This window comes from Salvia splendens, chromosome 18 (genome assembly GCF_004379255.2).
Source record: "Salvia splendens isolate huo1 chromosome 18, SspV2, whole genome shotgun sequence".
Classification (NCBI taxonomy): domain Eukaryota; kingdom Viridiplantae; phylum Streptophyta; class Magnoliopsida; order Lamiales; family Lamiaceae; genus Salvia; species Salvia splendens.
Genome location: NC_056049.1, coordinates 17,108,392 through 17,180,114, shown reverse-complemented (window position 1 = coordinate 17,180,114; position 71,723 = coordinate 17,108,392). Strand labels below are relative to the sequence as shown.

The 71,723-nt window shown below is 40.5% G+C and overlaps 4 protein-coding genes across 5 annotated transcripts; 2 read left to right on the top strand and 2 right to left on the bottom strand.

Annotated features, from left to right (window-relative positions):
- Nucleotides 1–18,181: 18,181 nt before the first annotated feature.
- On the top strand, nucleotides 18,182–20,722 carry LOC121777433 (peroxisomal adenine nucleotide carrier 1-like). The gene is made up of 5 exons (XM_042174693.1): nucleotides 18,182–18,498; nucleotides 19,273–19,504; nucleotides 19,792–19,938; nucleotides 20,011–20,180; nucleotides 20,265–20,722. Exons 1-5 carry the CDS (start codon nucleotides 18,368–18,370, stop codon nucleotides 20,536–20,538), a joined length of 954 nt encoding a protein of 317 aa, XP_042030627.1. The 5' UTR covers nucleotides 18,182–18,367; the 3' UTR covers nucleotides 20,539–20,722.
- A 143-nt stretch (nucleotides 20,723–20,865) lies between these two features.
- On the bottom strand, nucleotides 20,866–23,149 carry LOC121777432 (heavy metal-associated isoprenylated plant protein 32-like). 2 transcript variants are annotated; one of them, XM_042174692.1, is made up of 4 exons: nucleotides 23,020–23,149; nucleotides 22,839–22,930; nucleotides 22,492–22,567; nucleotides 20,866–22,386 (listed from the first exon to the last, which is right to left on the bottom strand). In XM_042174692.1, the coding sequence occupies exons 2-4, from the start codon at nucleotides 22,866–22,868 to the stop codon at nucleotides 21,002–21,004; spliced, it is 1,491 nt and encodes a 496-aa protein (XP_042030626.1). In that variant the 5' UTR covers nucleotides 22,869–22,930; nucleotides 23,020–23,149; the 3' UTR covers nucleotides 20,866–21,001. The 2 variants fall into 2 exon arrangements, with proteins under 2 accessions (XP_042030626.1, XP_042030625.1); XM_042174691.1 differs by having other exon boundaries at nucleotides 22,839–23,132.
- A 10,250-nt stretch (nucleotides 23,150–33,399) lies between these two features.
- Nucleotides 33,400–36,491, bottom strand: LOC121777338 (TVP38/TMEM64 family membrane protein slr0305-like). Its single transcript, XM_042174566.1, has 9 exons — nucleotides 36,110–36,491; nucleotides 35,673–35,734; nucleotides 35,129–35,183; nucleotides 34,891–34,989; nucleotides 34,669–34,755; nucleotides 34,443–34,559; nucleotides 34,230–34,322; nucleotides 34,000–34,030; nucleotides 33,400–33,883 (listed from the first exon to the last, which is right to left on the bottom strand). The coding sequence occupies exons 1-9, from the start codon at nucleotides 36,209–36,211 to the stop codon at nucleotides 33,726–33,728; spliced, it is 804 nt and encodes a 267-aa protein (XP_042030500.1). The 5' UTR covers nucleotides 36,212–36,491; the 3' UTR covers nucleotides 33,400–33,725.
- Nucleotides 36,492–38,185: 1,694 nt separating this feature from the next.
- LOC121776823 lies at nucleotides 38,186–39,655 on the top strand. The gene is made up of 4 exons (XM_042173985.1): nucleotides 38,186–38,380; nucleotides 38,455–38,687; nucleotides 38,801–38,981; nucleotides 39,128–39,655. Exons 1-4 carry the CDS (start codon nucleotides 38,186–38,188, stop codon nucleotides 39,653–39,655), a joined length of 1,137 nt encoding a protein of 378 aa, XP_042029919.1.
- The last annotated feature ends 32,068 nt before the right edge of the window (nucleotides 39,656–71,723 follow it).

The following is a 71,723-nucleotide window of genomic DNA, read 5'->3' as shown; positions in this document are numbered from 1 at the left end:
TTTTCTTAGGCTATAATTTGTTAGGCCAGGCCAACACTGCCGCCTCTGTCACTGAAGTGGAGTTATACGTCATGTGGTGCATGAAGGAGCAGATGAAGGTGTGAAACGTTGACCTTTAGTGATTGCTAATGCACTCTAGTTCGCATAACAGATTTAAACATGCAGAGTCAACGCATCTGATCAAGTCATATGTTGAACTTTTCAAGTCGGCAACTATCAGGTCAATGGTTATGCAAACTAAGAGACTAAGGGTTTTCAATACTTTAACCCACAATACTATTAATTAGTAAAGGGATGGTAGTTGTAGCAGGTGCAGCAGCTTCATTCTGTGGCTCTGTCTCCTTCTCCACTTCAACCAAAACCACCTCCATCTGCTTCTACTTAGTTTTCTTCTTACTAAATCTCTCCGGCTGTGAATCTGGCTTAATCACTTGATAGAAGTGCGTCCTGCCTTTTTTCTATACCAGAATGCCCACATTCTTGAAAAATCACGTACCAAACTGTTCCGGATCAAGGCAATAGGTCATCCTGGGTATCCTCCTGACTATAGTCATATCCACACAATTTGCGTAAATAGCTCCCAGTACATGACAACAATTTAAGTTGTGGGAGGCACGGCTGGATATTGACTGGAAGGTTCTAGCGATCCAATACCCTAGATGTACCTTCCCCTGTTTCAGCATACACCACATAAAGTACAACTCTACCTCTGTGACGGAGGTGACCGTGATGGCCTGGGCCAACAGATTCGCTCCCACAAAGGCTTGCGCCAATCGGAGGATGGGATATTTGATGCAGTCGGCTCTAGATTCTGTTGGTCGATAAGCTTCAGTGCCCCTTGGAACTAACTCTTCCCAAGCAGCTTGTTCGTTGAATCTTGGGATTTCCTTTGGATCACCGATGTCCCTCTCGAACCATTCAGCTTCTTGGTCCGCAGTGTACATGCCGAGTCTCACGGACCATTCTCTGATGCTCATCCTTATTTCCCTCGTAAAAATCCTGAAACTAATAGAATTAACCCCCACATTAGTCGTGAACTTGAATTGGAAAGAGGTGAAGAACTCTTGAGACAACTCTATTGGCATTCTCGGCGTGTGCAGATCCAAAAGCCAGTCAAATCCTATCCCTGTGATATACTGCATAAACTCCTCTACCCCTTCAAGGTTTTCCAGGACGAGTTGGTCAAGCCACTGACTCAACTTATTTTAACACAAGAAATTCCCGCAAGTGTACGGGGCTAATGTAGCACAAAGCAAGCAAGAGTATCGTATCCCACAGAGACAAAATATGTAAACTCAAGTACCACAGACCGATTTCAACTACTATCTAGACAAAACAAAGGTTTGGTTTTGGTAAATAACTAATGAACATAAGCAAAGTAAAATAAGAGACAAAAGATAAAGTTTCAAATAAGAGAACGAGGTAGAGCTTTGGATCCGACTACAATACCCACAATGTAAACAACTCAACAACTTTGATTACCCGTTGAAGTCTCTAGGATTAGAAGGACAATCACTATTCTAGGCTAAGCCCCCTCTCGAGTGCACTCTACCCGTTGATTAACTATTAATATTGAAGTCTCCTTCTAATACTTCACAATTAACTCCTATACTCAAAAGATTCAAGTCCTCACCCTTGAATTCCTTCTCTCGAATGCAAATTATCTAGGTGTTGTTCATTCTTTTATCAATCCTAAATAGGTATCTCTCGATTACTCCAAACTAGGTCAATATATCCAATTGGTAGCTAGGCAATTGAATTGAAAGGCACAAGAATGAAACAAAATAATCACAAGAGCATAGGTAATCTAAAGCTATTGAATCAATCACAAGTATTCATTGTAGTCTTCACCAAAACTCTACAAAGGATTTAGCTACTCATATCCAACTCAAAACATAAAAATAATCCATAGTCATTGTATTAAACATGAAAACCAATGAAAATACTCCCAAGAATGGATTGAATGGCAATTCGTCTTCGTCTTCAATCTTGTTGAAGAGTGGGACTCCTTGTCTCACAAATCCGCTCTCCAAATCTTCGAGAACTGCAGTTGGGCGTGTATGATGTCTTGAGGTCGAAAATCTAGGTCTCCTTTTATACCCGGGACGGAAATAATAGCAATTCAATCTCGCAGAACACATCGCCCGGCCGGGCGATTTTATGTCGCCAAAACGCCCGGTCGGGCGAACTTTCTGTAGTTCGCGACCAAAACGCCCGGTCGGTCGTTTTCCCCTTAAAAATCGCCCGGTCGGGCGTTTTCTCTGGAATCCTCTAAAAGCATTGTTTTCGTCTTCGAAAGGGCTTCGCGTGAGTATCTTGCACGCCCCCATCGGAGTCCGGATGAGAGAGTTATGGCTATTATACGAAAGTCGCGCATTGAAGCGCGCCCGGTCAGGCGATTCTTCCTTCAAGCTCATTTTCAAGTCATTTTCACCTGTTTTAGCTCCAAACACTCGACAAACTCGTCAAAACACTTATGTAGTGGATAATGGATGTAAACTCAAGTAGTATGCTACAAAAACACTGAAATGTTCACGTTAAACATCCAAAATACTTGCTAAACCACGAGTTTATCAAATCCCCCAAACTTAAACACTTATTTGTCCTCAAATAAGAAGTAGAAAACATTGAATGCGAACTCGTGTAAGTATGTTGGATTGTCATCACTGCCTCAGTAAAAGAAAACAGAATTATCATGCATCAATAACTTCGCATACTAGTACACCAAAATGAACATTGCTTCATGCTACTAGCACGTATTCCACTTTGTCAATTTGCCCTCACAGGATATATATAGTGTGATAAAAAAAATTTCCTTTCTCTCACTCTCAAAGTGTATATGTATAAAATGGACCTCTCAAATCAATCAAAAATGTATAGTTTACCATAAGCTTGCTCGAAGTCTAGACTCTCCTCTGCTATGTTGTGACTACAGATTTAGGATCCGAATGGTCTTTTCTAAAGGTTGTAATGTAAGGCTCTTGGGTAAGGTGAGGAAATATTTGGCTAAAAAGTGACTAAATCCAATTATAGCACAAGTGATCAATTTCACTACATCAAACTTAGTACCCCACCAACCCTTCGAATCTCAGTAAATTCTAGACTTTGTCAAGATTTCTTCTCACTTCCCAATTCCTTTAATTTTTTTTTCTTTTCAAGATCTTTTTTTTTGGTACATCCTTTCCCTTTTTTTTATGCACAACCAATTCTTTCATTCAAACAACGATGTCTATGCACTTTTCACAAGTAAATGCGCTACTTTTCTTTCTACCTTATCTCTCCAACTCTTTTCACAAAATATAAACTAAAATTCACCAAGAGTGTATGGATATTCTCTTTTATTTAGATTCCAAAGAAAAAGGCTTTAAAGGCTCAAAGTGGCTAGCTAGGGAAAAATATTATGAATAAGGTCATAAATTTGTATATCAAAAGTAGCTAAGAAGGATGGCCTAACGTCCTCTCCTATTCCTATAATCACTATGTAGACTCAAGAAGACCGCGAGCAAGTTCTAGAAACATATAACATAGTTGATGAAAAATCACACATTTTTGGAAAAAGATATTGGCTCAATTCTCACATGGTATTTTTCGGCAAATGACAAAGCAACGAGCAATTCACTCTAGGCAAATCACAAGAAGGAAATACGAGTTAATTAGCTAAATCAACAAGTTTTCACAAACATTTTACGCAAGTTCTTATCATAGGCAATTCATCCAACAAACCTACTTAATTCATCTCCAAATGTCTCCAACTTCCCATTCAATTTCACCCAAGGGAGTACACAAAAAGAAACAACACAAACTAACAAAGCACACACAAGGAAAACTTCACTCATCATCATATCAAATACGGTACCATCAAATAAAGAGAGAGAGAGGTAAAAGAAGGAATCCACTAGACACCCCCCAAACTTATTCCAAGCAAAGCTGGGATAAGTTTGAAAGATAGTGGATCTCTCATGTACCTTCACTGCCGAGGAAGAGGCGCCACTGGCCACGGGCATTGATGTCGTTTTTCACCCATCAAAGCCTATTTCTCTGTTCCACTCAAAACACAAAGAAAACACAAAAACACACCAAAACGAGAACAAAACAAAAACACACCAAAACACACAAAAATAAAAAATTTACCTACTAGGGGTTGCCTCCCCCATAGCGCAACTGTTTAACGTCGTTTGCCCAACGGTCTTCAAGCTTTCACTTAATGATCCAATCTCACTCGGATAATGTCATCGGGACCCTTCTTGGCTTTAGCGGCCAAGTAGAGCTTGTGTAGACGCTTCTTCCACCAAGTGGGCTTCACATCGGCCCCAACAACACCTTCTTTAGGTATTCCAATTTCCACTTTGGCAACCTTCATCTTTTTACCCCCCAATCCATGTTCATCTTCAAACATCCATTCAGGCATAAATATTTCCTCCAAAGGATTCTCAACCTCATCATCCCTAGCCATCACATGTGCCGCTTGTATCATCTTGCACTCTTCAACTTTTAAGGGCACCTCTTCCACTCTCTTGGACTCTTCCACTTCATGACGTTTCATCTTGTCCAACAAGGAGAGAATTACCGTCTTGTTTCCATGCCTAAGGGTGAGTTCACGCTTAGCGACGTCAATTAGAGCTTTTCCAGTTGCTAGGAATGGTCTTCCAAGGATGAGAGGGACATTTGGATCCTCCTTCATGTCCAAAACAACAAAATCCACGGGGAAGATAAAATCATTTACCCTTACTAAAACATTCTCAAGGAGTCTATTCGGGTATTTGACGAATTTATCCGCCATTTGAAGGGTAAATGTAGTTGGCTTCAATACACCAAACTTCAACTTCCGGAAGAAGCTTAAAGGCATGAGATTTATGCTTGCCCCCAAGTCACATAGGGCCTTAGTTTGCCTATCATTCCCGATCACACAGGAAATGTTGAAGCTCCCCGGATCTTTCATCTTTGCCGGCATCTTTTGTTGGATGATTGCACTACAATTCTCGGTCAAATTCACGGTTTCATAATCAACCAACCTCTTCTTCTTGGATACAATATCTTTCAAAAACTTGAGGTAGCCGGGCATTTGTTGGAGAGCCTCAATAAGAGGAATATTGAGGTGCACTCTCTTGAAGATTTCAAGGAACTTAACAAGCTTCTCGTCCAACTTATTCTTTTGCACCACTTGAGGAAAAGGAATTTTAACCTCTTTCGGCGTGGGGGAAACAATTGCCTCGGGTTGAACCTCAGATTGTTTAAGAGGCGATTCCACCTCAATCTCTTCTTCTTCCTTCTCGTCGGGTACTTCCTTAGCTTCCATTTCGGGCATAAGAGGACTCTCATAGCTTGTCCCACTCCTTAAGTAGATTGCCTTGCAATTCTTGGGGTTCACATTTGGCTGTCCTGGAAACTGCCCTGGCTTATGCTGACTGCTCACAGCTTGAGCAATCTGACTCATCTGTGTCTCTATGCCCTTCATATGTACTGCCATGCTATGGACATCATTCTCAACCTTCTCCAGCCTTTGATTGGTATGCTCCATGTTCTTGTGTGACTGTAACATGAATGCACTCAGTATATCTTCTGTACTTTTCTTATGCGGCTCAGTGATCATCCCTTGGGAAACTGTGAACCCCGGTGGTGGCTGGGGGGAATTGTTGGGGTTCCCATACGACAGATTAGGATGCGCCTTGTTCCCAAAATGATTGTAACCCCCACCCACTAGAGTAGGGCGGGAGTTGTTATAGTAGTTGTTGCCCCCTTGGTGTATGTAGTTAACATCCTCTACACCCTCTTGCCGCTCCTGCACCACCGGTCCCATCCCCATGAGATCTAACTTCTTGTGGAGGAGCTCCATATGTTTGTACATATTGTCCATCTGGCTACTCTCTGTGGCAGAGGCTACCCTGTGCACTCTACTCCTCTCATTGTTCCAGCCTTCATCATTAGAGGTCACCTTTTCAATCACCTTCATGGCCTCTGCTTCTCCCTTCTTTAGCAGTGATCCCCCTGCGCTCAAATTTAGTTCCCGCTTTGCTTCAGGCAGGCACCCCCTATAGAATGCTAGGACTTGATGCGTCGGATTCAATCCATGGTTGGGGCACCTCTTCATCAGTCCCTTAAATCTTTCCCAATCTCCTCGAATACTCTCTTGGGGAGTCATCTCAAAAGAAATGATTTCTGACTGCCTCTTCAACGCCTCACTCGGTGGGTAGTATTTTTCTAAGAACTTTTCCACCATTGCATCCCACGTACGAATGGTGTTGGGCTCCATAAAGTCCAGCCAATCCTTGGCATCATTCTCCAGAGAGAAAGGAAACACCCTTAGTCTGATCTGCTCATCTGTGACTCCATTTATCTTCGTCGTGTTGTAGATCTGGATGAATTTAGTGAGATGCTTGTTAGGATCCTCGGTGGGTCGGCCTCTGAAAGCATTGTTCTCAGCCATCTGAAGTAGTCCTCTTCTGAGTTCAAATGTGTTGGCATTGACATTGTTGCCAACAGTTGGGTTTGCCACCCCATGATAGGCATACATGTTTTGAACAGGTACCACATTCTGCCTTTGATTTAACTGCCTCTGCAAGTCTTCGAGCTGTTGTTGAAGTTGAGCATTCGTTGGAGGAGACGATGGTGGAACATTATTCTCGTCTCCGTTCTCCATCAGAATAGGAGATTGTGGCTCAAACTGAATAGGGAAGTGAACTGGTGACGGAGTAGGTGACGGTGATTCTTGAACCGGTGAAGGTGATCGTCTATGGACCGGAGAAGATACTCGGATCCTTTGATTTAGCCTGCTCAAAGCGTTTCTCTTTCTGTTGGATGCTTCGATCTCAAGATCGATAGGCTCTAAAGGTAGACCTCTAGAGCGTGTGTTAATACAATCTGAAATAAAAAAACACAATGTGAGAGCTCAAAAATAAAATAAAAATTAAAGCAACAAAGTCTAAACTAGTAATCTCTATCTTCACCAAGATATTGAGCTAAATTAACACAAATTGTCCTCGGCAACGGCGCCAAAAACTTGACTCAACTTATTTTAACACAAAAAATTCCCGCAAATGTACGGGGCTAATGTAGCACAAAGCAAGCAAGAGTATCGTATCCCACAGAGACAAAATGTGTAAACTCAAGTACCACAGACCGATTTCAACTACTATCTAGACAAAACAAAGGTTTGGTTTTGGTAAATAACTAATGAACATAAGCAAAGTAAAATAAGAGACAAAAGATAAAGTTTCAAATAAGAGAACGAGGTAGAGCTTTGGATCCGACTACAATACCCATAATGTAAACAACTCAACAACTTTGATTACCCGTTGAAGTCTCTAGGATTAGAAGGACAATCACTATTCTAGGCTAAGCCCCCTCTCGAGTGCACTCTACCCGTTGATTAACTATTAATACTGAAGTCTCCTTCTAATACTTCACAATTAACTCCTATACTCAAAAGATTCAAGTCCTCACCCTTGAATTCCTTCTCTCGAATGCAAATTATCTAGGTGTTGTTCATTCTTTTATCAATCCTAAATAGGTATCTCTCGATTACTCCAAACTAGGTCAATATATCCAATTGGTAGCTAGGCAATTGAATTGAAAGGCACAAGAATGAAATAAAATAATCACAAGAGCATAGGTAATCAAAAGCTATTGAATCAATCACAAGTATTCATTGTAGTCTTCACCAAAACTCTACAAAGGATTTAGCTACTCATAATCCATAGTCATTGAATTAAACATGTAAACCAATGAAAATACTCCCAAGAATGGATTGAATGGCAATTCGTCTTCGTCTTCAATCTTGTTGAAGATTGGGACTCATTGTCTCACAAATCCGCTCTCCAAACCTTCAAGAACTGCAGTTGGGCGCGTATGATGTCTTGAGCTCGAAAATCTAGGTCTTCTTTTATACTCGGGGCGGAAATAATAGCAATTCAATCTCGCAGAACACATCGCCCGGCCGGGCGATTTTAAGTCGCCAAAACGCCCGGTCGGGCGAACTTTCTGGAGTTCGCGACCAAAACGCCCGGTCGGCCGTTTTCCCCTTAAAAATCGCCCGGTCGGGCGTTTTCTCTGGAATCCTTTAAAAGTATTGTCTTCGTCTTCGAAAGGGCTTCGCGTGAGTATCTTGCACGCCCCCATCGGAGTCCGGATGAGAGAGTTATGGCTATTATACGAAAGTCGCGCATTGAAGCGCGCCCAGTCAGGCGATTCTTCCTTCAATCTCGTTTTCAAGTCATTTTCACCTGTTTTAGCTCCAAAAACTCGACAAACTCGTCAAAACACTTATGTAGTGGATAATGGATGTAAACTCAAGTAGTATGCTACAAAAACACTGAAATGTTCACGTTAAACATCCAAAATACTTGCTAAACCAAGAGTTTATCAGCCACCTTCCGGACCTTGTTTTCTTGCCCGGCTCCACCCTTGCAGCACATTCTTCCGTTGTTTGGGGGTCGTCAAATGTGACCATTCGCCCTAGCAGCTCATTGTCTAATTGGACACGTATATTCTCAAACTGAATTCTGGCCATCTCCGGCCTCTGCCCGAGCGCACTTCTCGCCTTGTCATTACTTCGCTTAGTGTGGCTCTCCATCCTCAACGCCTCATCATCTTCTTCATCTTGCTCCGCAGATCTCCTCCTTTCTTCCTGAATTACCAAGGTCGTTGAAGCCTGACTTGGTTTCTTCTTTACTGGGGCAGCGATTTTCTTCCCTTTCCATTTTCGCTCCCTCTCTTCTCTCTCTTTGTAATCCACCTTAGCAGATGGATTGGGTTGCCCAGAACTAGGGAGGGCATCAATCGGTGTGAAGAGGACATCCTCCTCATCTTCAGATCCTTCATCCATTATCACCCTTCTTCTGCGGTGTGACGCCCCAACCGCGTTCTTTGCTGGGCTATTCACATGCTCCCCTATGCTCCGTACAGGGGTTCGTACTAGTTGGTCTTCCCCAGACTTCTTCCCTGAAATCTCTTCTCTACCTGGCCTCCTCTGATAAATCCGGATGGCAGCAGTTCTTACTTTAGCAACCACGTCTCTGGAAGGCACCCTCTCAGTCTCCTTCTCTACTTCGGTCACGTCAACCACTTCTTTGTTCTCCGGTGTTGCATCAGTTATTTCCTCCACCCTCTCTGTAGCCATTGAATTCCTTGCAGCCAAGTTTGCTGCGACTTCTTCAGAAGTGAGGAGTAGTTGTTCGACCACTTCTTTCAACCATCCTCATCATCCCCACCCTCTCAGCTCCGTCCAACTCCTGAGTCCCCTCACTGCGCCCCTGTTCCGCTGGCACATCACTAGTTCCTGGTTGATGAATGTGTGTGTCCTGTTGTGTGGTGGCGAAAGGTGTTGAGGACACTTCGAGTTGGGCCAAGAGAAAAGTGGGATCTATGTTTGCTTTTAGTAACTGTATCATCTCCTGCAACTGTCTCTGGTTAGTGTGTAGGTGGATGGGTGGTTGCCTACTGAGGCGGCGGGTTTTGTTACGGTCGGAATCACTCCTGACCCTCCAGCTTCCCGTTGTAGAGTTCTCGAACTAGTGTTGGCCTTGGTGGTGGGAGTGTTTCATGAAGCTTTTGGAGATTTTCTCGGTTGATTGTGGTGGATTTAAGGACTAGGGTTTGCTTTACACTGAAATCTGCAGAGGAAACGTGGTGAGAAATTTGGGGGATAGTTGGGGGAATGGAGTACGAGAGGTTCAAATGACACTATTCTATCAGAGACTCTTCAGTTTCCCCCCAAAACTCTCAATATTTCCTCCCTTTTTCCCTGACACGTGTCGGTCACAATTTAACTCCATACTTAGAAAATTCTTAACAAAATTACCTAGACAATGTGGGGGTTTCGACATGGCTGGAACAAGTTAGTTCCGTAAAACGCACTCCTTCGAAAGTTCTATGCTTAAGGGACTTGATCCAGCAAGTTCTAAACTCCGGAAAATATTTTTTTAGATTTTAAATTTTCAATTTGTTTGGCATATTTTTAAGGTAGATTTAAAAAGGATATGTACATCTATTTACAGAACTTCAAATGTCTTGGTGATTCACATGATCATTTAAATCAAAGGGAAACTGATCAAGTGGATCATCCAAGATACTTACCTACTGACTTAGTTAGGCGACAACATCGAGGATGCATAGTGGAATCTCTTCCACTGTGTATGCCTCTGAGTTGTCCCTAAATGGCTTCACGCGATGACCGTTAACCATGAAGGGGGCAGAGTCTGGATCGCCTCCCTTAAGCTCAACTGCTCTGTTTGCTCTGAGAGCAACAATGGTGTACGGTCCCGTCCACTTCGATTTCAGTTTCCCCGGGCATCAGCTTCAACCTCGACTGGAACAGGAGAACTCTTTTTCCCACATACAGCTCCTGCACCCTTAGGTTTTTATCGTGCCAGAGTTTGGTCTTTTCCTTATACCACATTGCTGCATCATAAGCTTCTAGCCTGAGTTCCTCCAACTCTTGCAGTTGGAGTTTCCTTTCTTCTGCACAAGCTTGGGGTTACATGTTCATTTGCTTGACCACCCAGTAAGCCTTGTGCTCAACACCTACAGGGAGGTGGCATATCTTCCCGAAAACAATTCTGTATGGCGACATCCCGATTGGGGTTTTATAGGTTGTCCTATACGCCCACAAGGAATCCTCCAACCTCACACTCCAGTCTTTCCTGGTAGGGTTCACTGTCTTTTCCGGAATGCTTTTTATCTCTCTGTTGGAGATCTCAGCCTGGTCGTTGCTTTGCGGGTGACATGGAGTGGACAATCTGTGATGAACCCCGTACCTCTTCATCAATGCTTCAATGGTACGATTACAGAAATGGGTTCCCTGATCGGATATGCTTGCCCTTGGTATCCCAAATCTGTGGAATATATTGTTCTTCAGAAATTTGGCAACCTCTTTTGCTTCACATGTGCTCGTAGCCTTCGCCTCGATCCACTTGGAGACATAATCAATTGCAACTAGGATGTAGGAGTTCCCGTAGGAAGAAGGGAACGGACCCATGAAGTCTTTATGATTTTTTAGGTTTTGTGACACTCACTCGTCTTTTCCACTTTATCGATCTAGCTTGAGGGAAAGCTTTGGTAAAGTAATAGGGGGGAATAATGTGGAGTGTATGTATAGAACATTAGAGAAATTGCTTGATTATGCATGTTGTTTGTTGTACTTGTTAGCTTTTTAGATCAAATTGAACGAAGCATGTCGAATCTTGAATTGTTCAGCTGATAGGTAAGATGACAAGTGAAAGAGCAACTTTGTGCAGGTTCGTGTATTCAACTGATCAGTAGGTGATTCTCAACCTAGTTGTGTCGCTGACACGACGACCTAAAACCTGGTATCAACAATTTCCTCAACCCACATTTACTGGCTAGTATAGTGAGAGGAAGGGTCGAATCCCACAGAGATGGATGATTGCTTCTTTTGATTGTGGTGATAATCTGGAGAGGGTTTGGTTAGCTACCACGCTTGGGTTGAGATTCTATCTAGACACAAACTAAAGGGTGGACATGTACTTTGCTGATTGGTAAGAAGTTCTCATATCAGATCAGGCTGTGTACGTGAAAAGTGGGTTGGTACAAATCCGGCGCATGTGAAAAGTGAAAGTTTACTAAAAATAGGTAGACAATGACAGTAACAGATCTCCGACCGAACTGGCTGATGAACTGCCAGATCCGCCAAAAGTCTAACAAAAGTGGAAGAACAAAAGGTAAAGTAGCTGGAAAGTAAAGTGGTCCACAAATCAGATATGGATGTTGTCTTCTCTAACCAGTTTGCACAAAATTCAGAATAACACAAACTCCATGAATAACAACTCAAATCAACACTTTCCACAAATTCATATCCACAATTAAAAGTCAAAACACAAAGATTAACGACCGATAATCCCAGATTTAAGCATACTGATTAACATGCAAGGTGGTGACAAGTCACATAATCTCAGATCTCATGCATTGAACTTCAGATCGAACGAATAACACTTGGAATCCTAGCTTACAAACTCAGATCTAACCTACTCAAATGAAATCCGATATCAACACTTAGAAATTTCTTGTAAACTACTAGATCTAACTAATATAGGCAGAATGAAACAAGATTACAATCGAAAGATGAACAAATGCAAACTTCCATATTATAGCGTTTGGATCTCAACACGACACTTCAAAAACAACAAGAGAATTAAGTTTCAACAACATATCCAACGAGTAAAAACGAAATACGAATTTAAACTAAGAAAGCAAGTAAAGATTGTTTTGCCACTCGGCGATGAAACAGTATTCTGGTGACTACAACGACTGGAGGAATACCAAGGTCTTCAAGTGATCATAACTGGCAGCGAGGAACAAGAGGTGTGGAGCTAGCCTCCGCTTCAGAACTAGGACTTCTGAGAGCAGTTTCTAAGTGTTCCTTCTAAAATTAAGTAGTCTCCCACTTCATTCTTTATGTGACCTTCTATTTATAGGGTGGCTTGCCCTAAAATTAGGGTTGTTCTTCACTGTCCTTTTTCACTTGAGCCTTCCGATTCCTTTTCTGCTGACTTGTACTCTTCCCTGCACACTTACGCAACTTTTCTTGCAGAATATGCACGTTAAGCTCATCATACTGACCAGTAACCAAGGCCTAGAATACGACTTATCAACAAGCTAGTTAAGTTTGTTTGAGTCTTCTTAAGAAAACATGTATGAGCTGACTGTTATGAAAAGCATAAACCCTTTAGTAAGAGTGAATGAAAAGGACATTGCATGTCAATCTGTGAGACCCCTCTTTTTATACAAGTTGAAGTCAATTTGAGTGAAGTGAGAACGATGGAAGAGCCCAAACCTTAGACCAACTGTGAAGACCTCTGAAAAAGTGAGTTAAAAGCCTAGAGTAAAACACTTTCTACTAAACACAGAACTAAGTGGCTGCCGCTTGATGCTTAGAGGGAAATGACATAGGGGAGTAAGGACTAACGGCAATAGGAGAAGCCAGTTGGGCCTACTTTTTTTTCGAATCAACTAAACCAACCTCATTGTAAGGGCACCCCTAGTGAGCAAAGTTGAGCCTACATGGAATTATCCTTTGCTTTGAACCCTTTGCCTTCGTGCCATGAGAATAAGAGGACAGGAGTAGGGGCAGCTCACCAAACGTAGGTGATGAATGAACAAGAGAATAGAAAAAAAAGAAAAAAAGAAGAAAGAAAATAGGAAAACCCGAGCATGAGGAAAATTGTAACCTGGCCAGAAAAAGAAAGAGAATAAAAAAGAGAAGCGAAAAAAAATTTAGAACAGGGCGTTTTGTAACCTTGCCCATCAAGAGGAAAAGTTAGTTGAATAAGGCCAAAATGGCCAAGGGATAGCTTTACACAAAGGGAAAACAATTGTAAAAGAGAGGCTGCTCCAAATTTTTGTCCCTAAGTTCACATGTCCTTCACAGATTTTGCTTATGCTACTTGAACTTAGGACCCCTAGGATTCTCACATGTGCATTATCACGAACCCTTGCCCCATTACAAACAAAAGAAAAGACCTTAAGGAACTTCTCTATGTCAGCAGAATTCAAGGCATCAGTGGTAAGGCAAATTGAATGAGAGAATGGTTCTAACATTACTGGTGAGGAATTAGTGACAGAGTGAATCCAACAGTTGGCTAGAGTGGGGGCTATCTTGACAAACTGACAGACTGATCAAACTACCCAAAGAGGAGGGAGGAATTTGAGACTGCAAAATAATTGGAGTGACCTTGAGCTTGTGGGGGATGTTGCTAGAAGTTCAACCAGTTTCAGACATAAAAATGTGAATGTTTGTTTGAATGTTTTATGTGTGTATGTTCTGTGTCAAGTTTATTAGAGTCAGTACAGTTTGTTTTTATAGGTGTCGGTCAAGGGAACCATTCATGTAACTTGCCCTTGTTGTTTTCTTGTTCTTTCATACTTGAGGACAAGCATGATTTAAGTGTGAGCAGTTTGATAGGGTTCGTTTCAAGCATGGTTTATTGGTAATTATTACACTAATCAGGGTACTAAGGATGGAAAAAAGTGGTTGTTTAAGCGTGCAGGAACTAAAGAATGGTGGAGCGGCCAAGTATAAAAGCAACGAGATCAATTGGAAAAAAAAAGCGGAAACTAGCCAAAACTGAAGGCAAACTGATCAAGTAGGAGCAAGCTGAGCAAGTTGATCGAGAAGAGCAAACCAAATAAAGACATGAGATGATGAGTCAGAAGAGAGAGAATGAAGAGATGCTCCTTTTGGCAAAGGGCATTAATGCTAAATCAGAAGAACTTTTACCCTAGGGATTGGTGCCCAAGCCGTCCTATAAATAGGGAAGGAATTGAAGCAAAAAAGGGAATTATCAATCACTCAACACTCTTCATTCTCATAGGCACTTAGCCCGTAGATAGTATGAAGCAAGGAAGCTAGTAGTCACTGGAGCTGACGTTCTACCATCAATTCCCTCTCTTCTTCCTCATCAAGGAAGAAGGGAGCTGAATCCTCGAATAAACATTCCTCTGTTTGTGTTTTCTCAGACCCCGAGGGACCAAAACATTTTACTACTCTGTTTTCAGTTTTGCTTTTCGGATAATTTATGAATCTCAGTTGTTTGAATGTTTTTCTATTAGTTAAATCTTGTAGCTTTCTGTTTTGTTGTTCGATCTTGAATCTGAGTTTGGAATTTTGTGGTTTAAGTTGAGATTGTCCAAGATCGTTTATGAAATAAAGTTGTCATTTGGAGTTGAATCAAATCTGATGTTTTCTGAGTTGGAGCTTGTTGGATCTAAGTTTGGTTTTGTTTGTTCACTGATTTCTAGTTTAGATTTGCATGTTTCTGCCTGATCTGAGATTTAGATGTTGATTGCATGGAGTTCGAGTAGTTTCACGTTGATCCGCCTTCCGTATGTTCGAATTGCATGGATCTGTCTCAGTTTTGTTTTCTAGTCTGTTTATGCTAAATACCCTATTTGGATCTGCCATGGGTGTTTCGTCGATTTACTTTGTTGATCGTAAAAGAAGGTCGTAGTTAGTTAGAGTGATCGTCTCTGTCAACTTTTCGTTGTAGCAGCTTTTGACTAGTGCATAGTTTTCTTTTCAGTGGTCCCAGTTACCTTTTTGCAGTCCTACTTTGGTAGTTGAGTTGATCCGTTTGTTATGTGCTGTTTAAATCCAGCCTAGTTGAGTTGATTAGTTTAGTTTTATGACTTGAACAGTTTAGTCTCTAGAATTAAAACTTAACCCACTTTAAAGTGTGCAAGCATCCAAAACCTCCCAAATGTCTGAAACACAACTCGACACGCCTCTGTCTATGTGGGATTCAACTCTAACTTCCCATACTAGTTAATAGTATTGTGGGTTAAGGTCATTGAAAGCCTGAGTCTCTCAGTTTGCACAAACAATGAATAGTTAGCACTACTCTTGATCTATTGCTTGTTGTCTTGGTCAAGTACGCGAACCTTATATGTTTTAATATGTGCATGAAACTTGAGAACACTAGAGACCTATCTATTAGTATCAATAGCTTTCAATATCATTCAAGCTCCGTTAAGCAAGGATCAACCTGCAAGAGAATCGATCCACCATCCCCTTGGAATTACAAAGTTTCAAGGAAGTATCATGATCTATAACTTTTTCTTAATGATCCATCTGAAGGGGATAATGGTAAATAAATCTGCAGTATGCGCGGTGGTAGAAACCCCACTACGCATATTCAGCTTAATCAAGTGAATAAACGGTCTTGAACAATTCTTGAGATTTACTTGCTCAACTCAATACACTGGTATGAGCCAAGCACTGGATCAAGTGGATTCTAGGGATTGTCGACGGCTGGAAATAAAATTTTTTGTTTTATTTAAAAAAAACAAATTCCAAACAAATTAATTTCAAAAAATGGCAAAAATATTTTTCAAAATTCTTTGGGGTATATTTGGGGAGGTTTTTTATTTCAACACAAAATTATTTGAATCTTGAAGAAAATCCTCTGCTAGAATTCCACATAATCTTTTATTTGTTTCCTTTCTTTTGATTATAAGTTGGATTTGATAGAATAAATGAGAGAGAGAAAATTGTTGCACTAGTTTGTTTTTTAATCGGTAAAGGAAAAGGTAAAAATAAAAAAAGGAAAATAATCCATTTAATCTTGAATTTTGAAAATTGGCACAGGGAGGCGAACAATTGCTGATGTCATGGCAACCGTTCCCCCTTCCCCTACACACCTATTTAGCACGTTTCTCTATCAGGTTCAAGTGAAGCCATTCTCTACAGGGCGAGTAGTCACATTCAGGAAGTTTTAAGGGTGTAATGTGGAGAGTCAAACCCACATGGGAAATGAGCTCTCTGTTCACCTACCAGGCTGCCAATACTAGGGACGAGGAAACTACCCCCTCTAACTTAGTCTCTCTCGAGAGTTTGAGCAAAACTGCATCCCTACCAGATATCCAAGCCGCTTCTTTTACTTCCTCCTCCTCCTCCTCGTGTGATCTACTCACAAACACAGACAACGTAGAAGAAGAAACATGGAGTGAGAAGGCGGAAAGGGAGAGAATACACGAGGGGTGTACGGTAGAGAAAAAAAGGGGTGATGGCAGACAGTAAACTAGTAGAAAACATTGTAGAAATAGTGGTGATAGACTCTGAGGAGGACGAGACGGAGATGTGGAAGAGCTCTGGACAACCCAGAAGGCGCGATGTGGAAGGAATAAGCTGTCCACTTGAATAAATTGCATCTGAGGCAATTAGGGAGATGCAGGAAATCGAAAGGATGAGAAAAGGGAAATCAATAGAAACCCAGAGAGTGGAAAAGCCATGGCGGGTTTCCTCGGGCGTGGTCATTGTGGAACCCTAGGGGAGTCCTGCCCAAGAAACCCAAGATGAAGCTCTAAAGATGGAGATGAGGAGGCGGCTGTGCCTGCCAAATGGAAAAGGCAGATGGAGGAAACGGTGAATGGGCTGGTGGCAGAAAATGCAGCGCAACAAGCGCTGATAGACACTCAGAGGGATCAAATGATCAAGGTCGTCGACCTTGTGGGGAGAATGATCTCCTGGATGGAAGGGAGATCCGAATTATCTCACCAACATCCAATCTCTATTTCTACTCCAATAGCGAACCAGCCACTGGAAGCTAGCCCAGACACCACCCCTGCCCGAGCTGCCATGAAGAGGAAGACCCCCACCACCACCTAACCATCCACTGAGGAGCATGCCTTATCATCGGCCAAGAGGGCCAAGATGGCACGTTGACCTGGCTCCCAAGGGAACCAAAAGAAAAACTAAAACTAGAAGAACCAATTAATTTTACTTTATGGTTTTAGTTTAATGTTTCAGCTTGAGCATGCTTTTATTTTCTTGCACATATGCCTGTGTTTCTGCACCCTTGTTTACCTTCTCCCACTTAGCCCGTTGCACGGTCTAAGTGTGAGAAGTTTCTTGTACACAACGTGTTCTGTTTGATTTTTGCTTGATGTTTTGTCCTTCTCCCACTTAGCCCACTGCTAGGTCTAAGTGTGAGAAGTTTGTCTATAAATATATTTGGCTTACTTGGATATGCATATATGTTTTATGTTACCTTCTCTCACTTAGCCCACTGCTTGGTCTAATTGTGAGAAGTTTGTGTTTTCTTTATCCAAACACTGACCACCCTTTTTTACACTTCATCAAGTTCGCTTGAGGGCAAGCTGAAATGAAGTGGGAGGGGGGGAAAAGTCAGTGTAGTCAGCGTTTTGAAGTACGCATGCTTAGTTAGGACCTATGTGTTTTTAGATATGAACTGATTTAGGTAAATAAAGGCAAGTTTCCCTTAGTAAGAGCGATTGAAGAGAGGATACATGTTGATTTGTTAGATTCTCTCCTTCAATAAACTGAAATATGTTTGGATGAAGCAAGAACGATGGAAATGCTTTAATCTAGATCCTCTGTAAAGCTCTCTAAAATGTGAATTAAATGCCTAGAGTAGAACACTTTCTACCATGCGTCTATTCTTGTGTCTTTTGTGTTTTGTTCGAATACAAACAAAAATGATTATATAAAAGTATGATTCATATATTAATTTCTTCGAACCTATTTTTTGTTGGAAATAAAGGAGTATATTAAATCAAAATGAGATTATAAAAGGAGGTGGAGGGAATATCTTTATTGGATGGAATGTAATAAAACGAAGCAGATAAAGATAATTAAACTTGGTTGACTAATTTGAATTCCCCAGTCCAACGTGTAAAACAGGCTAATAAAAGAGTACTTTTTCTTCATACAATACTGCCCATTCCTCACACGCTTCCCAACGCGATTGCTCCGACCAAGTCTTGGACCCATACAACTATCTTCTAAATCCGCCGGCCACCGCCGCTCCGTTTCTTGATTTAATGGCCCAGTTCGTTCCATTCAATTTTTAATTGTTGCAGAGTTAAATTCATTGGAACCTTGATAGAATCTTGAAAGATGGAGTCTTTGGTGGAGGCAACATCAGGTGCAGTGGGTTCCCTGCTCAGCACCTCCATTCTCTACCCACTTGATACTTGCAAGACTAAGTTTCAAGCTGAGAACAAAGCCCATCAACACCAAAAATATAGGTTCCCCTTTTTTCCTCTCTCTCAAGAACTCTGCTTTTTGTTGCTAGTTCGTTTTTAATGTAAAATATTTAGCAAGATAGAGATATGCCAGATTAATTTATCCTTGATGAGGTTTATATATGAGTTGAACTTGTTAAAAATGTGATCTTTTTCTACGAACAAAGTACTTGTTGACAGTGAAAAATCTCTATTTCCTAGGACGTTAGTTGGATATTGAGGTAAATGAACTCGAGCCAATTTTTTAGTATGTGAACAATTTGATAATTTTCTGTTGTTTAGAATTAGGGGTCTGGAGGACTGGAGGTGAAATTTTCAATAGGGTGTTGTTATGATGTTGATTTTAGGCTTGTCTGAGACTGGTTTTGGTGGCTTTGTTTGCCTGATAAGTTTTGAGGAGAATAGATGCAATTAGGGGATCTGATCGTGTATGATTATTTTCTGATTTATGTGTGTAGTTATCCTTGATCTTATCAGTTGTGAATGAAATGATGAATTGTTTCTGAATTTATGTACTTAATTTTGCACAAATCTTTTAAGAGTTAGATCATTCTTTTGTTGGATGGCATGTTGTTTCTTTGTAAGGATTATGATGCAGAACGCTAAGAAGAGTGATTTCCGTTGATTCGCTATTGAATTCCGAAAGAACACAAGAGAGGAGAAAATGCACCATAGCCTTTATTTATCGAAATCCAATTTCCAAAATAACAAAGAAACTAATACAGGGATAACTTTTAATAATTCTCAATGAGATTACTTTTGTGTTTGTCTAAACAGGAACATCTCAGATGTCCTTTGGGAGGCAATATCGACACGTCAAGTTCTCTCGTTGTTCCAAGGTTTGGGAACAAAGAATTTTCATTCCTTCATTTCGTCGTTCCTCTATTTCTATGGATACAGCTTCTTGAAGAGGCTTTATTTGAAGAAAAGTGGGTTAAAATATATTGGGACCAAAGCCAACTTAGCCATAGCAGCAGCTGCTGGTGCTTGCACAGTCGTAGTGACACAGGTAGACAATAGATCCGAATGCTCCATTAGGATTTCTTTGAATTTCTTGTACAGTTCCTTTTGGATGATGATGATGATGCAGTTTTAGTACAATATATGTAAAAGCTTTGCCAGATTTTTGAAAAATTACATGGCAACGTATTTCGTGTTCTATTATATGAGTTTGATGGAAACGGACCTCACCAATCATCGTCAAGATCACACCATTGTTAGAAAAGAAACTTTGTTGTGTGAAAATAGTTGTTGTGATGTTTGATTGTTCGTTACCTCTTGTTTTTTTCACTTCAGCCTCTGGACACAGTTTCCTCGAAGATGCAAACGAGTGAGTTTGGAGAATCTAAAGGATTATGGCAGTCCCTCTCGGAGAGTACGTGGGGCGAGTCATTTGATGGCCTAGGCATCTCTATTCTTCTCACCTCAAATCCTTCCATTCAGGTTTGATGACTCGTTGGTTCGAGTTATGTGTCAAACGGAAGATTTCTGATTTTCATATCTCAAATTGTGCAGTACACAGCCTTTGATCAGTTAAAGAATAGAATGTTGAAGGAGAAGATGAGGAAAAGGGAAAGCGGTGCAGCAGCATCACCGTCTCCAGAAGCCCTCTCTGCACTCACCGCCTTCCTGTTGGGGGCTGTCTCAAAATGCATCGCCACCTGCATAACGTACCCTGCTATAAGGTACTATCGCTAGCAACCTGTCTCGTCCCACAACCAAATATTTTCACCCCCACTTTACAGAAAAAAGAGCTTTTATATGGACAGGTGCAAAGTAGTGATCCAGTCGGCCGAGTCTGATGAGGACGGCAGATCTCAACTGAAAACGCATAAAACTGTGTCTGGTGCACTGCATTCGATATGGGAAAAGGAAGGGATACTTGGGTTCTATAAAGGTCTGCAGGCACAAATCCTGAAGACGGTCCTGAGCTCAGCGCTGCTTCTGATGATAAAAGAGAAGATCACGAAATCAACGTGGATCACAATGCTTGCACTGAGAAGGTTCATCCTCGTGACAAGAAGCCGGTTGAAGAGCTCGTGAAACGTCTTAACACAAGCCCGGTTGTGCAATGTATGGCGCAGAAGCATGTCGATTCAGCAATGTATTTAAGGTTAGAGTTTATAGTAGCATTAAATTGACAAATTTATCCTCTTCAAATAGAGGTCTTTTCATCAATGTTGTAGTATGAGATTGATTTGAATTATTATTGCTGTTTATTGCCCTCTTTGAAGCGTCACACTACACATTCTCATCATCAACAACCATTTGGTTTCAACACATTTGCATTTCATATATTATCTATCAAATACTCCTTTGTCATGAAACACTAATCTAGACATTTGCAATCAGAGAGGGGAGCAAATTAAATACCAAAAAAGGGGGAGAGAAAGAGAAGCAATCAAACTTGAAGTAAAAACATCTCCATTTGTAGTACTATAGCATCAAGACTAGCAATTCAAGAAACTGTGAACTATTCAGCAATTGATTCATCTGTCTCTCTCCCTCACATCACACTACAACTACCGGTGTTCTCGTCACTGAACATCGCATACTGGTCGGGCCTGTCGCCAGGTGGCGGAGGGTACGGGTAGGGCGGATAGGGCGCCGGCATGTAGTTGACTGCTGGGGGCGGCCTGGCGTACATCATCGGCTGGAACCTCTCGTTCCCGTTCGCCCTCTGCTGGTTCATCATCATGTTCGCTAGCTGCTGCTGGTAGTAGGGGTTGCCACCCGCCATGTGGTCAGGCGGCCCACCACCAGGGAAGTACCCCGCCCCACCACCGCCGTGAGCTGAGGCCGGCAACCCTTGCACTGCGGCGAGGTTTCCCATTTGCCCCATTGGTGGTAGATTTCCCATATGCTGCCCCATTTGGCCCATGGGAGGCATATTACCACCACCACCACCATTCATAGCCATCATGTTAGGCATTCCATGAGGTCCATCACCCATTTTCTTGGCCCCATTAGGCATGAAATGGTGCCCGTTGCCTGGCAGCCCGCCGCCTCCTCCACCACCACCGCTGCCACCCCCATTCTTACTTTGGCCGGCATTGCCTCCTCCGCCATGCTGACCACCCCCGCCCCCATTCTTTCCTCCCTTCGCACCACCACCTTGATTCTGATTCCCGCTACCACCATTGCCACCACCACCGCCCTTCTTCCCACCACCACCACTCCCGTGGTTCATCTGTACAGGAACGCTACCATTCCCACCGCCCCCACCCTTGTTCCCATTCCCACCGCCACCAGCATTTCCACCGGGCTTCATCATCTGCGGGAGCTGGCCATTCATCATGTTCTGCATCATCATCCCTGGAGGCATTTGCGGGCCACCATGGCCACCCCCAGTCACCGGCTTCATCTTATTTAAGGGCGCATGATCCATCTCATCATCGAGCTCATCATCATCAAAATCATCATCGTCAAAATCATCGTCATCATAATCATCATCACTCAGGTCCTCTTCCTGGGGCAGCTTGAACTTGACCGACTTCGCATTCTGCTCCTTGCTGCCACTGTTAGGTGCCATCTTCACATCATTCATGAACTGCGGCAGCATCTTCATATCCTGAAACCCCTTCATCTGCTGCAGCGGCTGATTATGCCCTGAGGGGCCACCACCACCACCACCCTTGGGCTGATTGTTTCCCCCACCCTTTTGGCCCTGCCCTTTATTCCCACCACCACTGCCTTTGCCACCGTGGTCGATTTGAAGATTTTTGAACTGGTTGTTGAGGTGGTTTTGATTGCTGTTGTTGGATGGCTTTGCACCCCATAACTCAGCATGCTTCCCATTCTTGATTAGCTTCTTAATCAGTGTGTTTGGATCAACATTACCAGAAACTGTTACCTTCCCTTGCTCTGAATCTATTTTAGTAGTGTATACACCTACCAAAAATCACACACTAATTAGCCCAATTCCTTTTCAAGATTCCCACACAATAAGCATAAAAGAACCAACTTTTTTCAAGAAATTCAAGTACATATGCATACCTTCAATCTTCTGCAAGATTTTCTTGACTTTATGCTTACAGCCATCACAGTGTATATTCACTTTAAGAACACAAGTCTGCAATCACCATCAAAGGAGAGATACATCCACTTAAATTAGAGTAAAGACTGCAACTTTAAGATGTGGGAGCTATGAAAACAAGAAATCAACGTTGAAACAACACAAAGATTATAACTTTATCCGAATGAAAACGCAGTGAAATCAACAGAAAACGTGTGAGAGAGAGAGAGAGAAACCAGCACTGAAAATAGCACGCCACAATGCATACACTCACTTACACGAGCCCAGCATTTATCAATAAATGAGAGGGAAAGAGAGAGGTAGGTACCTGGATCTTCAAGAATTCATCTTTACTCATTTTGCAGACCCCTCAAAGCAAATTACAAACAGGGCAATGCAGTGACAGAGAGAGAAGTAGATCTGGATGAAAATAAGTTTCAACAAATTAATGTGCAGTCCCCTCACAAGGAGTCACAAAGAAGGAAAGGATAAAGAGAAAAGGAATTCACATTATCACTTCCCCTGCTGAATTCTGGACTACCTCTATTTCAGAGTTTTGGGGAGAGAGAGAGAGAGAGAGTGTGTAGCAATTGCAAGGAACAAACAAACTCTCACTCTTCTTGCTTTTGGAGCTTTTATTTATGGTTAAAAATTAATTATTTTTATAATAATAAGGTGGTGGGGATGATTATTAAGCCACATTTTAATCAAATACTATATTGATTTTAATTTTCTTTTTCCCCCACTTTCATAGATATTGGCATAATTTTGGGCTTTAATGCTGCTGCTTGCGGCTTGGCTCTTTCTAGAACAACGTTTAATACCGCAGCTCGGCTTGACTCGTGTTTGGTTTTATTTAACCATGGTTAAATATATACTAAGATGCAAAATGAAATCTGCTGTATATTTATTACCGTCTGATTTCAAGTCAGATTTTACCCTCTCCAAAAAATTGGTTGTATCAATAATTTTTTGTGATTTGTTCAGTTTGATAAGTATATTTCTTGGTTTTGACTTTTGATTTGTGAAATTATAGCACCTTCTGTATTTGGGAGTAAAATATTTGTGTCAAAATTAGTTCAAACAAATTACTATCATGGTCAACATTATGTCCAGTCTCACTTTCAAAATTTAATTATGAATAACGATTTTCAATTTTCATAATTATTTCATCCAGCTTTTTTCCAGAAAATTATGTGATTGATGTGGCAGTTGATTTTGAACACAGGGGAATGTTATGCTATCTTAGAAATGTTAATGTTCTTCCTTAGGATGATACACTACATATTTAAATATGTGGTAGATGACGTGTTTAAAATCATTTATTACATCAACGCGTATTTTGCCGAAAAGAAGATAGGTGGGATGATTGTGAAAATTGTAAACTTCGTAATTTATAACATAGATCTTAAAAAGTGTGGGACGATAATCTGGCCATCTCTTCATTATTTATTTGGTAATTTGCCTTTTATTATTTGAGGGTTATTATGAAATAAGGCAAATTGTGTTACTACATTTTGTTTAAAAGTCTATTATTATCTACGAGAGAAAGTTCATAGCACATTATTATAGATTATGCAGAGATTTAATATATCTAGTTAAAATTCCTACTTTAGAAGAAAATATAGTCAATAATTAAGAATAATTGATAAAAAAAAAAGTAAAGTAGCAATAATTTATACCTTTACAGTACATACCATACTGAGAAATGAATGCAAACAAGTTGGACTAATCATAGTCAACCTACATGCATAAATATTTTAAACTTGCATACACAAATATGTCCTCCATAGATATGTTATCCAATCATATCTCCATCTCACCTACAGACTATATAAAAGTAAATACACAAGAAAGACAATATTTGTAGTAAGAATTTTCATGAAATGGCAATTTTTTAATGGTTAGTTTTTTTTAGAAGAGTTCATTAAAATAATATACTATAACACAATATCCATTCCCAAGTTTAAAAATCCTTAATCTGGTTAGTCAATACTACTTTCATTCTTAAAAAAAATAGTCTTAGTTATAGACGCAGTATATAATTATTAAAGTAAGAAAGAGATAGAAAAAATTAGTTAAAGTGTTATTAGTGGAAAATAAGACTCACCACATTAGTGAAAAAAAACTTACTATGTATAGATAGAACTGATTTCGATAAATCATGACTATTTTTCGTGGATGAATGCATCAATGGTTTTTTTTTTAACCAAATCCATCAATGGTTTTTTTTTTAACCAAATCCATCAATGGTTTTTTTTTTAATCAAATCCATCAATGGTTTTTTTTAACCATTCCATCAATGCTCGTTTGTCACATGATGCTCTAGTATTCTTTCAGACAGCAGCATAGGTGGTGGCAAAGAAAGCTGTAAAAATTTGGTAAGGATTTATTCACTCTCATTCTCTCTCTAAGTCTAAGCTAATAAATGGTGTTATGCATCTTAAAAAGGCTAAACAATGATGAGACCCTTGTGGGTATGTCGTTGGCATATCTTAGTTTGAAAATTGTTTATTTTTATTACAGTTTGAATTTTGATGTGTAGTCTCAAAGGGCAAAGGGACCCCTTTTGAGCAATAAAGGAAATGTGAATTGGCTGGCAAACAAGTCCAGAGCCTTTGTCCTAGCAGCAAAGAGCTTAGATATTATTGTATGAGGTGCCGAGTTTGAGTCCACATATCAGTTGTAATTTCCTCCTTGTTATAGGAGTTTATTTTAAAAAAAAAATTGGCTGGCAAACAAACTTCATAACAACTTGTCATTCTAACTGTAATAATTCTTTGCTGCTTTTAGATGACAATCACCAAATTCTTTTTTTCGGGGGTGTGATAAATGTTGTTTAATTTTGCTTACTGTTTACTCAAGAGACACTGTATTTTTACAGTCCTTTTTCTTTCTTTTGTAGCTTCTTTTTCTTTTATGGAAAGAGGGAAATTTTAATTTTTTACTCCCTCCGTCCTGGATTAGGAGTCACTTATTGTTATGACTCGGGTTTTAAGAAAGAGTTGAAGTGTGTAATAAATGAAGTGAGATGGTGAAATGTGTAATAAATGAAGTGAGATGGTAGAGTGTGTAATAAATGAAGAGAGTTGGTTGAAGGTGGGTCCCTTTTGACTTTTTGGAGTGTATAATAAATGAAGTGAGATGGTAGAGTGTGTAATTAAATGTTTGATTTTTATTTTGGTTTATTTTAATGTAGAGAATGGCATTTTTATGTAATTTTGATGAAGAATGGGGTAAAATTGTATGATTAAATAAGGAAAATTCTAAATGTGACTTTTAAACTGAGACGGACTTTTATGACAAAAAGTGACTCTTAATCTGGGACGGAGGGAGTATTTTATTTGCTGGGAATCAATGTTGAGAGTGGAAAAAAATATAATGCTAACTGCCAAGAATGCGATGGAGAATCTGCAATAGGCTTATTAGTTTCTCCAGATTGTCTAAATATTTAATTCGCAATATGGTACAATCTCAAAGCTTTACACTCATTTGGGACATCACAAGATTCACAACTAGGAATACCAACTTTCGACTTGACATGAACACATGAGACTTTAATAGATGAGTGAACTGCACCAAAAGGCCCTGACTTTTCGCCTTGTAACATTAGAGGCCCCTAAATTTTAAAAATACCACCACAAGGATCTGACAAAACATATAATCAGAAATCGTATATATTTTTCCATTTTTCGGACGAAAATGCCCAAATGGGGTGAAGGACAGTTTAGACCTTTTGATTGCATTAGGCTGCACCCCTATGACTGCATTTGCTGGTGCGGTCTTGTCAAGCACCTGTGTAATCATAATTCCATTTATATTTTTCAATTCTGTTTCATTATTTCTTCCCTCCATTTTCGTTTCATCTACCCATTTCAAGTTCTAATCAAATTCTGATTTCCCTCTCAAAACAGTATACGCGATTTTACCTTCTTCGGCATAGGGCAATTTAGGGGATTTCATATCTTCGCCAGCCGTTTGGGATCTCGAATTTAGTGGATTTCATCTGGATTTTGCTGAATTTAGGGTATCAAAGAGGGTTTTAGGCGATTTCCGTTGGAATTTTATTTTGCAATTGTTGGTTGATTTTTTTTGGTTGTATAGTTACTGTCGGGCATTTGAAAATTATTTTTGCAATTCTTGGTCGATTTGATTTTTGTATTGTCGAACTGAATTCAGGTCGTTACGCAATGTCTTCTTCTTCTTCTCAATCGTTCGGCTCAAGCTTCAATTGGAATTGGCCTCGTCCAGAAATTGTGAAGTGTAATCACGATCTTGAGGCCGAGCTCGTTACATCTAGGACGGCTGCTAACCCGGGTAGACGTTACTATCGATGCCCTATATGGAAGGTTAAAACCATGTATTTTGATCGTGTTGTCCATTAATTTTGTTGGCATAAAGATTAATGAGAAATTATTATGCAAGACGATGACTGCAAGTTTTTTCGATTGTTTGATGCGAGTCTATCCCCAAGTCAAGACAGTTATTTTCAGAGAGTGAAACTTGAGCGAGACCAATTCGAAGCTGAACTTCGAAGCAAATCTCTACTCGAAGGTGTGCTGCACGAGAAATTGCGCTTGAAAACCGTGGAGTTTGAAGACTTGAAGCTACAACTGGGTATGAAAACTGAAGAGTGTGACGCATTGGCGGTGAAAATTGGTCAGATGGCAACAACTCTCCGGCGCTTAAAAATCACAATCTTGTTCTTATGTATTGTAATTTTTCTACTGTTATAACAATGCTATGTCGTGTTCACTCCGTGGTTCATTTCTGAAATCACAAACTGAAATCCTGATCGACTACGCTTTGCTTTGTTGCTATTCATTTATGTCTGAAAGCACGAATGAGGTTACACAACTATGACTGAAATCACAAACCATGTACACAAATGAATACTACCAAACTGAAATCACAAATGAAGTTACTCAAATATGATTGAAATCACAAACCATGTACACAAATGAATACTACCAAACTGAAATCACAAATGAAGTTACTCAAATATGATTGAAATCACAAACCATGTACACAAATGAATACTACCAAACTATCACTGAAATCACAAATGAAGTTACTCAAATATGATTGAAATCACAAAGCGACGTACGCTATCCACAAAAATACCACCACCAAAATTTTTCCACAGAACTTTACTTCCACCAAAATACTAGTCTGTTACAAAATAGTCTGTACCATACAAATCATACTATTCATATCATCACTGACACAAATTGTTCAACCCATCCGAAACAAACCAACGTTAATAAGTAAAGGCCATCAATCTTGATCACCGCGGCGGCCGCATCTCTGAGGATGAGTCCTTGTCCGACTGCTTGGTCTCGGATTCGAAACATTAGGCTGCAACAATTAATAGTGTAGTAAGTATACATGCTTAAGCACTGTGTACAATTACATAATATAGTTGCATATGCTTACTGCATAGTACCTTTTGGCGTTGGGGATTGTTTGACGATTCAGGTAAAGTACTGTCACCATGTTCACGCGAAGTCTCCCCAACTTGAGAACGGGCATCTGTCCGAGGATCATTGCTGCATGTCCTCCTATTATGACCTTCTAGACCGCACCGACGAAATTTCATCACGAAGGTGCGACGCAATGACTCACCTCCATCTGCATGAAGACGAACCATCTTCGGCCTACCACGCTGTCGCTTTGACCTCGGGGGCGCCATTTCCACTGAACCATCTGCAGTACTCTTCGGCCAACTGGCTACCCCATTGATGGGGTAGAGGACATTCTCGTACAGCATGATCATTGTTGACTTCAAATAGTATCAGGAAACGAATCGCGTCACGTCGTCGCCATTCTTGTTGATAGTTGCGATAGCATACGTGCACGGGATTCCGGTTAGCTGCCACAATCTGCAAGAACAAGTAAAATCGCGCATGTTGACAACATATTGGCCAGACGGCCCAGACACTTGTTACGAAGACTGTCCGTTCCATGTTGCCCTCCACGATGAAGCCTTCGCGAACTACTTATCAACAAGCTCCTTGATAACAGGCGGGACTGCATGATCGTAGCTTTTGATCCATTGGCCTCTGATCTGAATTCTTTCCATTTGACTTGTTCGAATGTCCTCCAACATGCTGATAATTGCTTTCTCGCGAGCCAATGCAATCTTCGAATTGAATGTCTCACAGATGTTGTTCAGGATCACATCACAACAGGTGTGTGGAGAGAAAAAGGCCTTGACCCACTTTTCTTTGGGAGCTACTCCAGAAAGCCACTGGTGTGCACTGGGATATTCGGTTTGCAAAGCATCCATCAAAGCCACATACTGTTCGAGGGTGGTACTCGAGGAAATCTCCCACAACCGGTCTTTGAAATCTTCACCAACAAATCTCTTCTTAAAATTGTTGTATATGTGCTAAACACAAAAGCGATGCTCGCTTTGTGGGAATTCCTCAGTAAGGCCCTGATGCAACACAACAATACATTACCACAAAATCACAATTCAGTACATAATTTATTAAACAAATTACAAATAAAAGTAAATCACATATCACGTACATGATAAAATATTGGAATAACGGATGGCCTACCTTTTGTTGGTCAGACATAAACACATAACGTGGCCCATTAGCATGCAAGTTTAGGTCATCGGCCAAGTACTCCACAAACCACTTCCACTGGACATAACTCTCGGCCTCAGTCACCGCCCAAGCAATCGGCCACCAGCCATTGTTGGGATCAATCCCCATTGCTGTCATTAGCTGGCCTTTGTACATCCCTCGTAAGAAACAAGCGTCGAAGAAGATAATCGGGCGACATAACTCCTTCCATCCTTTTTTCAGTGGCCCTAGCAGTAAAACCTCATAAATCTCGGTCCAACGGCACCAGATTCCCTCATATCTTCATAATGTATATGAATGTTGGATTCAGGGTGCGTCCGCTTCAATTCGGCTTTATAGTAGAACAAGTGTCTGTATTGGGACGCCGCAGAGCCGAAAATGCCGTCCACTGCGTGCTCTCTGGCCCGATATGCCTTCATCCTACCTATCTTCAGGCCAAAATTTTCATCGACGCATTGCCGTATAGCTGCAAGCGGAATATGAGGGTTAGCTTTGATCTTCTCCATATAACGCTCCCCTAGCCACTTGGCCGTCAGCCACTTCGAATCCAATACTTGAGAGCATATATGCGCGTGATCGCGTTGCATATTCAACACTACATAATCATGACCATTGTGTACTTCGTGCTTCCTCAAGTACACATACCAATCACATCCTTGCCCTTTACAAATCGCACGAATTTTGCCGCCGTCGTTTCTTTTCACGTGCACCCGCCTTCTTGACTTTATTGCGTACTGCCTCAACACGTCATAAAAGAAATCTCTGTGCTTAAAAACATTACCAGGCTTCCACACGGGAAGCTCATTTCTGACAAACTTGAACGGGGTAAACTTTATGCCATTCTTCTTCAATGCCTCCAAACCCTCCAAATCCTGAAGGTCATCAACATCTTGTAGCTCGTCCGCAAGTTCTTCCTCGAAAAGTGGGTTGTTTGTCATGGTCCTCTTGTCCACATAAGGCGAAAACTTCCTCCGTCGTTTTTCCCCTGACCCCGCTGACCCCCCTGACCCATGCTCACCCGGCTGGGTTTCGCCTTCAGGATAGACTTCGCCATCACCCGGCTGCTGTACATTCTCTGGGTTCTGTCTCGCTTCTTGTTGTTGGAAAATGGATTCGTAATATGAGGTGAAAAGCTGCTCATCTCGGCACATGTTTGCCAACGAGATAAAATGGTCCAACTCATCATCTTCATTATCAGTCGGCGGTCCCTCATTATGTAGATGGCAGCCATCCGGAATGTACTCAAACGGCGGCTCCTGAGGTTCTACTCCAAGACCATCATGTACTTCCGGTCCACCATGCACTTCAGGCACAACATGCACTTCGGGACCATCATGCAATTCCTGTCCACCGTGTTCCATGGATGGAGGTTCAAGTCCGGACATTATCAATTCATCCGGAATCTCCTCGATAATGGGTGCTTCCGACTGCACTTGACGTTGAGCTTCGGCTGAAAAATCCAGGGTCGGTTTGTACACATTATCGTCAACATGTTGAACATCTTTACTATGAGAAGATTGTCCCATCTGCTTTAACATAAATTCACAAATTAACACCATGCATACAATCATAAATCACAACTCAATTACAATAGGTTAGGTATGCACTAACCTCAGCCACGCTATCAACAGGGCCTACAATTGCATCGGTTTCATGATGCCCAATCTGAACAAATTATGAAATCACATATGAATACCAAACATAAACAACAAATCACAAACATGTACCACCGTCGTGTACTAACCTCTGCATGGCTAACCTGTTCACAAGTGTCTTCAACCTCAGCCTCAGGTTGTATACCATGTTCACCATGGCTAACCTGTTCATTAACGTCTTCAACCTTAACCTCAACCTCAACCTCATGTTGTACACCGTGTTCACCATGGCTAACCTGTTCATTAACGTCTTCAACCTCAACCTCAACCTCAACCTTATGTTGTACACCGTGTTCACCATGGCTAACTTGTTCATTAACATCTTCTACCTCAACCTCAACTCCACATTCGCATTCATGGACATCTCCTTGTCCAACAACACCAACCACTGGTTCATACCCTTCAACATCAAACACAACAGCTTCTGCTTGCTCTGCACTACATGAAGCAAATGCATCCATCAAATTCTTACGGGCAGCCTCCTCTTGCCTCTTCCATTCGCGATGTTTGTCTTCTAAACTCGTGGTCAAATACTCTTCAAACTCAAGATCTCTAGGGTACCACTCAAGCAACAGTAATGGTGCCGATGGTTTCCTCTGCTCCTCCTAATGGTGTTGTTTCTTCCTTTTCGGTTTACTCTTCGGCACAATTGGGTTTGGTTCGTCAAGTTTTTCAATGACCACAGTGGGTTTTTTACTAGCATTCACAAATTTTAGCAACTCCTCCGCTTCTTCTTTTCGCTTCTTCAGCAAGGCGGCCGCCTGTGTTATCTCGACAACATATATGTGAACTAGCTTTGTGCTAGTAACCGCGACTTTGAGAAAAGGACCCAGATGTGCATCGTCAATTATGGGCAGCAATGGGCCTCCTATTTCCACGCCACTACAACCAGCACTGTACGTTGGATGAACGTAATAGAACTCACATATGAGGTTCATATTGTAACCCAACCGCACTACCATGCATGCCAGATCTACGAAATCGAACTGACGAATCCAGCAATAGTCAAAGAATGTCTATTGCCCCCCAACATACTTCTTCTTTCCATTGATTTCGAAGATTGACCCTCCGTGATGAAAACCGACGGAAAACATCCCGGGATGGTCCCCTGTTATGGTTTGTACAGAGTTAGCAAACGTCCAAATTTAAACCAACTTTTTTCACATATAAAGTCCTAAATCACAGTCCAAACAATTTCCCAAACGAGGACATCAAAATAGTTTCACAAATCAACCAATTTTCGGAGCCCTAAATCACAATCAAAAACCTTGAAACCAATTTTAAATTTGAACTTACTATATTCTTCTTCTGGATAGAAGAAATCAAGCAGAGGATCGCGAATGCTCCACGTTTCTGGGTCTACGTCGATTATCTCCGGTCCCCGACCCCTTCTACTGTGTCTAGGTGATGCCGGAGGTGATTGTGACGAAGACGATGGCGTCGCCGGCTTCTTTTTTCGCCTAGAAGAACTACGAGCGGAGGACGCTCCAGCAGCACTTCGTCTCCGTTTTGGAGCCATTGATGAAAAGGATTAAAATGGCGTGAAAGGCAGAGGCTAATTATTTTGGCGAAATGGCAAATTGATGAAGTGAATGTGGAATTGGAGGGAAAAAATATAGAGAAGCCTGGCGAAATGTTTTGGAATGGCAAAAATTTATGAAATTTCAATGCAGGTCCGATTGCAATTCATGCGTGTGAAAATAATAGGGGACAACAAGCAATGCAACCTGTCACACCAATTGCAATTCGATGTCCCGTCAACAGTGCTGCAGCTGACACAGCACTGACGACCATGCAAAAGCCCGATTTTGCCCTTACAGGCCCTGATGGTCTAATGGTCCGAAAAAACACGATTTGTGATTATATGTTTTGTCAGATCCCTGTGGTGGTATTTTTAAAAGTTAGGGGCCTCTGATGTTACAAGGCGAAAAGTCATGGCCCTTTGGTGCAGTTCACTCTTAATAGATTTGGGTCAAGTCTTATTGGATTTGTGTCCTTTTCGGGTTGATCCGTCCCGATTATTTCAGGTTAGGTTCGTATAACCTAATATAAAAATATTATTATTCTTTAATTACTTTTATGATTTTTTTAAAAAAAATATACTTTAGTTTTAGTATCTATGTTCGTATAAAGCAGGTGCAAATCATAAAAATCAGATTTATCATGTAAGTTAGGTTAAAAACCAGGTTTAATCGTTTAAATTAAGTTTATAATAGTGTAAATAAGATTTAATTATCTGATTCTAGTTTTAGTCATGTAAATCAAGTTTATATCATTTTCATGTTGTTATCCTGTGGTGTTAATCCATATTGTATCGTGACATTAACAGGTTTTTGTCGAGTTCAGATTGTGTTCAAGTTAAAAGATAGCAGGTCGGGTTAGTGTTTAGAGAGATAATTTTCTTTATAGGTTGGATTCGAGTCGGACTACTAAATTAGGTTATTGACCAGATAACGGTCCAATTCTCACGATTTACCACCCCAAACCATCTTTTTTACCATATAAATATAATTTGGCTCATTCATTCTTACAATCCCAGCCAGCATTGATTGTACTTGGATTAGGTGGCTGAACAGTAGGAATGTGCCCCAGTGCATGTGTAGCTCTGAACATAGATAACAATAATGTCCAACAATAATGAATCCAATAATTCTTGAATTTATTTACTCTATGTAACCATAGCCTCCTCTAAATCCAGTTGCACAAATATACTAATAGCTACACATTCACTCTAACCATAGATAGATACAATACAATCAATCCAAGCCAGGACAAGATTTTGCTACAACTAAGTAGTACTATTACTATACCGTATAAGCCAATGCACAAGTATAGGTAATTTTTTCGTCGTTACTAATCACGACTATACAGTTGAATCGAATATCGAGCAATGCTACCGGAAACTTATCTCTTCAAAGGAAGCAGAGTGGTGGTGCGAATGTACACGTAAAATTCTTGATTGTCTTACGTGCTATCAACCTTGACTATAAGCGGCTGGCGCAGATTCCCCTCCACCGGTAAATCCGGTGACACGGGATCGCTGCCATCCATATCCTCGTTCTCTGCCAACGCTTTCTCTAGAGCAGCTTTTGCTACTCGTGTCACAATGACCATTAACATAACTGCAAGCAAACGTGTGTGGTTAATTATCCGGGGGCAGATGGTAATTCTGTTCCTGCCCTTAGACTGTCAAACACAAGAGCAAAAGATCAAATCTAGAATGAGACATGGCATTTACCCGACACCACAAGGCTCAACGCGATAAATGCCTGCATAGGTAGGTTCAGAATAATGTGAAATAAGTAGTTAGAATAGCAAGAGGCTGTCAAATCCTCGAGCACATAAGACTATAAATTGCTGAAGATCGAGCTCGTAGAACTAAAACCAGATAATAACAATATGTACCAAAACATTGATGTAAAATAAACCATTTGTTCACTCAATAGATTTCCGTAAAAAAATCCATACCCAACGGGTTTTCGAAAATCCGCTCCATCCATGCGTCACATCTGAGATATCCTTTAACGTTGTTCCAACATATACCAATGCCAGAGTAATTGGCTACAAAAGAGGACACGATTCGGCATATGCATCAATAAATTATCCTCAAATCTAATTATATTTAAGAGATATATTTTTAAATGATCAAATAAGGCAGGATCAGATAAGAACGGTGCATACCATCATGCCCAGCCATGATGCCATCAAATACGGAACTAGTGAGACTGATGTCACAGATAAGAGGTAATTCAGCATGCTGAATGGAAGTAAAGGAACAAGCCGGAGCAACAAAACAATCTGTTCAATAACAAGGAATTGAGAGCATACATTCATAAGAACAACGAAACAAGCACAATAGACTTCAATGTCAAGAACCAAGCATTGAATTCAGAGAGGACACACAAACCTTAAATCCGGACCTCCGAATTGAAATCTCAACTGCACGAAACTGGGGGTAGTCTTTCAACTTGGCCATGACAAACGACCTACCTAGCTGCCATAATTCACACGAAGATTATCTCAACCAGAACATGCCTTTTTATAGTTGCTACTAACTAATACAGGCAAAACGTAGAGAGTTAAGGAAGAGGAATGTAATAACATAATGAAAAAAGAAAAAAAAAACTACAGTTCGCCCAAGAAGAAATGCTGCGCCAGCGCCTATTGTAGCCCCAATTGAATCAGCAACGAAACCGACTGGCAAGCCAAAAAGATAGCCACCACCTAGCTGAAAGGGTCATCTTACACAACATTAGGACATGAGATAACTTCTTTCTAGTTTTCTATGATTTGTCAAGACTTGATACCAGAAAACTAGAACTTCAAATTAATATAATTTGTCAAGGAGATTAAGTGTTCATCCTTACGGTTAGTATTGAAGCTGGCACTGCCAATATTGTTAAAGGGATGTAAGCCACCGCTCTGCAAGGTCCCAAAACCACATGTCACTATGAAAATGGATGAAAATTTCCCAGGAACCAAATAGTAACGCAGGTTAAAGAGCAAATAAGAAGCCAAAAGTGCCATTAATCTATTTTACAATCAAGAAGATTGTTTATGGATAGAGGATGTTTGACCAAGACAGCCTTTTATCATAAAATTCCAATAGCTTACCCACCATCTTTTGCTATCTAACTAAAAACATGAATTTGAAAGTAAGGAATCAGAACATATTAATCTTACTATGTAAATAAACCCATCATCAACATCAACATCAACATCAACATCAAAATGTAGCAGACCTAATTATTAGATAAATATGATTTGTAGCCATCTCATTCCAAATGTTGGCAGAGAGTTCATTTAATATTCTACTATAAATGCTGTCTGGCATCTCAAACAAGAAACTGGCAGCAATCTCTGTACCTTTTAAGTTTAAATAATTTACACGAACATTAAAATAGTACTTACAACACCAGAGGACCCCAAGGACCAAGATCTTCCTCTACCCATACCAAGAAATCTCTAAGCATCTGCCACATAGAAAAATGAAAAAGATTCCAACATAATAATGTTAGTCAAATCCATTGCAACAATTTTGGTATTAATACTCTTTCAAACACAGTTTATAACAAAATATGAAAACATAGTCTCCAGTCTCCACTTATTCAGCTAGGTATGCTTTCCTTCAAGAAGTTAGATTACAAATTTTATTACATTTTGTTATCCCCAAAAGCAATCCAATTAAACAAAAACAGGTTTTTCAATCTTAAACCAACTAAAAACATAAATTTCATCACCCATCCAATCCACAAACTGATTCAAGAAAATACCCAAAAAGATAAAAAAGAATCCAAGAAGAAGACAAAAACATAAACCAGACAAAGATCCATGAGAAAAAATCCAACCTTTTCAACAGGGAGAGTGAAGCAAGCAATCACAATTGCGGAGAGGAGCAGCAGAAGCGAGAAGAATCTGAGGAACGAAGCCCACGTGATATTGAACGCCATCTTGATCAAATGTGGGAAGAAAATTGTAACTGTTTTTTGTTCCTCCAATGTCGAGAGCTATATCAAAATCCCCAAACACACAAGAAAAGCCTGGAAAAATTGAAAATCTCTCACTACCGAAGATTCAGAAACAAAAATACTGGAAGATTGAGAATCATATCAACTCTGATTGGGTTAGTCCGTGATTCTGTTCCCTATTTCATTCTGTTATTCGTGAAATAAATTTCTGGGAATTTTTCTTGATTTAATTTTGTGTTTAGATTTCACATTTAAACATGTAATCTTGATGCTTGTATAATTGAATTGCTAAGCTATTTTTGCTGTTATAACATTTATGTTGTAAAGGTCAAAAATACCCTTGACTCTTCTTGCACGTGACGTCACGTGTTTAGCGGAAACCAGTTTGTTGCTGATAGAATTTTTGGTTTCTCGAGAAATATCTAGGCTGAAATAATTGTTTACTCAAATGGTAAATCTATAAATATATAACAAAGAATCCACAGTTTCATGAAAGATTGGTCACTATATTATAAAATTTCATTAGTATACAGTAACATATTATATTAACACATGATTGATATTAGTATAGGGATGTATTCATTTCCTTTTTGTATCTTTTGTTCTTTGTTCTTTTTAATCTCAGCCCCACGATTTTGTCATCCGACGGTTAGATTGGTGCTACGTGTTATTTAATAATGCAGATTTTCAGTTGAATAATGTACACCTGACTAATAATGCACCATTATAGTATAATAATGCAGATTTTCAGTTGAATAATGCACATCGACTAATAATGCACCATTATAGTGTAATAATGCAGATCATCTGGACCGTTGATGAATGAGATCTAACGGCCATATTAAGAAGAATAAAGGATCTAAGGGATGAATATGAGAATAACGCTCCCCAGTTAGTATATATTCAACGATTACAATGAAAATTCTATTAAAAATTATTCCTATAACCGTTGCATAAAATAAGACCATGTGGTCACCCTCAATTTATTTATTGACTAATGTGATTATGCCATTTGTTGTAATATCATTGGTCAATAAATATTTTATTTAATATTTAAATATCTTTTATATATTAAATGAAATATATAAATAAATTATACCAAAATTCATATATTTTTTTATCATCTACAAATAGAGATCACATTTCCTATAATTCTATTCCCCAAAAAAATCTCTATTTTTCTCTATAGATAATCTTTCTTCTATTTTACAATTTCTCATTTTTTTAATTTATTCACCATGGACATTGGCAGACACAGTAAGGAGAGGGGAGGGGCTTAAGCCCTTCCCCTAATTTTTTTTTCTATTTTTCTTCTCCTAAAATTTTCATAAACTGATCTTTAGCCCCTACCAAACTCTTCGTTGTAGAAGAATAAATTGTCGGATGTTGAAAAATAAGGGCTGAAATTATAAAATTGCTGAGAAAAACAATGGCGGCTAGGTTATTACTCCCTCCGTTTCGCCATAGTTGAGGCGGAACTTTTCGGCACGGAGTATAAGAAAGGGATGTTTAGTGGATTAAGTGGATAGATAATAAAGTAGATGAAGTAGGTGGACTTTTTACATTTGAATTTCAATTTTGATTTGAATTATTATTTAAACTTGAAAAAAAATTCTTTATATAAATGATTTATTTATTTGTTAATTATCCACATTCAATTTTTAAATTCTGTAGATAAAAAAGAGAGATAGAGCTACAACATGCATAAACAGAGAGTAGATGAAAGGTCTTCTTTTATTAATTCAAAATGAAGTCCGTAACAATTCAAAATTCATGGTCAAGCACTTTACAAAAAATTCACCAAAATTATGGCGCCACTACAGATTGGAGATAATTAAATGTGGCGCCACTTTCCATTCACTGTATTAATACTCCACTTCTACCAATGGAGTAAATGCTCTCTATCCATCCATTCTCTAAGCCTTGAATGCTCAACCACTGCCTTGAATGCTCATAATGGGGCATCAAGAGTACTCCTCAGAAATCAAGAACCAAGTGGTTCAATTCATCATTGGAAGGTGCATCGACATTGTTCCTCCTCGCGGCACACTTAAGGAGACACAGCTCAAATTCAAAATCTCCCGTCAAACCTGTACACGGTGGTGGAATGCTGCAAAGAAACAACAACAAAGAGGAGAATCAATGCAATTGGTAAGTCTAAAAAAAGTGAGGTCTTACCCCAAAAAGTTGCATCTGGATGTTGAGGTACTATGCATTTCTCAAAGAGATGCAACCTCTTAAGTATGGCAGCCGGTTTGGGTTGTTCAAAAGCCACTGTTTGGAGGTGGGTTAAGGCTGGCCTAATTAGGCCACACACATCAGCCATTAAGCCCAGCTTAACAGCTACAAACAAGTTGTTGAGACTGAGATTCACAGTTGAATCTTTAGAACTAGACAGGATCTTGAACAAGATCAAGTTCAAGAACATGTACAACACCATACAGATTGATGAAAAGTGGTTCTACATGACAAAAGGAGCTCAAAGATTCTATCTTGCTCTATGAGAGGAAGAACCTCATAGAACATGTAAAAATAAGCAGTTCATATAAAAAATTATGTTCATGTGTGCAGTTTTAGGCCATTGTTTGGTGTTAATGGTGAAGTCTTGTTTCATGGAAAAATTGGAATTTTTCCACTTACCAAACAAGTTCCAGCGAAAAGGTCAAGCAAAAATAGAAAGACAGACACTTTGGAGACAAAACTCATAGAGAGTATCACAAAAGATGTGACCAGGGACTGCTTGATCAATAAGGTAATGTTGCATCTCTTTAATGCAATTAATTTGTGCACATCAGCCATTACATACCAGTGTACCTACATACTCATGATACACTAGTAATGAAGCTTTGTAATGTTGTGAAAATGATGATTTAATGCATGGCACCTTGTTGGGAACAGATATTACCTGCCATCATAGCCAAGTGGCCTGATGGGGCAACTAAAGTTCTCAAGATACAACAAGACAATGCAAGACCACACATCAAAGACAATGATCCAGCTTTCAAAGAAGCTGCACAACAAAGTGGTTTCTCAATATCACTTGTGCAAAAACCACCTAACTCACCTGACACTAATGTCAATGATTTGGGTTGGTTCAGAGCAATACAATCACTGCAAACTCAGACTGCATGCAAAAATGTGGATAATTTAGTCAATGCAGTGGTGCAATCATTCAATGAATTACAGCCACAGACTTTGGACAATGTTTTCCTAAGTCTTCAAGGCTGTTTTATGGAAATCATGAAAGTCCAGGGTCATAACAGCTACAAGCTGCCCCACATAGGGAAAGCACATTTAAGGAAGACTAATCAACTTCCAATGGATCTAGAAGTTCCAGTGGAACTGGCTATGCAAGCAATTGCTTATCTGCGGGACCAAGGGAGCAACCAGGGATTGGAGATGATTGCCCAGTCATTAGGATTATGAAGGTATAGAAGAAGCTTTTGTGTTTTTTGGATAGGCTGCCTATGTGCATGAATGATGCATTCAGTGAATACACATGAATGCACATATCATGCTAGTGTTTTGTGTTTTGAATAGGCCCTCAATAGGCTGAAATGATGCATTTTGTGTTTGTACAATGTTGTAACTGTGCAGAAATCATGCATTATGTGGTTCTAAATGCCTGTAACTGTGCAAGCAATTCATCACCAACCACATTCACAACAGCACAACATCAACAGCACCATCACCACCAAAGTCACAACATCACAACATCACCAGAACCATCACCAACCAAATTCACAACAGCATAACATCACCAGCACCATCACCAACCAAATTCACAACATCACCAACACCAACACCATCACCAACCAAATTCACAACATCACAACATCACCAGCACAATCACAGATATATAAACCAAAGACAGCCCATTCAATTAGAGTACATATCACGGATCACACAAATATAACCAACGATCACATATCAAAACACAAATGACAATCCATAACCCTTAAGTAAGCATACAGAAAGATCTCACCCATATTACGGATCCAAGCAATTTTCACCGAAGAGTGCCTTCACCTCCCTTTCTGCATCGGCCTTGTTAATCTCCCATGCTTCCTTGTCAGCCTCGGTGATGACATATCGCCTTACAAACTCTTCATCCGACATTACTGGGCTGTCAGTCACCTCATAGATGTCGCCGCCTTCACCAACAGCAAGACCTCCGGTCGAGAAGGCGCGGCCTTCCCTTCCAGGTACGCCTCCAGTCGGGGAGGCGCTGCCTTCACCTCCAATTACGCAACCGGCCAGGGTTCGGGAGCCGTCGACACCACCCGACAAGGCCTCCGGTCAGGGGAGAGGCACCTACGCTTCCGGCGGGTTCGCCGATGTGGGAACGGCAGATGAACGAGAATAGATGGTGAATTAACCCTTCATCATCTCGGGCTGATTGTCTAGATATACGGCGGGAATTGCTCAAAATACGACCTCTCCCGAGGGAACTAGCCGAGATACGACCTCTTCTCCGAGAAGCGGATGAAATAGGCCCTCTACCGCGCGAGCCGGCTGGAACGCGGGTGATGCGAGGGTTAATCCATCCATCGCCTTCGGGGTAGGGCGAGCGGTCCATTGTGGGGTGGGCGAAATGAGAGAGGATGAGGGCGGCGGATCTGGATCTAGGGTTTCAGAATTGGGGAAGAGAGAAGGGAGAGTTGTTGTGTAGAGAGAGACGACAAATGTGGATAATGAGCCAAACAAAATGGCGCTTGGTTTTCTTCATTTAATTAAGTGTAATTAGGGGTGTTAATAAATATGCATAAATCACCATTAAATCTGCTAATTATTTCTTTTTTTAGAAACGACTCAACTATAAAGAAACTTTCTGAAATGGTAAAATGACTCAACTATCGCGATACAGAGGGAATATTAGGAAGAAGATGACTTTTGGCCAATTAAAAATAATTACCGTACTGCACTATTAGAGATGACACCTGGCGGAGATGACATGTGGAGGCGACAAATTGTTTTAAAAAATTAAGGAATAAGGATTTTAAAAATGGTCGGCTGTTTTGATAGAAATTTTTAGTATACGGAGCAATTTATTTATCTTAATGTAGAGAATCAGAAGATGTGCTATAATATTGATTGTATTAATTATTTATTTATTTTTATTTCTAGTTTAGGGTGACATTTCGATTTATTTAATTTAAACATTATATTTGTCATTGATTCATATTATAATAGTAATAGTTTGTTATGATTATGATTTTTTCCATGATATATTTTTTTCTGTCTATGAAAAATAATTATACTCCCTCCATCCGCCATTAGGAGTCACATTCCTTGACGGCACAAGCTTTAAGAAATGTTAAGAAAAATATGTGAAAAAGAGTTAGTGGAATACGGTCTCACTTGTAAATATTACCCAGTTTTAAATAAAATGTGAGCAGAATGAGTTAGAGGAATGTGGGACCCTATTACCATTTATGGTAAAAGTGAACCGTGACTCCTTTTCGCAGACGGGGGGAATATTTTTCTATTTTGTTGTGTCCATCAAAGCTATTTAACGGCAATATTTCAACCACTTTTTAAAAATCACTCTCTTACTTTTCGATTTGTAGTAAAACTATTATCATTACCAAAATTATTTTTCATGTACTAAATGGTAGTTATTCTTTCACACACACATATACGATGAAGTTCCTACCGAAAAAAATTTCTACATCCACCACTGACCATGGATGATGAGAATAACATGTCCTCTAATTCTAAAATTTTAACCTTCCTAAAATTATTTGTATTTTAATTATTGTAATTTATGACTTTTGTTTATTTGTTTTTATTTTGTCAGTTTTTATAAATTTTTATAAATTTTAAATAATACTCCCTCCGTCCCCAAATAATGTACACTTTGGGTTCGTGATAAGGCTAATTTCATGCATAGGTCTATGGGGTGAATTCATACAATTATAAGGTCTAACACATGTTTTAAGCCAGCTGTGTAGAAGAATTCACCAGGTCGAGGAACAAAGAAGGTGGATTCCAAGGACCCTGCAATTATGGTGAATAAGTGAGCAAATTCAGAGGAAACAACTAGACGGAGGGATCGTGAAGCTGAAGGGCAGAATGTAGATTTCTGCGAAGGTTTCTAGAAGATCCTACGGCACCTATATAAGGAAGGAAGCAAGCAATCTGGAGGGATCCTCTCGGTGGGGACCTCAGTAACAAATTTAGTTTGCAGCTCACTTCACTTCTACACACTTTTGGGTTTTGATGGGGAAATTGTTTGATTCTGGGTTACTGGTTGCTAGTTAGTCGTCGGAGTAACACCGTCCTCGTGAAGGGCGAAGAAACAACTTAAATAGCTTTCATTTTAGTTTTCTGTCGTGAATTTCACCGAGCTTCGCCGTTCGGAGCTCGACCCTGTTTTCTGTCGAATTGCTTTAGTTTATGAAATTTCTGTTTTCCGCCATTAACGAGTTTCTGTTGATTTCGATTATGGGTGTTCATTATTTTGCATTTGTTGTAGTTGCTGAGTTGGATGTTTGAGTTTTGTGTCGGTTGATGAATTTGGTGAAATTGCTGGAATCTGGTGTTGATCAAAGTAGATCTGGGTGAATCGGGAACTATGGAGATGATTTTGGTTGCTGTTGGGTTCAGATTGCTTGGATCCGGAGTGGATTGAGTTTCCGACGTTGGATCTGAAGAGTTATTGAGATTTATGCCTAGCTTTCGTGTTTTCATTTCATTCCGCCTAGTATACGTAGATCTGAAGAGTTATTGAGAATTTTGGCGTACATAGTTCTTAATTTTTCTTTCTTTATTTTCAGTTTATGAGCAGAGGCTCGCGGTTTGGATACTGTGGAGGCTCATCTGAGTGGAGGAACGATCAGTTTACTTGGAAAGTCAATGACTCAGCATCTACGGTCACCACCAGATCGGGATTATCTACGGGAAATCCATTTCCGTTTGGTTCAGAAAGTGAAGAGGATTGGAACTCGTCAGGAAGGGAGGATCCTAAATCGTCTTCGGAAGCAAGTACAGAGGAGGAAGAAACAGGGGTCATGGCGAACATAATCGATCCAGATCCGGAAATCGGCTCGCTCACTGCTCATCTAGACGGAGAGCCGGCTCAAGCTATAGTTATGAATCCGCGACAGAGGTCCATTGAGATCAAGACGAACGTGCTCGGCATCCTACCAACGTTCTCTGGGTGTAGGAATGAGTGCCCGTACGAGTTCTTAAATGAATTCAGCAAATTGTGTAGCATTCAGAAGAGGCCAAATGACGCAACAGAGGAGGACTATCGCTTGCGCGCAGTTCCTTTTTGCCTTGAAGGGGAAAGCCAACACATGGTTATTAAGGTTACCCCCGGATTCTATCCGTACATGGAGGGACTAGAAATTGGAATTCCTAGATTACTTCTTTCCGTCGAACAAGACGAACGCTCTCAAGAAGGAGATCGTGGAGTGCAAGCAGGAGTATGATGAGTCTCTGAGTCAATATTGGTCACGATTTAAGGGATTGCTAGATGCCTGCCCGAACCACAGGATGATTGAGACAGAGATTTACTATCTGTTTTATGAAGGAGCAAACCCTGAGTCAAAGGATTTGATGAACTCCTTGAGTGGGGGAAATTTTACAAAGAAGAAAGGAAGTGAAGCAAGAGAAATTCTGGGAAAGCTGATTGAGACGAAGAAGGCATACGATAGCCCAAGGAATTTTTTGAAGAAAGGCTCAACGAATGCGCTGCGGGAGCAGGATGAAGAGAGGGTAGAGGCAAGAATCGACAGGCTTGAGAAAGCACTGTTGAACGCCATCGAGAAGACCAAACCACCAACCTCACAAGAGAAGGAGAAACCTCCGGGTCTAGGAGATAGTCAGTTTCAGCGATATTATGGACCCCAGGAAGGAGAGTACCCGGCTCAAGTTAATGCAATGGGAAGTTGGAATCCCGATGGAAGTTGGAATCCAGGGAGACAGAGAGATGCACCCTGGAGGAACCATCCCAATTTTAGATGCTCGGACAACGACCAGAGCCAGCCAGCACCACAACAGAACATTCAGTTTGTACCTCAACCAGAGAGGCAGAGTAACTGATCTGGGAGAAATCAAGAGGGGCAGGGCAATTGGAATAGTCAGAACCAGGGAGATCATCCAATTGGGGGAATATGAACCAAAACCATCAAGGGAATTCTTATGTACCACCACACCAGAGGAACTTCCAAGCCACCTATCAAGGGCCAGGAAACCAGTTCAACAATAGTTCGAGAGGTCAAGGGAACATTCGCCAGAATCAAGCAAGTGGTTCGAATGCAGGCCCAGGGTCCAGTCAGTCCAATTCTAAAACACCGAGGAATCTGGATGAGATGGTGCATGATCTCGTAAGTTCTCAGCAGCATATGTAGAACAACTTGCAGTCGAACAATGACGTAGTCGACAAGCTTCAGGACGCTCAGCAGGAGCAAAAGGCGGCAATGGATATGCTGGCAAAACAGATGTCACAGATAGCTACTTCCTTGAGCGAGATGCGAAGGAATGAAGGCAAGATTCCTGCCTCAGTAAGGATGCCTGATAGAGCTAACATCAGTCTGATCACTTTAAGATCCGGAAAGGGGTATGAAGGTCCAGAGATAAGGACGAATGAGGAGACAAACCCCACAGGAAGCAAGGGAAAAGAGGTATAACCTCTAGACCCGAGAACTTAAAGGGAAGCAGTCCCGAGAGAACAGATGACCTTAGGGTAGGAGATTTGGAGAAACCATTGCCTAAAGAAGCTGAACCATTTTTCATAGATCCAGAGCCGGAGTTTGAAAGGGAGAAGGTAAGAAAAGGAACTAATGAGCCCTCAGCTGGATGTTCTACTGGAGCAGGGAAGTTACTGAAGCCATTCCCAAGTCGAGGGGAAGCTAAGAAAAAGAAGGAAGAACCCGTAGACTTCATGGACATTTTTGGGAAGCTGGAGATTAATTTGCCGTTCTTACAAGCCTTGAAGTTGCCGGTGTTCAGTAAGTTCATTAAGGAATTTATAGCTGGAAAGGCTAGACCCAGTGGGAAGATTCTAATTGGAGAGAATGTGTCAGCAGTGATTCAGAAGCGGAGAATGCCCTCCAAATGCACTGACCCAGGTATGTTTACCTTACCTATTTCAATCGGTGATGTAAAAATTGAGCATGCTATGTGTGATTTAGGGGCTTCGATAAATGTTTTACCGCTTTCCATTTACAAGAAACTGGTAGGAGTAAGTATGGTAGATACGAAAGTGGTGATTCAGCTAGTGGATAGGTCGTGCATTTGCCCTGAAGGAGTGCTTGAGAATGTGATAGTCAGAGTGCATGATTTCTTGTACCCAACTGATTTTCATGTGATAAAGATGTCACATGAATCAGCTGAGTCTAGTGGCGTGCTTCTAGGAAGACCTTTTCTTCGTACAGCCAAGACCATAATTAATGTTTTTGATGGGACTATATGCCTTGACTACAATGGGGAAAAATACACCTTTAGCATCGATGAAGCAACGAAGAAACCTCTTGATGTAGAAAATTTGCATGCTATTGATGTTATTAACCCCTTAATCTAGGAATATCTTGAGACAGAATTAATGCAGGAACAGATTGAAAATTCAGAGATGAGTTATTCTATCGATAGAGAAGTGGCTGGATGGTGTGAAGCAATGAACACAAATGAATTATCAGATGAAGAGCTAGCTGAGGCAATCTTGGAATTCTGTAAAAATCCAGGAGTAGCTATGTCAAGGAAGATACCCCATGTGGCGAGCATGGAGGCTTGTTCTAGGTCGAGGAAAGACATAATATTTGATGGAACAGAGAAATATCCCTTGCCCCAGGAGGCAAGTACTTTGAAGAAAGAACTGAAAGTGCTCCCACCAGGCCTCAAGTATGCTTATCTAGAGGAGAATGAGACTTTTCTCGTCATCACCAACAGCAACTTGACCAAGGAACAGGAGAAGGAGTTGCTGAACGTGATCAGAAAGAACAAGAAAGTCATAGGATGGACTCTCTCCGATCTGGTAGGAATAAGTCCGGATCTTTGCATGCACCATATTCGGTTGGAAGAGGGAGCGAAGGCTTGCAGGGACCCACAGCGTAAGCTTAATCCGAACATGAGAGAGAAAGTTTTGAAAGAATTCTTGAAGTTACTCTCCCTGGGAATTATCTACTCTATTCTGGACAGTGAGTGGGTCAGCCCAGTTCACATGGTACCCAAAAAATCAGGGATCCAGGTAGTCAAGAATGATAAGAATGAATTGGTTCCCACTCGACTTGTTACTGGGTGGAGGATGTGTATTGATTATAGGAAGCTGAACGAAGCAACCAGGAAAGATCATTTCCCGCTCCCGTTCATTGATCAAATGCTGGAGAGGCTGGCAGGAAAGCAATATTTCTGTTTCCTAGACGGATACAGTGGATACTTCCAGATCTATGTAGATCCAGAAGATCAGGAGAAGACTACATTTACGTGTCCTTTTGGCACGTATGCTTACAGAAGGATGCCGTTTGGTTTATGCAATGCGCCAGGAACTTTCCAACGGTGCATAATGAGTATCTTCTCGGATTTATTGGAGGATTGCATCGAGATTTTCATGGATAATTTCACTGTGTATGAGAATTCTTTTGACTCCTCTCTAGCAAGTTTGGACATTGTGTTGAGGAGGTGCCATGAAAAACATTTGGTTTTAAACTTCAAAAAATGCCACTGTATGGTCCCTGACGGAATTGTCTTAGGGCATGTAGTTTCAGAGAGAGGTATACAGGTAGACCAAGCGAAGGTTGATGTGATCTCAAAATTTCCTTACCCTACGAATCAGAACTAAGTTAGAGGATTCCTAGGGCATGCGGGGTCTATAGAAGATTCATTAAGGATTTTGCGAGGATCGCTCAACCACTCACCCATCTGTTGCATAATGAAGTTGATTTCGTTTTCGATGAGGGATGCAAGGAAGCTTTTCAGTTACTGAAGGATAAACTAGTCTCTGCCCCTATTATCAGAGCGCCTGACTGGAGTTTACCGTTTGAGATAATGTGCGATGCGAGTGACTACGCAGTAGGGGCGGTGCTAGGTCAAAGAATTGATGGGAAAAGCTATGTGATTTCTTATGCATCGAAAACGCTCAACTAAGCCCAGAAGAACTATGACACCACTGAAAAAGAAATGATGGCGGTGGTATACTCGTTTGAGAAGTTTCGCCCGTATTTGCTGGGGTCAAGGGTGATAGTCTTCACCGATCACGCAGCTATTAAGTACCTGCTGGCGAAGAAGGAGTCCAAACCCAGATTAATCCGTTGGGTGTTACTTTTGCAGGAATTTGATTGGGAGGTTCGAGACAAAAAGGGGACAAAAATCAAAGTAGCTGATCACTTGAGCAGGATTTTCCAAGGAGAAACGGATGAAGCTATACCTGATGCATTCCCAAAGGAGCATCTGTACTATTTAGGGGAATTTCCAAGACATATCAGTTGGGAAGAGATAATGGCGTTAACAGGTCAAGGAGATTCTGAGAAAGGGAAATGTCAGCTGAACGCTGAGCCATGGTTCGCAGACCTGGCAAATTATTTGGTCACTGGAGAGGTACCAAATTCTCAATCAATCACCAGGGCTCAGAAAATGAAACTGAAAAGTGAAGCCAAGTATTATTTTTGGGACGACCTGTACTTATGGAAAATGGGAGCTGACCAGGTGATTAGGAGGTGTATTCCAGAATGGGAACAGAGGGATGTGCTGAATCATTGCCATGCCATAGCTTGTGGAGGTCACTTTGGACCCAGGAAGACAGCGAGGAAGGTGTTAGATAGTGGGTTTTACTGGCCTACATTGCATAAGGATGCTTTTGAGTTTTGTCAGAACTGTGAGAGATGCCAGCAGACAGGGGGAATTTCTAAGAGGGATGAAATGCCACAGGTCCCAGTAATCGTTTGTCAAATCTTCGACGTTTGGGGGATGGACATCTTCGTATGGGAACACATATATCCTTGTGGCAGTAGATTATGTGTCGAAATGATTAGAAGCCAAGGCTACCACATCCTGTGAAGCTAGAGAAGTGGCAAAATTTCTTATGTCTAACATTTTTAGCAGGTATGGTGTGCCTAGGGCTGTTATTTCAGATCAGGGGACGCACTTCCGAAATCGGATGATAGAAGCTCTAATGAAAAAATATGGAGTGCATCACAGGCTGTCTACACCTTATCATCCTCAGTCAAATGGGCAGGCAGAAATATCAAATAGAGAGATCAAGGCAATACTAGAGAAGACGGTGAATCCGTCATGGAAAGACTGGAGTAAGAGGCTTGACGACGCACTATGGGCCTATAGGACAACCTATAAAACGCCTATTGGAATGTCACCCTACAGGCTAGTGTTTGTTAAGATGTGCCATTTGCCTGTGGGTGTGGAACACAAGGCCTATTGGGCGGTCAAGGAAATTAACATAAACCCTCAGGCGTGTGAAGAGGAGAGGAAACTGCAGCTTCAAGAACTGGATGAATTAAGGCTTGAGTCTTATGAGTCCGCAATGTGGTATAAGGAGAAGACTAAGCTTTGGCATGACAAAAATCTCCGGGTCAAGGAACTACAATTAAGACAGAAGGTTCTCTTGTTCCAGTCCAGACTCAAGCTGCTACCGGGAAAGCTAAAATCCAAATGGGTTGGGCCTTACACTATCATAAGTCTTCGCGCAAATGGAGCAGTGGAGATCCAGGGAAGTGCCGCAAACTCTACTCCCTTTCTTGTGAATGGTCATAGGGTGAAGGTTTTTAGGGATAATTCTGAGTTGTGTGTAGTGGAGAAAGTACCGCTACGCGCACTCTCTATTATCGCTTAAATGGTCTGTGGGGGAAAACTCTTGACGAATTCCTGGGTAAGGTAAATTGGAATGTTTCTTTTCATATCTATTCACTGAACTAGGGAATCTAGAGAGTGTTTAATTGAAAGTGTAAATATTTAGCTGGTTTTTATAAAAGAAAAAAAATACCAAACAAAGAGAAAAATTAATTTTCCAAAGAAAAAAAAATATTTTCGAAACATCTGACTTTTCAGGGAAAATGTTTTGTCACTTTTTGAATCCTTGACCTGGACGTCAAGCGTTTCATTTTCTTTTATTTTTGCCTAAGTGTGGTATCGCGGGAGTAGCATTTACATGGGGCAGAGAAACTTAGTTTGGGAGGGAAGTGGAATAGTTTTGAAATTCAAATACTACTTTATGGGAAGGCGAACGGTTGCTTATGTCACGCCCGCAACCACCTGCACATCCGTACGCGCCCTTACCCATTTTTACCATTTTCGCTCCTTATACTCTATTTTCTCAATCTAAACTTTCTCTCGGTCTAAAAATCCCCAATTCTCTCTCGCGGTACCCAGCTTTTCACTAACCCTAACCGTAATTTCTTTCAAAGTCTTTGAGAAATTTTCAGATTCGAGCAATGGAGAACACATCAACTGCAGGAAGCACCGCCAGATCTGCCGATTCCAACACGGCGAATTTCATGGCAGAATTGATGCAGAAGGCTATGTGTGAGCCCCCAGAAGCCTTTAACGTTGACTACTTTTCAACAAGGGGTTGTTGTACATGCACGAGAAGGAGGTGTGTTTCTACGAAGTCGGTCGAGTGGAACCCCAGGTCAAGCGAGAACCAGAAGTTGTAGAGTCTACAACCAAGATTGATGTTGAGGAGATGAGAAAGGACGTGGGATGGATGAGATCAGAAATCAGGATGGTCAGAGAAGAGATGGTGGCCCTACGGGGTAGTATGAAGGAGTTGGTGGGGATGTCGTCGACCCACAGTGGTCAGATGAAGGAGGCTATCCAATTGATGATGATGATGACCAAATGGATGAAGGAGAATTGCTCCGCGCCCCAGGAGAAATTGACTACTGGACCCAGCAAGGTGTCCACCCAGCCAAGGCCAGGAAGTTCATCTCCACAGCGTCCCCCACCCGCGTCTAAACCCTTGCTAGCCCCGTCGGCATCAAAGTCCCTGACTGTGACGAAGACGTTGACCAAGCAACCGAGTGAGACAGAGTAGGAGAAGCCAGATTCGCCGGCAAGAAAGAAAAGGTGACCCGACAACAAGTAACTTTTACTTTTCTATTTTTCTTTTCTTCTCTCTTTTCATTTTATCTATGTTCTTTGCCCAGCATGCTTTATTCTGCATATATGTGTTGTGCCTTCACACACTTAGCCCAATGTTTGATCTAAGTGTGAGAAGAAGTTGTTCTTGTTTGCATGTTTTGGCTTTTGTCTGTTACACTTATCCCACTTAGCCCGATGTTCGGTCTAAGTGTGAGAAGTTTATGTTGTTTGTGCATGTTTTGTATTGTTTTTTTTGTGTTTGTTTTGTACTGGTTCTTACTTCCCTGTTTCCCCCCTTCACTAGGAGAGCTTGGGGACAAGCTGGAGTGAAGTGGGAGGGGGAGGGAGTGAGTGCAGTGTTTGTTTTCGTGATTAGGAGTCTTTAGGTCTAGTCTAGGTTTATTGTTTTTGTGTGTCGCATGAGCTAGTGATATATAAGGTAAGATTCCCTTAGTAAGAGCGATTGAAGATAGGATGCATGTCAACTTTGAGGCCTTTTTACCTTAATAAGCTGAATGCGGTCTGAATGAAGTAAGAACGATAGAAGGTGCTTTAGATAACTCAGTTGTGAAGCCCTACTTTAAGAGTGAGTCATAAGCCTATATATTGAGAGCTAACTTGTGAAAAAGGGGCTGCCGCTTGATGCATAGGGAGAAGAGTTAGAAGGAGAAAAATGTGTTATGGAGGTATAAGCTGGACGAAGTCCAGGAATGGAGGTATAAGCTGGACGAAGTCCAGGGGAGGCATAAAAAGAGAAAAAATATATATATTCGGAGGCATAAGCTGGACGAAGTCCAAAGGAAAAAAATATATATAAGAGGGGTGATAAGTCGTATTCTAAGCCTTGGTTACTGGTCAGTATTATGTGCATAATTGATTATATCTGCAAAACAGTTGCTCAAAGTGTGCAGGTTGAGTGTTCTAGCCAGTAGGCAAAGCTTCAGATACTTCAGGTGAAAAGGGCGTCAGAACGTTACATACTGGCCAGTATGCATGCAAAAATGGCTCGAGATGGAGAAGAAGGATAGCTGGGACTGATCAACCACAATTAAGGGCAAATAAGTCATCTCGCCACGAGGTTTTACCCTAAAATCAAGGTAAGCCTCCCTATAAAAGGAAGCCACATGGAGAAAGAAAAAAAAGAGAGGAGGGCACTCATTCATCATCATCACTCTTAGGTAGAATTCTCTCGGTAGTTCAGTCCTTCAGCCCAGTCCGTAGTCTCATTCCTCGCCGCAACCAATGATCACCTGAGTTCCAGAAGTTCGCCGGAGTTCCATTCTCTCGTTCCAGTCAGCACGATCGTAGTTAGCAGTTCCATCGCCCGGAGTGGCAAAAACAATCTTTATTTGCTTTCTCGTTAATCTTGTTTGTTTTCTCTACGTTGGAACTTCGCATTTCCAGTATTTTTCTTATTTTGAAGTCTTGGTTGTGATTCAAACGTTTTCTATACGCTATGAAGTTGTTTTCCAGCATCGGTTCATGTTTGTTTTCGCTTCCTTCTGCCTAGATAGCTTAGATCTAGCTATTACGGTAATTTCAAGTGTGGAATCGCATGTTTTAACTTCTGTAGTAAATCTCTCTGAGTTTGCAAGTCTAGATAGCTGTTAGATTTTAGATCTAAATTAGTTAAGTGTGAAAACCCAGTTTACGTGATTTCTGCCACCCTGCATGTTGACCAGTAAGCATAATTGCAGTTTCAGTGTTCGATCTTTTGATTCGAAGTTTTAATTGTAGATCTGAGATGTGAAGTTTGTTAATCTGTGTTTCTCGTTCATGAAATCTGAGATTGTTGATCTGAGTTTATTCATGTTGAAGAAGATAACATCCACATCCAAGTTTGGGACCACTTTTACTTTTTAGTTACTTTTGCTTTTGTCCTTTACTTTTTCTACCTTTTCAGCTGGTACCCTACAGATCTATCAGTGTAGTCACCTAACTACCTCTTTTCCTCTGATATTCTGTTCAACCTTTTTATAGTAAACTAGTACTTTCCATATACTTCCTGAAAACCATGTTCCCCACTTTCCACGTACACAGCCGCCTGTCCAACACCTTTCCCACCTCCTTGTCAGTAGAGTACCACCTTAAATTCCAGTCTAGATAAGTCTCAACCCAAAGCGTGGTAGCTAACCAAACCCTCCAGAATATCACCACAATCACTCCAACCGTCACCATCTCTGTGGGATTCGACCCCTACCTTCACTGTACTACCCAGTAGAAGAGGGTTGAGGAAATATTGATACCAGGTTTTAGGCTTAGCAGGGGATTGTTTCATCCTGATCAGTAGGATACATCCTCATTTGAACGACACCTACGCAAACCTGCTCTTTTTAGGGGGAATATAGAAAGAAGGGGGAATCTAAGGGCAGGAAGCAATAAGTAACCTGACCCAAAAAAATTAGGAAATGAGAAGACGGTAGAAAGGAGAAACTCTCATAACCCGATGTATCAGTGGTATAACATTAACTTAAGAGTGATTCGATCCTAACATCTCTGGTGAGGAATGAGTGATCGAGTGAATCCAACAATTGGGAAGTCAATAGGCTATCTTGACGAACTGACAGACCGTTTAAGTGAAAGAAGGGATAAGGAAGATTTGAAGACTGTAGACAATCAGATAGAACTTAACCTTGTGGGGACGATCGCCTAAAAATTGAAACTAGTTCATGCTTGTGTGTTTTTCTTTAAGTGTTTCTTTTTGAGTCTGTAGTATGTCTAGGTCTAGTAGTTAGTGTTTGTTCGTCTCTTGTTTGTAGAGTCGTTCATGGGAACTGTGCACTGAAATTCGCCTTATTTCTTTTTCTTGTCTTTCATGCTTGAGGACAAGCAAGGTTTAAGTTTGAGCAGTTTGATAAAGCTAATTTCATGCATAGGTCTAGGGGGTGAATTCATACAATTATAAGGTCTAACACATGTTTTAAGCCAGGTGTGTAGAAGAGTTCACCAGGTCGAGGAACAAAGAAGGTGGATTCCAAGGACCATGCAATTATGGTGAATAAGTGAGCAAATTCGGAGGAAACAACTAGAGGGAGGGATCGTGAAGCTGAAGGCAGAATGGAGATTTCTGCGAAGGTTTCTAGAAGATCCTACCGCACCTATATAAGGAAGGAAGCATGCAATCTGGAGGGATCTTCTCGGTGGGGACCTCAGTAACAGATTTAATTTGCAGCTCACTTCACTTCTACACACTTTTGGGTTTTGATGTGGAAATTGTAGGGTAGTTCTGGGTTACTGGTTGCTAGTTAGTCGTCAGAGTAACACCGTCCTCGTGGAGGGCGAAGAAACAACTTAAATCGCTTTCATTTTAGTTTTCTGTCGTGAATTTCACCGAACTTTGCCGTTCGGAGCTCAGCCCTGTTTTCTGTCGAATTGCTTTAGTTTATGAAATTTCTATTTTCCGCCATTAACGAGTTTCTGTTGATTTCGATTATGGGTGTTCATTATTTTGCGTTTGTTGTAGTTGCTGAGTTGGATGTTTAAGTTTTGTGTTGGTTGATGAATTTGGTGAAATTGCTTGAATCTGGTGTTGATCGAAGTAGATCTGGGTGAATCGGGAACTATGGAGTTGATTTTGGTTGCTGTTGGGTTCGGACTGCTTGGATCCGGAGTGGATTGAGTTTCCGACGTTGGATCTGAAGAGTTATTGAGATTTATGCCTAGCTTTCGTGTTTTCATTTCATTCCGCCTAGTATACGTAGATCTGTTTTATTTCTGGTTGTTTGCAAGTTTCCGGTTGATGTGATGCATGTCGTTGTCAGTTAGATGCTTTGTTAGTTAGTTGCACCTTTAATTCCGTATTTGATATTTCTGGAAGTTGGTCCCCAATTTTTAGTTGTGTTCTGTTTAGCTATAGTTGGTAATCGTTTGCTCTATCTAGGAAGTAAGTTTAAAATTCCGTAGTTCTAAGGATGTTAAAGCAATGCATGTTGTTTACAGTTTACTAGGTCTAGTGTCTAATTTTGTGCTTAGGTCTAGAAGTAGAATATCTCAACCAAAGTTTGCGTGGCAGCAACTGTTTTCTAACAAAAAATCTCTAGATGCTTTCTTGCGCGTCCATCTCTTGAGGGATCTTTGAAACGCAAGAGTTTGTGTGTCCATAGCCAGAGTCTTCCGTGTCGCCTTGAGTTCCTAGACCTAGTGTTTAGTGGATTCAGTGGACTTGGTAGCTCGATCTAGGAATTTATTATACACACACTCACACGATAGACCACGTTTCAGTTCGTCACATATTTTGATGCTAAATTGGGAAAGTAAGAGAGAAATAGAGAGAAAAAGTAATTAAAGTATTGCTAGTGGAGAATGTGGTCCCACCTCATTAGCGTGAAAAGAGTTTCTAAAATTGAAAAGTACATATTCTTGTGGGACAGACTAAAACAGAAAGAGTGCATATTCTTGTGGGACAAGGGGAGTATATTAATAAGAATAATATTTATCAATTTATACATAAATATAAAAGCCAAATACAACAAAATCCATTTTCATGCCCACTTTTATAGAATATTGATACCCGTCATTATCATAAAATGGTATCAACTTTTAATATACAATACTAAGGCGTGATGGATTTGATATACTTCATCTGTCCCATTTAAAATGAAACGTTTTCCTTTTTCGGTTGTTGATAAGGCTAATTTCATGCATTGGTTAGGGGATTAATTTCATGCATTTATGGGGTCTAACACATCTTTTTGAGCCAGGTGTGTAGAAGTTATCGCCAGACCTAGGAAGAAAGGAAGATAATTACAAGGCCAAGGAAATACGACGATAAAGTGAACATTATGAAGAAAAAATGACTAGACGGAGGAGATCGCTAAAGCTGAAGGGCAGAACAGAGATTTCCTATGAAGGCTTCTAGAAGATCAACTCCGCATCTATATAAGGGAGAGAGCATGCAACTCGGGAAGGGGGGGATCCTTTTTCGGCTCTCAGTTCACTCGCACACTTCTACACATTTGGTTTTCGGAATTCGGGAAGGTTCGGGTTTTATTTTCAGTTAGTTGTTGTGTAACACCGTCCTCACGTAGGGCGAAGAAACAATTACTGCTTTTATTTCCGTTTGTTGCTGCGAATTTCACCGAGCTTCGCTGTTCGAAGCTCGACTTGTTTGACTGTCAAATTACTGTTGAACTTTTTTTATGCAATTTCTATTTTTTGTTAAGGCGATGTTGATTTCGAGTATGGATGATGTTTGTTTCTGAGTTTATAGTTATTTGCTTGAATGGAAGCTTTTCGCACTTGATCTGTGGAGTTGAGATAGAATCGTGGATGCATTGTCGTTGATCGGAGCAGATTTGCTGGATCGGAGTTTATGGAGTTGATTTTAGTCGTAATTGGGTTCGGATTGCTTGGATCCGGAGTGGATTAAGCGTCCGACATTTGGATCTATAGCAGAGTGGGTTGATTGTGCATGAGTCTGATGTTTCATTTCTATTTTCTGTTTACTTCGTCTAGTAGAAGTAGATCTGTTGGTTTCTGATTAATCGTCAGTTTTCGACGACCGAATCTGTATGTTTTGTTTGAATCTGGATTATTACTCTATTTTCTCCATGTTCGCGTTTAATTCAGGTAACAAGATGCAGGTCGTTGTTAGTTAAATTCATAGTTTGTTATTTGCAGCTTTTAATCCGTATTTTGCTATTTTTGGAAGATGGTCCCCACTGCATGTTATTTTCTGTCTAACTAAATTAGGTAGTCGTTTACTAGGTCAAGGAAGTTTGCTCGAGGTGTTGAGGTTGAGATGATGATCGGTGTTTGCACGAAGTTTTCAGTTTCCTAGGTCTAGTGTTATATTTTATTCCTAAGTCTAGTAATAGCTTTCCTCAATCCAAAATTGTGTGGCAGCAGCCAATTCACCTTTCCGGAATCACCTAAATGCATTCATACGCATCCATCTTTGTGGGATCGATCCCTACTTCCCTGTACTAGCTCATAGTATAGCGGGTTGAGGGTTTTGAAGGAAGAATTTGTGTGTCAGATGACCGAGACTTTTGAGATCTTCTGAGTTCCTAGACCTCGTGATCTAGTGGATTCTCGGGGTTTGCTTAGCTTGACCTAGCACAAAAGCACACACTGTTCTCGCAGAGGACCTCTTCAAATGGCGCCGTTGCCGGGGATGGATGGCGTAGTTTGTGATTGTGTTTAGAGATTTTGGCGTATATAGTTTTGATTTGTTTTTCTTTCTCTTTATTTTCAGTTTATGAGCAGAGGCTCACGGTTTGGACACTGGGGTGACTCATCTGGGTGGAGGAACGATCGCTTTACTTGGCAGGTCAGAGAGATAGCATCTACGGTCACCACCTGATCGGGATTATCTACGGGAGATCCATTTCTATTTGGTTCAGAAAGTGACGAGGATTGGAGTTCGTCAGGAAGGGAAGATCCCACGTCGTCTTCAGAAACAGAAACAGAGGAGGTGAGGATCAGAGACATGGCACACGTAGTCGATGCAGATCCGGAGATCGGTTCGCTCACTGCCCATTTAGATGGTGAGCCAGCCCAGGCTATAGTTATGAATCCGCATAAGAGGGCCATCGATAATAAATCAAATGTGCTAGGCATTCTACCGACGTTCTCCGGGCGTAGGAACGAGTGTCCATATGAGTTTCTAAATGAGTTTAGCAAGTTGTGCAGTATTGAGATAAGGCCCAACGACACAACAGAGGAAGATTATCGCCTACGTGCAATTCCATTTGCTCTCAAGGGAGAGGCTAACACATGGCTGCTGAGGCAGCCTCAGGATTCCATCCGGACATGGAGAGATTTCAAGTTGGAGTTCTGGATTACTTTTTCTCTTCAAACAAGACAAACGCTCTTAAGAAGGAAATCGTAGAGTGTAAACAGGAGTATGATGAATCTCTGAGTCAATATTGGTCACGATTTAAGGGATTGTTAGATGCTTGCCCGAATCATAGAATGATCAAGGCAGAAAGTTATTATCTATTTTATGAAGGGGCAAACCCTGAATCCAAGGATCTGATGAATTCCTCGAGCGGGAGAAATTTTACGAAGAAAAAGGGAAGTGAAGCGAGAGAGATCTTGGGAAAGCTGATAGAGGCCAAAAAGACGTACGACAACCTGAGGAATATTATGAGGAGAGGGTCAGCAAATGCTTTGAGAGAGCAAGATGACGAAAGAATCGAGGCGAGAATAGATAGGCTTGAGAAAGCACTCTTGAATGTAATCGAGAAGACTAACCCATCAACCTCACAAGAGAAAGAGAAGCCTCAAGGTCCACGAGAAATTTCACCCCAGCAATATTATGGCCCTCAAGAGGAAGATTACCAGGCCCAAGTTAACGCGATGGGGAGTTGGAACCCAGATGGAAGTTGGAATCAAGGGAGATAAAGGGATGCGCCATGGAGAAATCATTCCAATTTTAGATGGTCTGACAACGATCCGAACCAACCACATCCACAACAGAATGCCCAGTTGACACATCAACCAGAAAGGCAGACTACCTGGTCTGGGAGAAATCAGGAGGGGCGGAACAACTGTAGCAACCGGAACAGGGAGATCATTCGAATTGGGAAAACATGTATCAAAACCACTAGGGGAACTCTTATGTACCGCCACAGCAAAGGAACTACCCTGGAAATTATCAGAATTCCCAAACCACTTACTAGGGGAACCAAGGGCCAGGAAATCAGTACAACAACTGTTCAGGAGGTCAAGGAAATTTCTGCTAGCACCAAGGGAGTGGACCAAACCTAGGTTCGGGACCGAATCCCGGCCAACCCAATTCTAAACCACCAAAGAATCTTGATGATATGGTGCACGATCTAGCTAGTTCGCAACAACATCTGTAGAACAACTTGCAAACTAACAATGGCGTGTTGCATAAGCTGCAAGACGCTCAGTTGGAGCAGAAGGCCGCAATGGACTGTTGGGGTTTGGAGCCCCTTGCACAGCGGAAGACTTGTACAAACAAATAAATCAGACGTAGGATCTATTTGACAGATTATGGGATTAATCAATTCACATGTTAACACAAAATTGCATGCTAGAACGCAAATAATTCATGCTCATAGAATACAAATCCTAAACATGAATTCTACGGTTTAGAGTTACCGATTTGATTCTCCAAAGAATCGTCGATTGCTTGCGCCTTCTCCACGATGATCTTCAATACTAGACCACAGATCTTCTGACTGGTGTCCCGAACTGTATTCCGATATCAGGGTGGGCTGATCTTATCGAAACACTAGGACTCGAATAAAGAAGACAGAACTTTCTCACAGAGAAGGAGCTGAAGAACTCACGGAGGAGAAATTCTTGAAAAAATCGTCCTCTTCATAATAATAGAAGTGGACGAAATTTTCATACTGAAAATTAATTAATTTCTGTCTCATTTATTCTCCTATTTATAATAGTTCATATTGGGCCCAGTCAGGGATCTATGGAAGACTTTGGATATGGGCTTCCCCAATTAGCTTTTTACTAATTAAATTGAACCCACAATTTAATACAAGCTTATATTGGAATATTACGAGCAACCACTACAGACGTAATATTGAACTCCCCATCCAAATCCGAAATTACAAGTAATTCGGGTTTCCACTTTGTTTATTATTTATTTCCCACGCTTAAGATAGAAATGTCCATTAATTAATTAAAGTCTGCTATGGACTTAATTAATTAACATCTTATTAATTCCAAGAGTAGACTTAGCAAGAAGCACTTATTTATTGTTCCTAGAGTAATAAAACTCCAACTGGCCAGTTTCCGAATAATAAAACCTTGTTCAAGCTCCTCTTGAGGACATTATCAAACGAGACTCACCTCGCGCACGTTTCAACAAAATAGCAATCCTAGCACCGCTAGATAATGATCACCACTACCCAATATACCTGGATCGTTGGGTGACGAAAAACCCGCACCTTTGGTAATTCAAGGCAGTAGATACTCAATACCGTATGCTCAATGCTAACATATGTAGATTAAGAAATAGATATTTATCAAGACCTAGTCTTTCAGTAGATAGCATAAAGACACGTCTTGCTGTTAGATCCATTCAGTGCTATACCTCACCAACGTCATCTTATTTCAATAAGGCTTAGAAATAATCGGACTGACATTTCAACCGTTCACGATAGGTAGCCAAAGCCTATCTAAGTTGTGAAATTCTTCTTTTTCTTTTGCAAAGCATTGCATAGAACCGACTGTAGTTACCTTAAAGTGCACGACGCCCACAACCAGTCTACTAAGCAAAAGACTTAGGCTTTGTTTACTTCATATGCATTTAAATGTTTATAAAACATCTTATAAACGCACAAGCAAACACTATGTAATAATATATTGATTCTATTCGTGCAAACTGCTCGAATGATACTGAATCGGGTTAAAAGTGAATTGTAGAGTTTTTTCGTACACAAGCAAGATTCTATTCGTGCGAACTCGCTCGAAACATGCTTTTCAGTATACTAAACATAACAATCTCCCACTTATACTCAAAACATGCTTTCGAGTATACCCACTGCCAAAAACTCTCCCATTTTCACACAAAGCAGGTATTGGAGCTAGATATATCGAACTACCATTCATTTCACATCAGGTTTGAAACATGTTGCCACAAAGGCATTTTTCTGTGAAAAATCAGCTCGGTTGTTCTCTGATAATATCTTTTGCGTCACTATGTCTTTGCTGTGTACTTGATCTTTAATTAATTTCATCTCTCTATGTGATTGTTTAGCTTATGATCTCGTGTTCCTCTTGAGTTAGCCTTTGCTAGAGTAAAAATACTCATAGGTATACTCAAACTTACGATCAAAGCTACTAGGAGTATACTCCTAATGTAAACACATAAACTGAGGATGACTTACTCTATCACTGATTAGCCATAAGACTTAGTCAGTGTAACCCCAAGGACATTACATGAATGACTGGTAAACTAGAATATAGCGATTAGTCTTTCTCAAGTACTATGGTATATTCATTACTTCAATCAAAGTCCTTTGCCATGGTTAATATGATATATACTTGCTATGCTAAAGCACAACTAATATCAAACTTAGTACACATCATAGCATACATGAGACATCTATCTGCAGAACTAGTCTCATAATTCTTGTTCTCACTAAGCGTCAAACGACACTTGTCTAGAGACAAGACAATTCCATCTTGAAAGGTAACAACCTTTTCATGGAATTTCCAATGCTAAAATGTTCCAAGCTATGTATAGATATAGGATTCCTAAGAGAATCTCAACATTCTTTCTAGCAATCTTAAAGACTTAGATGCTTAGAATGTAATTAGTTCTCTTAAATCCTTTATCTTAAACTGGGTAGACAACCAGTTTCCTACGCTAGATGCCAATCTTAGTTGTTTGCAACTTTTCTAGATTTCATCATCGTAGAGTACCAATAATACCATATTTAATGCACCTTCAACTTCCTTGTGCATACTACACACTTAAAGAGCACATGTCAAATTCCAAACATTTGACAATCTCGACAAAACACTTATCTCTGATTTAGATGCTTGCCTAAGACCACAAAGGTCTTCATAAGCCTCCAATCATGTGTTTCTTGCCCTCTATTACATACCTATTAGGATGTTCCATGTAGATGATTTATTCAAGACTTCTATTAATAGAAAACTGTCTTGACAATCATGATACATACATTCTAATTATGTGAGTGCTGATAGACAATAGGATCGAACAAATCTTGGCACAAAAACAACGAGAATATGATATTTCTCTTTGGGCATAGCCCATTGTCACTGTCTAGCCATTTGAGATCCATATTTACACTTGCAAATGTACTAGCTCCCACTGACTGACACAGCCTGTAGGTAGTATTGCAAGTCTTGTAAAACATGTTGTCTATCTAAGATTGTAGTTTGGAATCTATCACCTTTCCAAGGATGAATATCCAAATGAACCAATTATACATTGTAGTTAAAGGGATTATGTTCAAGTTAATCTAAGACCGAGTCTTTCGACACTCTTAGACCCATGAACTTGTCATGTTCCTGGGAACGCTCCCACTACGACATGGTTCTAACGATCTTAGGTGTTGAAGTTGATTTTATTAGTGCAAAAGTTTCTAATGGTATGACTCTTTGGTAATATGGAAAATCCGATATCTCTCTATGTCCTGAGAGTTATCACGCTATTAGGCTTTTAGTTTCATTCTTGATCTTCATACAAGAATTATATCTTTGAAGATTACAGAACCTATAATCTTACATCATTTGGGACAACCTTAAAACATACCTCAGTACTCAACTCCAATTACTTGGATACCTTTCCAACATGCGTTGGAACAACATTACACCTTGAGATGTGCTAGACTAGAGTCACTCTAGTCCACAACTCGTGTTTTGTAGAAGGTACAGATGATGGTAGTTTCTTTAAGGTGTATCTCGTTATATCTAACGCTTATCCCATCAATGATAAGATTTTCATGAGTACAACTCATCACTTGATCAAACTTGTCTTAGAAAGACTTTGATTCCTTCTTACATAACTATCCCATTATTTGAAAGAATGCTTGGATTCGTTAATGGAGATTAGACTCCCACTACTGATCATAAAGCTTTGCTCGTCTTCTTATTGGTGTAAACCATTGAGACTTGCTAGTCTTTCTACGTTGCACTTCTATAAGTATTCTGAATCATAGAATTCTAATTCATAGTGCATCAGATAGACATTCTTGACTTTCAAGCTATTTAACAAATATATTGTTAAAAACTTGATAGTCTAGATCAGTTTGAACAATAACTAAGTATTTTCTTGGCCTTAAGACTAAGAGCCATAAACACTTTATCATTCATTGTTTAAGAAGTCGATGTGTTGTTTATTACTTAATCTTGTTGCATCTATATTGTTTCAATACTATGATGCCTTAAACATCAACCATAAAACAATAGTTGACCATTAAGAGCTCCCACTGCAACAAAATCCTAACTGGATCAAGATCTCTTACTTAGAAGTTGCATTGTCATGTAAGTCATTGTCCTTCTATAAAAGAGGTCAATCCAACTTACAAAGCATCTTCACTCGCTTTAGACAAACTTTGATGACAATTCAGGCTCTCCCATTTCCATATCTAGTCTTTTGTTCAAATGAACTAGGACTTAGGAAAAATGCAGCCTTCATGAATTCGTCATCTATCATGTTACTTTCCTCTAACAGTAATATAACGACTAATATTCTGAAGGTTTTCTACTTTTCAGTTAAACCTTCTTGTAGTCATTTCTTATTACTTTAGGCGATGACTTGAGTCAGAAAACTATTTGAGTGATCAAAAGATTCCTCAAAACATTCTGTCCCTCTAGGATATTCCAATAGAATCATCTTGACAGATTCTATTGATATCCAACTTTCATCGTCACTAACCAAGACTTGTCGTGCTACTTAAAAGAAAATAGCTTGACCTTATTCCTCAAAGAACTTGTCAAGTACATGCAAAAAGCATTCTCGAACAATCTTCGTAGAATTATGTCGAGGAAATGGAGGACATGAATTATTGAGTATAAACTCCCAGTTTTAGCGATGAGAATCTTATCCATTTACATTTCCAGTCCACATAATTTTGGCATTCGAGTTTATTCCATTAAGATCGCAGACAAAATATGAATGACATAATGAAGATTTGACAAATAAACTTATTATCACATACTTATGCTCAATACATAATCACAAATAACCACAAAACAATTATGTATCTTGCAACTGTAAAATTAAAATTTTGTACCCTCCAGAGGAAGTCAATACGCATTAAAATCTTACAATTTTACTGGTCACAACACCGGTCGAATAGTCCAGAGACCACAGAGTGGCATGGCCGTCTAATGTTGCCTAAGCAAGACCACCGAATTTAGCATTACAGAGTCTCATTTCTACAACACACTCCCATAACAATGCTCATGTGCTGCTAACAAGATCAAGCTATCTCATAAATTCTGTGTGAACTTCTGAATCTCGCAGTTTCTTAGGATTATTGTCCCCACAGAGCAGGTGGCGATAATATTAGAAACCACATTCTAGTTCATACTATTTATTTTCGAGAAATCCGCCCTCATGAACTCGCTATTTCTTAGGATTATTGTCCCCACAGAGCAGGTGGCGATAATATTAGAAAAAAGCTTCATAAATTGCAGACCAATTGATGGAGACCATATACAACGCACTTGTTGTAATTATCACTTAGATATTTTATATGGTTTTTGCTTAATTATCACATAAGCAGATAAAGCAGATAATCCACTTACAAAGATAAACACCAAATAAACAGATAAATCCATTTAATGCATGGCATTTAAACACACTGGATAATTAATGATAATTATTTAATCTAGTCAAGGGAGAATCAATTAAATAATTATGTTTTTATCTTGGATAATTATTATCATTAATCATTTAGGATTTATCAAGATAGTGTTAACTATCTAAATCCAATTAGGATTATTCTAGATTTTATTTCGATAAAATCAAATCCTTCAATTCAAGATAACGTTGATCTAGGATTGTCTTTATTTAAATCATGCTAGGATATTACTAGATAGAAACGATTCCATCATAATCCATAAGATAAATAAAATCCAATCAACCAAGATTTATACAAATCTTAATTCTATTTAGAATAGACATCTAGAATATATCATATATTACTTAGGATTTCTTAGATAAATAAATTTATCTAAATCCAATTAAATAAGGATTTTCTTATATATTATCTTTAAATAAGGATTTTCTTATATATTATCTTTATTCTAATCTGTCTAGGATATAAATCCAAAAGATAAGGATAAATTGGATTAATGTTTATTTTAATCCATCTAAGATTTGTCTTAATAGAATTAAATCTATTCAAATCAATAGGATAAAATAAATTAATATAAATATTTATCATAATCATCTAGGATTTATCTTGGAATAAATCCATATAAATCCATAGAATTAGATAATATTATATTGTAATTATTCAAATCTATCTAAGATTTACCTAGGAATAATTCCATATAAATCTATAAGATAAGAATAAAATATTATATTATCACTATCCAAATCCATCTAGAATTTATCTATGAATAAATTCATATAAATTCATAGGATAAGAATAAAATAATATTGTAATTATCTAAATCCATCTAGGATTCATCTAGGAATAAATCCATATAAATCCATAAGATATAGATAAATATTAGATAATTATTTTCCAAATATAACTAGGATTAATCTAGGAATAAAATCCATATGAATCCATTAAATAAGGAAAGAATCTAATTAATCCAAGATTTGATTCATAATCAAATCTTATATAATATATAAAATCCTCAAAAGATATATTCAAATCTTATTTCCATATTAATCTTGAATTATTTCCAAAATTGAATCCAAGGATTTGGAAACCCTAATCAAAATTGGAGAGCGAAGTCACGGAATCGAGGTGATGCGACGTCGCGCGGGTGGAACCCGCGCAAGCGTCGCGCATAGGGTAAACCCTAATCTTGCGTCGTCGTACTCGAGTCCGGGAAACTGCCCGCGAAGGGCTCCCACTCGAATCATAGCTGCTACTCTCCGTAGCCGCCGGCGCCGCTCATGGGAGACCGCCGTCCTCGGCTGCTGGAGCGCGCTGGCGTTGCACTGCGGGATACCAACGCTGCTGTCGCTGCGTCGTCGCACCCGCCGCTGCCCGATCGCCGCTGCTGCTGCGCAGCCACCTTGATGGTGCTGCTGCTGCCTCGTTTCCCCACTGCCACGTCTCAGCCACTGCTCCATCGCTGCTGCACGCACGCCGCTCAGCTGCTGCGACGACAGCTTCCTCCGAGCCCGGGATCTGCCCAAGATGGGCTCCCACTCGAAAAACTGTCTCCGCCGGCGACCTGCTGCTGCGCGGTGCTGCGACGCCCCTGGCAGCCAAGAACCGCCGCTGTTCGTCGCACAACCGGCCTGCAGCTGCATCGTCGTCACTTGAGCGACGTCGTCGTCTCTGTAGTGGCTGCGACAACAGCTGCCTTTTCCACCTAACTGATCTGCCCACGCCGCCTTTTGCTAGAAGACTTCCTAGCCATTCCGAACAGAAACGGCCGTGTTCTTCCCGTGAAACATGACGAGAATCATTCCATTCACGAAGGCGAATTGTTTTCCACCGTCCAAGATCATGTAATTGTCAAAAATTTGCGGCGCCCCAAGAATAAATCAAAGACATGGTGGATGAATTATAAAGTTGGGTTCTGGAGAAATAATTCTCCCAATTCGTTGAATTTGGGCAGATCACGCAGCTATCGACGAAAATATTCTAGCTTTTCGAACTATGCATATTATAAATCATATAACAAGCAACGAAAAACAGATACGTTCGTGCAATTCACATAACATGAAATTAATCCACATAATCAGAGCTAAAAATTGGCTATGATACCAATTATTGGGGTTTGGAGCCCCTTACACAGCGGAAGACTTGTACAAACAAATAAATCAGACGTAGGATCTATTTGACAGATTATGAGATTAATCAATTCACATGTTAACACAAAATTGCATGCTAGAACGCAAATAATTCATGCTCATAGAATATAAATCCTAAACATGAATTCTACGGTTTAGAGTTACCGATTTGATTCTCCAAAGAATCGTCGATTGCTTGCGCCTTCTCCACGATGATCTTCAATACTAGACCACAGATCTTCTGACTGGTGTCCCGAACTGTATTCCGACATCAGGGTGGGCTGATCTTATCGAAACACTAGGACTCGAATAAAGAAGACAGAACTTTCTCACGGAGAAGGAGCTGAAGAACTCACGGAGGAGAAATTCTTGAAAAAATCGTCCTCTTCATAATAATAGAAGTGGACGAAATTTTCATACTGAAAATTAATTAATTTCATCTCATTTATTCTCCTATTTATAATAGTTCATATTGGGCCCAGTCAGGGATCTATGGAAGGCTTTGGATATGGGCTTCCCCAATTAGCTTTTTACTAATTAAATTGAACCCACGATTTAATACAAGCTTATATTGGAATATTACGAGCAGCCACTACAAACGTAATATTGAACTCCCCATCCAAATCCGAAATTACAAGTAATTCGGGTTTCCACTTTGTTTATTATTTATTTCCCGCGCTTAAGATAGAAATGTCCATTAATTAATTAAAGTCTACTATGGACTTAATTAATTAACATCTTATTAATTCAAAGAGTAGACTTTCCAAGAAGCACTTATTTATTATTCCTAGAGTAATAAAACTCCAACTGGCCAGTTTCCGAATAATAAAACCTTGTTCAAGCTCCTCTTGAGGACATTATCAAACGAGACTCACCTCGCGCACGTTTCAACATAATAGCAATCCTAGCACCGCTAGATAATGATCACCACTACCCAATATACCTGGATCGTTGGGTGACGAAAAACCCGCACCTTTGGTAAGTCAAGGCAGTAGATACTCAATACCGTATGCTCAATGCTAACATATGTAGATTAAGAAATAGATATTTATCAAGACCTAGTCTTTCAGTAGATAGCATAAAGACACGTCTTGCTGTTAGATCTATTCAGTGCTATACCACACCAACGTCATCTTATTTCAATAAGGCTTAGAAATAATCAGACTGACATTGCAACCGTTCACGATAGGTAGCCAAAGCCTATCTAGGTTGTGAAATTCTTCTTTTTCTTTTGCAAAGCATTGCATAGAACCGACTGTAGTTACCTTAAAGTGGACGACGCCCACAACCAGTCTACTAAGCAAAAGACTTAGGCTTTGTTTACTTCTTATGCATTTAAATGTTTATAAAACATCTTATAAACGCACAAGCAAACACTATGTAATAATATATTGATTCTATTCGTGCAAACTGCTCGAATGATACTGAATCGGGTTAAAAGTGAATTGTAGAGTTTTTTGTACACAAGCAAGATTCTATTCATGCGAACTCGCTCGAAACATGCTTTTCAGTATACTAAACCTAACATGGACATGTTGGCCAAGCAATTGTCCCGGATTGCGACTTCCTTGAGCGAGATGTGAGAGAACGAATGAAAGATTCCTGCCTCAGTAAGGCCACCAGATAGAGCTAACATCAGTAAAATCACTTTAAGATCTGGGCGAGGTTTTGACGGCCCATTGATAAGGATAAACGAAGAGACACCTTCCACAGAAAGCAAGGAAGGGAAAAACTCAGTTCTTGAATCTGAGAATTCGAAAGTAGGGAGCACCGTAAGAGGAGATGACCTTCGGGAAAGTGATCTAAGGAGACCACTACCAAGTGTGGATGAACCATTTTTCCTAGGCCCAGAGCCAGAAGTGGAGGATGAAGTAGTGAGGAAGGAAACGAGTGAGTCTTCAACTAGAGGTTCTACAAGAGCGGGGAAACAATTAAAACCATTTCCGCACCGAGGAGAGGTTAAGAAGAAGAAGGATGAACCGGTGGATTTTATGGACATCTTTGGAAAGTTAGAGATCAACTTACCGTTCTTGTAGGCTTTGAAATTGGCGGTCTTCAGCAAATTCATCAAGGAATTCATAGCTGGAAAGACCAGACCCAATGGGAAGATCCTGATTGGAGAGAACGTGTCAGCAGTGATTTAGAAACGAAGGATGCCTTCGAAATGCAATGACCCAGGTATGTTCACCCTACCCATTTCAATTGGAGATGTCAGAATTGATTATGCTATGTGTGACTTAGGGGCGTCGGTAAATGTTTTACCGCTTTCCATATACAAAAAGCTGGTAGGAGTAGGAATGGTGAATAAAAAAGTGGTAATCCAATTGGTGGATACGTCGTGCATTTGTCCAGAGGGAGTCTTGGAAAATGTTATAGTCAAAGTGCATGATTTTCTGTATCCAGCCGATTTTCATATTATTAAAATGAGTGATCATGAATCTGCTGAGTCTAGCGGGGTGCTTTTAGGACGACCTTTTCTGCGTACCGCTAAGACCATTATCGATGTCTGATGGAACAATATGCCTGGACTATAATGGGGGGGGGGGGAAATATACCTTTAACATAGATGAAGCAATGAAGAAGCCATTAGATGTAGAGAATTTGCATGCTATCGATATTATTAACCCCCTGGTCAAGGAATATCTTGAGACCGAGTTGATGTAGGAACAGATTGGAAATTCAAAGTCAAGTCACTCTATTGACAGAGAGGTAGCTGGTTGGTGTGAGGCAATGCACACAAGGGAATTAATGGATGAAGAGCTAGCCGAAGACATTTCGGAATTCTGTACGAATCCAGAGTTAGCCAGGTCAAGGGGATTAGCCCATGTGGCTAGTATGGGAAATTCTTTAGGGTCTGGAAATGGAATGATAAATGATGCAAAAGAAAAAAATCCCTTACCCCAGGAAACAAGTACCCCTAGGAAGGAATTGAAAACGCTTCCACCAGGGCTCAAGTATGCCTATCTGGAAGAAAATGAGACGTTTCCAGTAATCATCAACAGTAACTTGACCGAGGAACAGGAAAGGGAGTTACTGGAGGTAATCCGAAGGAATAAGAAGGCAATAGGATTGACTCAGTCCTGATCTTTCTATGCACCACATCAGGCTGGAGGAAGGTGCGAAGGCCTATAGGGACCCGCAACGTAAGCTGAACCCAAACATGAGGGAGAAAGTTCTGAAGGAAGTGTTGAAGCTGCTTTCCCTGGGTATCATCTACTCCATTCCAGATAGCGAATGGGTCAGTCCGGTTCACATGGTGCCTAAAAAGTCCGGAATTCAGGTAGTTAAGAATGACAAGAATGAATTGGTGCCCACTCGACTTATCACTGGGTGGAGGATGTGCGTCGATTATAGGAAACTGAATGAAGCAACCAGGAAGGACCATTTCCCATTACCCTTCATTGATCAGATGCTAGAGAGGCTGGCTGGAAAGCAATATTTTTGTTTCCTTGACGGATATAGTGGGTACTTCCAGATCTATGTAGATCCCGAAGACCAAGAAAAGACTACGTTTACGTGCCCCTTTGGCACATATGCTTATTTGAAGGATGTCGTTTGGGCTGTGCAATGCGCTAGAGACTTTTCAACGCTGCATGATGAGTATCTACTCAGATCTACTAGAGGATTGTATCGAGATTTTCATGGATGATTTCACCATATATGGGAACTCTTTCGAGTCCTGCTTAGCTAGCCTGGACGTAGTATTGAGGAGGTGTCAGGAAAAGAATTTGGTTCTTAACTTCGAAAAATGTCACTTCATGGTACTCGAGGGAATCGTCTTGGGGCATGTAGTCTCGGAAAAGGGCATACAGGTAGACCAAGCAAAGGTCGATGTGATTTTGAAATTGCCTTACCCTACGAATCAGAAAGAAGTCAGGGGATTCCTAGGGCATGCAGGTTTTTATAGAAGATTCATAAAGGACTTCGCGAAGATTGCTCAGCCACTCACCCACTTGTTGCACAATGATGTTGATTTCGTCTTTGACGAAGAGTGTAAGAAGGCTTTTCAATTATTGAAAGATATGCTAGTGTTTGCCCCTATCATCAGGGCACCCGAGTGGAGTCAGCCGTTTGAGATAATGTGTGATGCACCCTACCGAAGACACTCAACCAAGCCTAGAAAAACTATGACACCACGGAAAATGAAATGTTGGCAGTCGTGTATTCATTCAAGAAATTCCGACCATACTTACTGGGGTCGAGAGTGATAGTTTTTACCGACCACGCTGCTATCAAATACTTGTTGGCAAAGAAAGAATCAAAGCCAAGGTTAATCCGTTGAGTGTTACTCCTGCAAGAATTTGATTGGGAAGTGAGAGACAAAAATGGGATAGAGAATAAAGTGGCCGACCATCTGAGTCGGATTTTCCAGGGAGAAACGGAGGAAGCTATTCCTGACGCATTCCCCGAGGAACATCTGTACTACATAGGAAAATCTCCTAGACCTATCAGTTGGGAGGAAATAATGGTGATAACAGGTCCAGGAGATGCTGAAAAAGGGAAGTGTAGCTGAACGCTGAACCATGGTTCGCAGACCTGGCAAATTACTTGGTCACGGGAGAGGTACCCAGTTCACAAGAAATTTCCCGGGCCCAGAAGATGAAGCTTAAAAGCGAGGCTAATTATTATTTCTGGGACGACCCTTATTTATGGAAGATGGGAGCCGACCAGGTAATCAGGAGATGCATCCCCGAATGGGAGCAGAGGGATGTGCTTAATCATTGCCATGCATTGGCGTGTGGAGGTCATTTTGGGCCAAGGAAGACTGCGAGGAAAGTCCTAGACAGTGGATTTTATTGGCCTACATTACACAAGGACTCTTTTGAATTATGTCAAAACTGTGAGAGATGCCAGCAAACTGGAGGAATTTCAAGGAGAGATAAGATGCTGCAAGTCCCAGTAATCGTCTGCGAAATCTTTGACGTCTGGGGGATGGATTTCATGGGCACATTTTCATCTTCGTATGGGAATGCATACATCCTTGTGGCCGTAGATTACGTTTCAAAGTGGATAGACGCCAAGGCTACCACATCTTGTGAGGCCAAAGAAGTGGCTAAGTTTCTTAGAGCTAACATTTTCAACAGGTACGGTGTGCCCCGAGCTATTATATCTAACCAAGGACGCATTTCTTTAACCGAACCATAGAAGCTCTGATGTGGAAATACGGAGTCCACCACAAGCTTTCTACCCCGTATCATCCTCAGTCTAATGGATAGGCAGAAATCTCAAATAGGGAGATAAAGGCAATATTGGAGAAAACGGTGAATCCATCAAGGAAGGATTGGAGCAAGAGGCTCGGTGATGCATTGTGGGCTTACAGGATAGCATACAAAACACCTATTGGAATGTCGCCCTATAGGTTGGTGTTTGGCAAGATGTGCCATCTGCCTGTGGGAGTGGAACACAAAGCATATTGGGTGGTGAAGGAGATTAATATGAGACCCCAGGCTTGTGAGGAAGAGAGGAAACTGCAGCTTCAGGAGCTGGATGAGTTAAGGCTTGAGTCATATGAGTCTGCGATGTGGTATAAGGAGAAGACGAAGCTTTGGCATGACAAAAGCCTCCGGGTCAAGGAACTACAAGTGGGTCAGAAGGTTCTCCTTTTCCAATCCAGGCTCAAGCTGATGCCTGGGAAACTGAAGTCCAAGCGGATTGGGCCATACACTATTGTTATCCTTCGAGCGAATGGAGCTGTGGAAATCCAGGGAAGTGCCTCAAACTCTACTCCTTTCCTTGTTAATGGTCATCGAGTGAAAACTTTTAGGGATGATTCTGAGTTGTGTGTGGTGGAGGAAGTGCCACTACGCGCACTCTCTATTGTCGCCTAATCGGGTTAGAGAGTAAGTGCTCTCGACGAATTCCTGGGTTAGGTAAATGGGAATGCATTTTTAATCTATACACTGAACCAGGGCATCTCGAGAGTACTCAATTGAAAGTGTAAATAGTTTAATTGCTTTTCAAAAAATAAAAAATGCCAAACAAAGAAAAAAATCTAATCTTCCAAAAATATTTTCAAAACACCAGACTTCTTAGGGAAATTGTTTTATCCCATGTTGAATCCTT

Excerpts from the sequence above, each read along its gene's own strand:
- LOC121777433 (XM_042174693.1), top strand. The coding sequence starts at position 18,368 with ATGGAGTCTTTGGTGGAGGCAACATCAGGTGCAGTGGGTTCCCTGCTC. Across the intron at positions 18,499-19,272 it reads CATCAACACCAAAAATATAG|GAACATCTCAGATGTCCTTT; the intron begins GTTCCCCTTTTT and ends TTGTCTAAACAG. Across the intron at positions 20,181-20,264 it reads ATAACGTACCCTGCTATAAG|GTGCAAAGTAGTGATCCAGT; the intron begins GTACTATCGCTA and ends TTATATGGACAG.
- LOC121777432 (XM_042174692.1), bottom strand. The coding sequence starts at position 22,868 with ATGAGTAAAGATGAATTCTTGAAGATCCAG. Across the intron at positions 22,568-22,838 it reads ATGAATTCTTGAAGATCCAG|ACTTGTGTTCTTAAAGTGAA; the intron begins GTACCTACCTCT and ends TGGTGATTGCAG. Across the intron at positions 22,387-22,491 it reads AATCTTGCAGAAGATTGAAG|GTGTATACACTACTAAAATA; the intron begins GTATGCATATGT and ends GATTTTTGGTAG.
- LOC121777338 (XM_042174566.1), bottom strand. The coding sequence starts at position 36,211 with ATGGCGTTCAATATCACGTGGGCTTCGTTCCTCAGATTCTTCTCGCTT. Across the intron at positions 35,184-35,672 it reads CCTTGGGGTCCTCTGGTGTT|AGCGGTGGCTTACATCCCTT; the intron begins GTAAGTACTATT and ends GGGACCTTGCAG. Across the intron at positions 34,756-34,890 it reads CATTTCTTCTTGGGCGAACT|CTAGGTAGGTCGTTTGTCAT; the intron begins GTAGTTTTTTTT and ends GAATTATGGCAG.
- LOC121776823 (XM_042173985.1), top strand. The coding sequence starts at position 38,186 with ATGGGGCATCAAGAGTACTCCTCAGAAATCAAGAACCAAGTGGTTCAA. Across the intron at positions 38,688-38,800 it reads ATACAGATTGATGAAAAGTG|TTTTAGGCCATTGTTTGGTG; the intron begins GTTCTACATGAC and ends TCATGTGTGCAG. Across the intron at positions 38,982-39,127 it reads GGGACTGCTTGATCAATAAG|ATATTACCTGCCATCATAGC; the intron begins GTAATGTTGCAT and ends TGTTGGGAACAG.